General features: G+C 38.0%; 2 protein-coding genes and 1 pseudogene across 2 annotated transcripts; 1 reads left to right on the forward strand and 2 right to left on the reverse strand.

Annotated features, from left to right (window-relative positions):
* Nucleotides 1-21120: 21120 nt before the first annotated feature.
* On the forward strand, nucleotides 21121-21615 carry LOC141834053 (uncharacterized). The gene has a single exon (XM_074721506.1). The coding sequence runs from the start codon at nucleotides 21121-21123 to the stop codon at nucleotides 21613-21615; it is 495 nt and encodes a 164-aa protein (XP_074577607.1).
* A 15037-nt stretch (nucleotides 21616-36652) lies between these two features.
* Nucleotides 36653-59546, reverse strand: LOC141834054 (ARM REPEAT PROTEIN INTERACTING WITH ABF2-like; annotated as a pseudogene).
* A 4212-nt stretch (nucleotides 59547-63758) lies between these two features.
* Nucleotides 63759-64902, reverse strand: LOC141834133 (bidirectional sugar transporter SWEET12-like). Its single transcript, XM_074721584.1, has 5 exons — nucleotides 64851-64902; nucleotides 64506-64750; nucleotides 64248-64409; nucleotides 64034-64153; nucleotides 63759-63938 (listed from the first exon to the last, which is right to left on the reverse strand). Exons 1-5 carry the CDS (start codon nucleotides 64900-64902, stop codon nucleotides 63759-63761), a joined length of 759 nt encoding a protein of 252 aa, XP_074577685.1.
* Nucleotides 64903-68385: the final 3483 nt, after the last annotated feature.

Raw genomic sequence — 68385 nt, forward strand, 5'->3', positions numbered from 1 at the left:
CAATTTTATTTAACTAAAAATGCTCATGAAAATGAAATTTATTACTGATTTAAACTAAAAATGCAAAATAAAAACTACATATGGTATTAACAATGAAAAGAAAGTGCAAAGTTGGAACAAACTCCCCTGAGTCCTGGCGGTTGTAGAAGATTCAGTAATAAAATCCACGCCGGTAATGGAATGGATCGGGGAGAGGTAAGCAACTTTAGAATATGGCCATGAATGTGCTGAGTTGCTTTCTTCAAAATTCTTCACCTCCTTGGATGGTGTCTCAGGTGGTCGAAGTCGACTCAGTAATATCTTCCACCCTGGAGGTGGAACTGCAGTGGGTGATGAAAAAGATCTTCCTTCTGACATAATCTCTTCAAATATTCTCTCTGGTGGTCGGAGATGATTCAGATGGAGCACCCACATTGGAAGCTCGACTGTTGCTTGAAATGTTGGGGCCTTGTTCAGCATTAATGGAGACTTTATCAACCTTGGAAGTGTGCAATCTGATTTTTCAAATAAATCTGCAAGGCCAAAGATAGAACCCATCTTCCACACGCATGTGGAGTAAGAAAGAGCAGAAATAACAATATCAAAATGTGTAGGGCATGCATAAAGAAATGACTCACATCCAACAAAATCAAATACCGGTACCTCTATGACATTTTCTGAATGATGGGCATGAATACTATCCATGGATGAATAGGAGGTACCTGAAGCATGGCAAATACTGGAGTGATCACAAATAAGCCCTAATTGCTGACTGTGTGGCTCCACAACTTCATCCTCCTCAGATGAGGATTCCTGCTCTAACTCAAGTGAATGTATACTAACTGGAAGTGATTCTTGGGGTATTGCCTCCATGCAATCCCCTACACTTATACATGTATCCTCAAAATCCTCTGATACCTCAATCAAAAGTGGTGGTCCCTGGGGCTCAGTGCAATCCCCTACACCCATTTGAACATCTTCAACTATAAATGACTCAAGACTAGGTTCCAGAACAACTTTCTGAATAACCAATGTATCCTCTCCATCATCCAAAATGAAATCAACCTGTGCCTTTGTGTTTCTTGAATTTTGTTCACAATTAATTGCTGTAAAATCCATTTCGGGGCTGATTTGTGTGGGAGAAGGAGTTGCTGAAATTTCTTCATAAAATTCTGATTCTTGAGTGCTTGATCTTTGAGCTTGTATTTGATTCATGCTATTTACAAGTTGTTCAAGTTGCCTCTCAAGATTTTGCAAGGTTGTAGCAGCCCTTTGTTGAGATTGTTTTGCAGTAGCATTTGTTGCATCATCTCCTCAAGCCTTTGTTGTTGTTGAATAAACTCAATAGAATTTTCATATTCATCTTGGTTTGAGTATGAGTTTTGCTGATCTTGAAAATAGATGGGCTGCTGAATTTGATTACAAATCTGTCCGCTTTGAGAAAATGATGATTGGCATTGATTTTGGGCTTGAAAAGAAGCATTTTGATGTTGAAAACTTGCTTGAAAGTTCAAGGGAGGTTGCTGAAAATTTGTGCCTTGAAAACCTTGATTTAGGGGCTGTTGGAAGCCACCATAAGGCTGTGAAAAATTCTGGTTTGAAGGCTGGAATTGTGCTTGCTGAAATTGATTGTTTTGATGCTGTGAAAGATGGTATTGAGGCTGAAAATTGTTGTAGGGTTGCTGAAAATTTTGTTGATGTTGATACGGAGGCTGAAAATTCTGATCATGATGCTGAAAATTCTGAAATTGGGGCTGAAATTGTGGATCAACTTGTTGAAAACCATGATAAGGCTGTTGGATTTGATTTTGAGGTTGTCCACCTTGAAATGTTCCTGAAAACCTTGATAAGGTTCCTGCAAATAAAAATTTTGCTGTTCAGATTGTTGATAAGATGGTTGTTGATAAAAAGAATTTTCATACATTTTAGAACCCAACAATGATCCAAGTAACAGTAAAAGAGATTATTCATAAGCTCAAATCAAACAATTCCTACTAGTTATTCCCCGGCAACGGCGCCAAAATTTGACAACCCTAGATTTGCAATGTGTCACGAGTAGGGTTGCAAATTAGAATTTATAAATTTATCGAAAACCCATAATAAATACAAATAAATGAAGTATAGGGGCCTCGAGTCGTATTTTTCCAAGGACTAGTAGAAAATTGTTTAAATTGAGCTTTCGTGTCGTATTTTTGGGGTTTTCTATAAAAATGGGGGTTTTGGTGTTTTTGAAATGAAATGTAAATGAAAATCAGTAAAATAAATGAAAAAAAAAAAAATGCAAATCACTAACCTAATCCTAATGCAAGCATGAAACCTAGAAAAACCCTAAACATGCAATCCAAACAACTAAAGAAACAAATTAAAAATTTAAACTAAAACTAACTAATCAAATGTAAAGCTAAAAAACATGGCAACTACAACTGAAATCAACCAATGCAAAACTAAGCTCAAATTAACTAAACAAAAATTGCCTTGGCAAACAATTGCAAATTGGCTTGGAACGAAACAGTAACTTGGCAAACAACTAAATTGACAATTAAACAAAAAGTAAAGCAAAAATTAAAACCTAATTCACACTGATGATTCGAACAATTTGGCACGGAAAGTGCAAATGAACTATTGGCACGGAACAGTAATTCAGATGGTAACTTTCAAATCAGAAATGGCTTTCAGAAAGCAATCAAGCAAAAAAATCTAACGGTTCAATTAAACAACAACATTAAATTCAAAACTAAAACAAGGTTGCTAACAATTAGATAATGAATGAAAATGAATTAATTCAGAAACAATTTCAGAAATGAAATACAGAAACAAATGCAGAAATCAGAAAACATAAACTCATCCAACCCTTCCCTTTTCCATTTGTTCTCCTCAACTTGGTGTCAAACAAGCTGGTGAATCCACAATGTGGCTTCAATGATCCTTTGGAGAACGATGGTCTCTGGTGTGGTTTGCTCGCTGCCAGCACCATGAAAAGCCCGAAGAAACCCTCTCCGAACAAAACAGAGCTGTGCGAAGCTGTTTCAGCTGGCAAAAACTGGATTCCGTGTCTTCTTCTTGCTCCGATGATGCTTGCTGATGATACAAGGAAGCTCCACGATCCTAGGAGAACCCCTCAAAGGAATCGCGGCTTCGGATTGTGCTGTGGATGGCCGGAACACGCGAAAACAGGGTGGCCGCCGGTGAAACCCTCGCCGTCGCGCCTCTTCCAGCTGCCGGAATATACCCAATCGACCGGCTTGGACTCCTCGTGGATCAAGGATTGCAATGGAAAAGGTTTGGGTGGACGGGACTGCCTGTGCGTACGCTCGTCGAGCAGGGGTGCGTCGCGTCGCGGGGGGACGATGAACAGTGGCGCAGCCACTGTTCATCGATTAAGTTGCTGGTTTTATACGGCTGATTAATCAATTAATCTCAGCCGTTGATCTTGATCTGATGGTGCAGCTTGATCTGGGGCTTTAGGGCAGCTTAGGGCTTCCAAAAATTTGAGGGATCTTGATCGGGCTTGATCTAGGTCATGTCCTCCATGTTGGCTTGATCAATTTGGGCAAATTGGCTCGATTTGACCGCGATTGAGCTCGAGTTTGATCCGATTTGAACCCTAAAATCAATTAAAACCCAATTAATGCAAAAATTACCATTAAATCATGAAAATTATAATCAAGCTTCAGATTATGCAATATAGGACAAATATGATCAAATCGATTCATTAAATAATTTATTTTCATGCAAAAACCCAAAAATGAATCGATTAAAATGCATAAAACCCTAACTCATCATCTCAATTGAACTTGATTTTCTTCAATCTGATTAAGTCAATTGAATCCGATTTGAGTCAGACTCGAATCAGAATTGATTTTCTCCAAATTGAATTTCCTGCAAAATAAATTACAATAAATTAATATTCTTAAATTCCATAAATTAATAAAAAATTATAATAACACCAAAAAATGCATCTAGATAAATAATCAGCCCAACAAACCCTATTTATGTCATGAAATATGGTCAAATCGATCTAAAATAACTCCAATTAAATATGTAAAAATGTCAGTTATCAAATCCCCCACACTTATTCTTTCACATCTCGTGAAAGTAAACTAATATACATTATTTTTCACCCTAGCAATATTAATCAAATCAAAAAATTACAACAACCAGTTACATAAGAGTGTCAAATCTTAGAAACCCAAGCAATCCAGAACTCAAGTTTTACATGGTTCAACCAAAATAACAATTTCAGTCCACCCTAAATAAATTGAGAATGATGACACAAAAAATCTCACAGGATAAATAGTGTGTGGTCGCTCATCCTCATAATCGTGTTAATGGTGGATCTCTCTCAAGCTACTTATGGTTCATGTACTACCATAGGCTTGCTCTTCTTCTAATCTCCACCACTATCATATGCATAAAATCGCATAATTCATAAAGGTTTATTGCAAAAGAATAATGAATAATGAATAAAAAATAATGAATAATGAATAATGGAAAGAAAATAATGTGTAAGGGTAAAGAATGGAGAAAAATAGAATCAAGAATATAAGTGGAAGACATGGGAAATCTGATATACGTCATAGATGAGTCACTAAAATAATGCCCAGTAGATATAAAATGAAGCTAGTGTGGGGTGAGCTAGTAGTAATAAAACAACTCTAACCTTCCCTACACTTAACCATATACAATAAAACTCTAGTAGGAAAAATAAAAAGTGCAAAAACTTACTACCAACTATCCCAAACAATCTCACCAACTCAAATTTTTATTTTTATTTTTATTTTTTTCACAGAATTTTTTTTTTTTTCTTTTCAACGGATATTTTTTTTCTTTAATTTTTTTTTCTATTTTTCTATTTTTTTCCTTTTTTCATTTTTTTTTTTTTTTTTTGTTTTTTTTTGAACCTATCTACAAATGAATAAAATAAAATAAAAAATAAAATACCATAAAATAAAAAAAATAAAAAACTATCTACAAGCAAAATGATAGTCTGTAAATGGTGAACTCTCTAATCACACCCCCACACTTAAACTTTTGTCCGTCCCTGGCAAAACTCTCATCTCAGCATTCAAGGTTCCCATATCCAAGGAAAAGAAATGAAAGAGATGGTAAGGAAAAAGAAATGACAACTATAGATGGATTATTCGATAACCTATACTAAGAGAAAAGAATGAATGAATAAAAGAATAAAAGAATAACCTTCATGAAATTATGCAACCTCATGGTAATGTGACCTCGACAGAATTAGAGCAAGTTCTAGCGTAACATTTACCCTAAGTGCCACACAACAAATGAAAATCAGGCTCAGTCCTCACTAGGTAAAAACAAGTCATCATTTCAACTATTTAAGGTAAAATCTATCACTAAGTTGCATCCTCACGTAATCCAAAAACTCTTTCATGTCTATGAACCTCTAAAACTCGACAAACTTAGATAACTAAGTTATCACAATTCCTAAGATGATCAAGTCATGCAGGAGAAAAATTTATTGTGAAAGAATGATCAATGAATGAATGTACACATCCTACACTACATTATTTATGTATACACATCCTAAGCTAAGAAAGAATAAATAACAGTTCTATACATTCTAAACTAACCAAGATAATATGTACAAAGAAACAAAACAACAATAAAGAATATATATACACATCCTATCAAACAAATTTAATTATACACATCCTACTTAACAAAAAAAATAAAATTAAAACTATACACATCCTAACAAAGAAAGAATTATAAACAAGTATACACATCCTACTTAACAGAAAAAATAGAAACAAAAGAAACTAAACAAGTATATACAAAAAGAAAAAACAAGATGAGATAGGTTACTCCCCTTTCACCGGGAAGATGGATCGTCGCTAGAGGAGTCCCTTGATTCTTGATCGCCCTGGGTTCTCAACTCTGCAGACTGATCCAGACAAAATCGATGAAAGTGATCCTAGGGACTCAGTGCAATTCCCTACACTTTCGTGCACCTCTCCAATATAGAAAATCCACGACCAAGCTTTAATGGCACTGAAATCAACACCCTCAAGTAGTTAGAACAAAAGAATTAAATAATAAAGAATAAATTAATGAATAAATAAATAAATGCATAAATGAATAAATGAAACCAATCAATGTATACACAAATAAAATGAATAAACAAATAAGAACACCTATATACAGTCTAAAATAAACAAACATCATGTGAGTCCGCGGCAACGGCGCCAAAATTTTGATGCAGTGTGTTTGTATGAGATTTATTTATATATATTTTTTCCTTATTTGTTGTGTCACTTACATCCATCAAAATTAATTATTTATTTATTTTCAAACCCCTATTTATCGCTAAAGTAGCATAGAGAGGTCCGGGTCGTCTCTCTCGGACTCAATGATGGAGAGTTATTCTAGACATTTGGTGCGGGATTTTATTATTGACTTTATTCATTTATTCACAATTGAATCCTACAATTGACAATAACAATCAACAATCCTATTTACATTAATATACAACAATTTCCACAAATCTACACATTACGCTACCAACATAACTAAACATAAATTATCTGAACATAATTACATCATCTACATATTATTACAGGCCAAGCCAAGGCATATTCACAAACATACATGTTCATTACACACAATAAACACCCACTACATGAATTCTATTTATTAACGCAACCTTAAAATACAACATACTACCCATTCATATAGCATGTACAGCCAAGCATACAACATAACTACATACAACATGCAACATACAACAACAATGTACATCATACATCATAAATCAACATCCAAGCAATCATATAACCGGTTTCCACAACTACTCAATTTAAACATAATGTACTATGGTTCAACATACAACATTTGCATTCATGATCATGAAGTCAACAACATAGCCTACTTCCTTTAATTCAACAAGCTCAAGATTTCAAGACAGCAATAAACTTCATCAATGCACAGCAATAATTTAAATACACTCAACTCAATACATGCTAATTCCATTCCCTTTCAATCATCCCAAACATACAAACATCACAATAACACCAACTTCATACTATCATAGATATTTCATTGTAAACCATGATTCCATTCATGCATAAGGTCTAACAGCAACATAGAAATACAACCATGTATCAGTTATACTTCAATCACCAAATTGAACAAAATGCACACAACCTCAACGCATTTGCAAATGCAAATTAACAGGGGGATTCTTATTGAAACCAACAGCTAATCAACAAAATAAATCAAAACTAGGGTTAGGGGTTAGTTTCCTTCCCTCAACGGTTCGGGACAGAAGACAGGGGAGGGGATGCGGAAGTGGAATTGGAGGGATGGATCCGGCCAGCACATAACAGAAGCTTAGACACCATTTAAGTCGATTCAAGCCAACAGGAACGGAAGAACGTCGCCGGACTGGCCGATCCCGACGAGCTCAGATCGGAGAAGAACACCAGATTCGATCACTGCTCAAGCTCTCGCCCTGCTGAAACCACAGACAGAGTTAGAACCCAAAACACAGCCTTACCTCGCGTCTTCGGTGGATGAGATGGTCGGAGATCAGAACAGGGGTTCCTCCGTGTTCGAAACCATGTCAGCGAAGGTTCCACTGCTCGAAATTTAGGTGGATGCGGAGGGATAGAAAGCTTACCGGAGCAACCACTCACGGCTTGCTCTCTACTGTGTGGGATGGACATCGGCCGTCGATCGCTGGAGCTGGCCACTCCCAATGACTTCCTACAGCAGACGGGGATGAAGAAACCAATCACCGGGCACTCCGCTCACTCGCTAGAGGGGGTGAATAGCATTTTTCGATCTTTCCTGCGAGATAGTTAGCGGAAGCAAATAATAATAAGAAAGACAAAAAGATCAAACGCTAACCCGTTCGATTTACTTGGTATCCACCTCAACGAGGTGACTAATCCAAGGATCCACACACACCGCCGAGCACCTTTCCACTATGAAACTTCTCCTTTTCAAAGAGCACTTTGAAGGCGGAGAAACCTTTACAAATCGATCTCTTCCTTGTACAAGATTGGTAGTGAAGTTTAGAGGAAGAGGAATCAGGTTTACAATGATTGGAGTTCGTGCAAGAATATAGAAGAATGAATCGCTACTTCTCCAATCGTCAAACTGCGTTTTTATAGTTTTCCGTACATCAGTCGACTGCTCCAAGGGTCAGTCGACTGATGGGCTTCAACGGCTATTTAATCTGCATTTAATCAGTCAGTTGTCGCTCCAACGGTTATGTATCAGTCGACTGATCACTCGACCAGTCGACTGACAGTCGACTGCTCACTCGACTGAACTTTCTGTTTGGCCGCCAGTCGACTGAAACTACAGTCCAGTCGACTGATACTTCTGAGTTCGCCGTGTGTGTGCTTCTGATCAACCATCAGTCGACTGGATCACAATGTCAGTCGACTGACCAAGCTGAAACTCCCCTTTCAGCTTCTTCTTCAACTCTTAGCCTTGACGCAAGCCTTCAAACGCCTTCCACAAGCCTCGTGCCCTTCCTTGCACTAGCTTGAGACGTTTCCCTCAGCTTCGTCGTGCTAAGTCTTCCTTTGCCAAGAGGCCGCGCCTCCGGGACTTCACCTTTGCCAAGAGGCCGCGCCTCCGGGACTTCACCTTTGCCAAGAGGCCGCGCCTCCGGGACTTCACCTTTGCCAAGAGGCCGCGCCTCCGGGACTTCACCATTTGCCAAGTCTTCCAACCTGGACTTTCCTGTGAACTCAATTCACACACGTTAGATCACCAACATTGCCTAACTTAAACTCATTTTAGCCAAACATTAAAATTCAATTCACTTGGGGCAAGATTGCACCAACAATCTCCCCCTTTTTGATGTTTGACAAAAATTTATTTAAGTTAGGTCTTTAATGCATCATTATAAAATAACAACAAATAATCACAGTGATAATAAATGAGTCATGAATCAATAAGCATGAATATCATCATAAAAGCATTAAAGTCTAACTTTAAACAACCCATTCTCCCCCTTTTTGACATACAGCAAAAAAAAGCAATTCATAAAAACCAGGTAAAAAGAATCTCAATAGGTAGTATTTATCATGATAGTATTGGTATTTTCTCCCCCTTAACACATACTCCTCCTTTGTTCAAGCACCAACAATATGGTTTATAAGTCTAAGCATGTCTTTGAACAATGAATAGAGTAGACATTGACTAATGGGTGGCAAAGTAGTATTTCATTGAACATTCAATTATCAACAAAAACCTTGAAAACAGGGGCATCAGTCGACTGTCCTTTGCCGCAGTCGACTGATGTCACCAATTTTGAAAAAGCATAACTAATTCAGTTTTATTGAAAAAAAATTATGAATTTTGACACTATGATTAATCAACCCATAAGTAATTAGAGAGAATTAATTTCAAAGGTTTTTTCATCATTAAAATACCATATTGATACTATGTATCATAAGTTGAGTATTTGAGTCAATGTATCAAAGTTGAAACAACTTATAGATTTCAAACAACTATATATCTTAGAATGTAGAGGACATAATAATAAACATGTTGAAACACGTAAATCATAATTCCATTCCTCCATTTTGTAAATGAAACTCCCCCTAAATACAATGCATATCATCAATTCATCAATCAACTATAACATAGATATGACAATATAAGCAATCATATGAAGAGACTTAAAAGTATCAATATTAAAAGATCCAACAGTCAAATATAACATCTTAGTCACCATAGTTTCATAAAAAAAAACTCATTCTCCCCCTTTTAGAAGCCTTAGAGGTGAAGTTTGAGTAGTTTTGGCAAGCTCCCCCTAAATCCATGACATACTCATTCAACACAAGTAAAAGCCTCATTCCGTTGTAATGTTTGATCTTTCCGGGACACACTCCTCCTAGACCATTGCACCAACAATGAATCATGAAGGTTAATCGTAGAGGGTCAAATATATATACTTCAACCGGGCTTTAGAATCAATACGATTCGAGGAATGGTATCAATGGGGTGCTCAAACTACTTCCTTGATTAATCTCAATGACCATAAGGATGTTCCTAGAGCATGTGTCAAAGAATGATAAGTTATAGGATATGCAAATGGTCAAGAATGGGTCAAAAAAAGAAAAGATTTTGAAAGCCACATCAGTCGACTGATGGGTGGACCAGTCGACTGGCATAGTTTGATTCAAAAACTCACAGATTTATTGGTCGAGTGAATTCTGGCCGCAGTCGACTGGTCCAGTCGACTGGATATCTGCACCAGTCGACTGATGCCCTAAAAATAGCACTATGCAACAAACTTCAGAAATGTCTTAAAAATTTCATAAAATTCAGAAAAATCTGAAATTTTGCGAGCAAGTTTGTTTTCACATATACTATCAAGGAAAAATATAAATTTATGAAAAATGATTGTATTTTATAAGTTTGATACCAAGTTTCAAAAATTGTGAAACTCTTAATGGCACAAAAGCTTTGTATCAACATTCTTGATGGTTAAGATTGTCTATAGGTAGACATCACTAAAGCTTTCATATGGGTTTATGAAATGTGTCTAAATTTTAGATTTGGGGTCATGATTGAAGTATGTTTCAAAATGATATGTTAAACTACAAGAACTCCCCCTAAATCCATACACCATCCTTAATTTAAAACAAACAAGAATGCAACACATATATTAAAAGAAAGTGGATAAGAGAGAAAGACATATCATATAAATATTAAGTTCATATACATAGCAATCCTTCCTAGGGTCTTGTGAAATGTACATAAATAACATTTTGCTATGGGATCATGCAATGCTAAGTTCATAATCTTTCAAAATACATATCAAATTCCCTCCACATCACTATCTAAGTTCACATTTGTCCTATAGTATTTGAAGCTACCTTAGTATTTTCCAAACCAACTTTCTTGATAATTTCTTTAACATATTTGGTTTGGTAAACATGAGTTCTTACCTAAACTACATGAAACACATCACTCTTTGGTACCCAAAAGCTAGATTCACTAACATTTTGCAAATATTTCTTAGGGACCCATGCTTGTCTTACCTTACCCTTAGTGATTTGTTTGTTGGGTGACCCTTGTCTTCCTACTAGAGAAATATAGGCAAACTCTTTAGGCTTGTATCCTATTCCGGCCTTGTTGTAAACCGCTCTTTGACTGTTTAGGATCATATCAAGGGTTTTTGATCCATTTGAAAATTTTTCTAAACATTTTCTTAATTCAATGACTTCATCCTTTAATTTAGCATTTTCTTCATTAATTTCACTAGAGTCACTAGATTCACATGCATTGTTCCTAATAGTTCTAAGTTCCTCCTTTAATGCCTTAACCTTAGACTTTGATTTATCCAAAGCATTTTTAAGATAAGCAATAGTTCTATAAAGAAAATTTGCTTTGGCAGAATCCATTACCTCATCTTCACTTGATGAAGATTCGTCGCTACTTGATTCTTCCTCCTCACTTGAGGTCTCTTGGTCACTTACATATCCCATCAGTGCCATGTGTCTAGTGATGTGGCATAGCTCTTCATCATCCGATGAGTCGCTACTCGATGTATCCCATGTGGCTTGGGCCACCATGACTTCCTTCTTCTTTTTCTCCTTCTTTTTCCTTTCCTTCTCTTCTTTCTTCTTCCACTCCGGACAGTTTGTCTTGACGTGCCCCTTCTTATTGCATTCATAACAAGTTACGTTAGGGTTATAGTTGAAACTTTGAGATTTACCTCGAGGTGGTGTGAACATCTTCTTGACATTTCTTCTTGTGAACCTCCTTGACTTCCCATCATCCTTTTGACATAGTGACCTATTTCTTTGGCCGACATCTCCTCGTCGCTATCCGAAGACTCTTGATCGGACTCGGATGAGGACTCTTCTCCTTCTTTTCCCTCTTCTTCTTCTTTTCTGCAATCAAAGCTATACCTTTCTCTTTGGAAGACCCATTAGCTTGTTCATGTAGTTCAAATTCACAAAATAGTTCATCTAGTTTAACAACAGAAAGATCCCTTGATACTTTATAAGCATCTACCATTGATGCCCATAAAGTGGTTCGGGGGAAAGCTTGAAGTACATACCTCACTAGATCACGGTTGTCGATTTTCTCACCTATGACATGGAGACCGTTCACGATCTCCTTGAATCGCCCGTGCATTTGGCTTACCATCTCGTTGGGCTTCATTGTGAAGGTTTGGAGTTGTCCTACCAAGAGATCCCTCTTGGCTCGTCTTGATTCGCTTGAACCTTCATTTAGTTCGATGAGTTTCTCCCAAAGCTCTTTGGCCGAGTCGAATGGTCCGACCTTGCTCAGTTGTTCTTTGGAAAGTCCGCATTGCAAGGTGGTTGTGGCTTTTGCATTTGCTTGAGCCTTCTTGCATACATCCTTCGACCATCCTTTGGTAGGGAGAGGAGCTCCAGAAGCATCCTTCGGATTCTCAAATCCATCTACAATACTAAACCAATTTTCAATGTCATTCATTAGATAATATTTCATTCTACCTTTCCAATATGCGAAATCGTTGCCGTCGAAGTAGGGCGGTCGTGCGGTGCTGTATCCCTCTTGAAACGCCATTAATGATTCTTTCGGTTGAATGTTGGTTCGCGCGAAAGGAACCTTGCTCTGATACCACTTGTTGGGATCGAGTGCGTTTGCTAGAGGGGGGTGAATAGCGATTTTTCGATCTTTCTCTGCGAGATAGTTAGCGGAAGCAAAATAAATACAAGAAAGAAAGAACAATCGCTAACCCGTTCGATTTACTTGGTATCCACCTCTACGAGGTGACTAATCCAAGGATCCACACACAGCGAGCACCTTTCCACTATGAAACTTCTCCTTTTCAAAGAGCACTTTGAAGGCGGAGAAACCTTTACAAATCGATCTCTTCCTTGTACAAGATTGGTAGTGAAGTTTAGAGGAAGAGGAATCAGGTTTACAATGATTGGAGTTCGTGCAAGAATATAGAAGAATGAATCACTACTTCTCCAATCGTCAAACTGCGTTTTTATAAGTTTTTCGTACATCAGTCGACTGCTCCAAGGGCCAGTCGACTGATGGGCTTCAACGGCTATTTAATCTGCATTTAATCAGCCAGTTGTCGCTCCAACGGTCATGTCTATCAGTCGACTGCTCCTCGACCAGTCGACTGATACCAGTCGACTGCTCACTCGACTGATCTCGACTGCTTCGGTGCTTCTTGTCTTATCCAGTCGACTGAAACTACAGTCCAGTCGACTGATACTTCTGAGTTCGCTTGTGTGTGCTTCTGATCAACCATCAGTCGACTGTGATCACAACTGGTCAGTCGACTGATCAAGCTGAAACTCCCCTTTCAGCTTCTTCTTCAGCCCTTAGCCTTGACGCAAGCCTTCAAACGCCTTCCACAAGCCTCGTGCCCTTCCTTGCACTAGCTTGAGACGTTTCCCTCAGCTTCGTCGTGCTAAGTCTTCCTTTGCCAAGAGGCCGCGCCTCCGGGACTTCACCTTTGCCAAGAGGCCGCGCCTCCGGGACTTCACCTTTGCCAAGAGGCCGCGCCTCCGGGACTTCACCTTTGCCAAGAGGCCGCGCCTCCGGGACTTCACCATTTGCCAAGTCTTCCAACCTGGACTTTCCTGTGAACTCAATTCACACACGTTAGATCACCAACATTGCCTAACTTAAACTCATTTTAGCCAAACATTAAAATCCAATTCACTTGGGGCAAGATTGCACCAACATATACAATTGCAGAAGAAAGGGTGTAAGATCATCTTTTATTCTAGATGATGTTTGAGATGTATGACAAGTCATTTGGGTTGCATAAAGATGGAAATTAAATTCAGTGACAGCTTGAGCTAACAGAAATACTGAGTTAACTGGCCCTAGTATTGGATTCACAAAGCATATAGTTGGATCCCGTTCTATCGTCAAGCATGTCATAGACTTGGTGAGTTTACAATTAATATATTTATATCAGAATTATTTAATTATCAATGATTTTATTTTGATTTAATTTTATTATTTAATATTCAGGAATGTAAACTACAATGACCTCTTACTTGTTGGGAGTTTTTTACTAAGATACACAAGTCAAAGGATGACACATGTATCAATCCTCGATCGTAGGTATTAGATGTAAGAATTTAAAATTTAAACTTATTTAACTGTTAACAATGAATAACTTTTTAATTTTATATCTTATAAGAATTTATTGTTAAATAACATGAAATGACTCTTAGAGTTGCACATGCATCTCAATTTGATACAAAGGGAGGTGAGATGCAGACTTTACCCACTGTTTAAGTAAATGAGATTTATTATGATGTGGTTGATGGAAGGAAAAAGAACTCCACCCTCTACGATCTTGGGTCCCAAGCGAGAGTTGTTTATGATCGTGTGATGACCCCTAGGGCCAGGGGTCATCCCAGCTTAGTAGGGTAGAAGCCTTAGAGTAAGAAAACCAAGCATTGAAGAATCTACTCTCCACATTAGAGCAAGAATTTCAAGAGTCTCGGCAAGTCCAATTGAGATACGAGCAAACTAGGCGGGAAATGTTAGGAGTTCATGGCTCGGATGAGTCAAACTCCACATGGTTTTGACTTTCAAGAGACTCAAGACCTTCAGAACCCTGATCAGTGGCTGCATGAGAGGTATGTTAATATTTTTAATTTTTTTATCACTCATGAATATGCAAATTTAATTTATTAATTTTTATAATATATACATATCCTTATTTTATTAATAACTTATATTATTATTATTTTTACACAATTCGATACTACTAATTGGATATTTTAGATATTTGATATGTTGTAATTGTATTGAGATGATATTTGATATGTTATGGTTATATTGAGATATTTAATATTTGTGATTGTATCTTGATTTGATTAGTTTAACTTGAGATATTTTAGATGTTGAATGGATTCATTTATTATATTTGATATATTATGATTGTATTGTGATTGTGATTAGTTTAACTTGTTAGAATGGTTAACTTGTTGATCGTGATTGGTTAAGTTGTTGTATTGTGATCGGATTGGTTTAAGAAGTTGAATTTGTTAAGTTGCTGGATTGATTAACTTGTTGTATCGTGATTGGTTAAGTTGTTGTATCGTAATTGGAATGGCTTAACTTGTATTGTTATTGGATTGGTTTAACTTGTATCGTGATATATTGGATTGGTTTAAATTGTATCGTGATTAAATTGGTTTAAATTGTATCGTGATTAAATTGATTTAAGATATTGAATTTGTTAAGTTGTTAGATTGGTTAACTTATTGTGTCTTGGTAGTTAATTTGTTGGATTAGTTTGTGATTGTATTATTATTTATTGAAGTGTAATTGTATTATTGTATATTAGATTGTAAATGTATTGTCAAAACCATCATTTGTGACAGTTTATAGTTGATTATGTAAATGTAAACAGGGAAAATGCAAAAACGGATCAATGTTGTAAAAATTTGCCAGATATTAATGATGAAAATTTAAATCTGTCGCTAGATCAGAGACGAAATAAGATATTTCAGTTTACAATATTAGCGACGGATTTAAATTTCTTTTGCTAATTAGCGATTGATATTTAATATTCGTCGCTAACGTTAGCGACAGATTTAAATTTCCATCGCTAAATGACGTTAGTGATCAATTTTCTAGATATAAGAAAAATCGATCACTAATCGTCGTTAGCGATTCGATTAGCGATGAAATATTTTGTTGCTAAAGCTGAATATTCTTGTAGTGATTCTTTCATTTGGATAAAAGAAAATAAAACTTAACCATAATGTCTGTTTAGTTATATCAATGTCTATATTTAGTTATAGAATGTGTCTTTGTTTTAGGGGGGAACTTAACTAGAATGTTAGTGTCTTTGTTTAGTTATAATATGTCTTTGTTTAGTTATAGAAGATTCCTTCGTTTGGGTAAAAGAAAAATAAAACTTAACCACAATGCCTTTGTTTAGTTATACCATATGTCTATATTTAGTTATAGAATGTGTCTTTGTTTTAGGGAGAAAAAAACTTAACTAGAATGTGTCTTTGTTTAGTTATAACGTGTGTCTTTGTTTAGTTATAGAACATTCCTTTATTTGGGTAAAAGAAAAATAAAACTTAACCATAATGTCTTTGTTTTGTTATACCAAATGTCTACATTTAATATAGAATGTATTTTAAGGGGAAAAAACTTAACTGTAATATAAGTATCTTTGTTTAGTTATAAAATGTCTTCATTTAGTCACAGTTAGTACATTTTTATTTAGTTATAATAGGTATCCTTGTTTAGTTATAGAATGTGTTTTCATATAATTATAGTAGATATTTTCATTTCGTTATAGTAGGTATCTTTGTTTAATCATGAAATGTGCTACCCCCAGTGATCTCACATGATTGGTCTCACGACTATATGTGAGGAGGAGAAGCTAGTTACAGTTGGCCACGACAGAGGAAGGCATTGTCTCGGCTTCGAGATTCAACCCTTACTCACTTCAACAACTCTGCTTCTTCGTAACCAACTCAATTATCTCCCGGAGGCATGAAATGTATTTCCATTTAGTTATAGCAAGTGTCCATTTAGTTATAGTAGATATTTTTATTTAATTATTTTTATAAAAGGTGTTTTCATTCATTTAATTACATAAGTGTCTTTATTTAATTATAGAAGGTATCTTTGTTTTAATAAAAAATATTAAAATTTTTTTATTTCTATTAAATATTAAATATTAAAAGGTGACTTCTAATAAATTTATCAAGTATCCTATTTCATAATAAATTTATGATAAAATGCTATCAGAAATTTATTAAATAATAATATATTTGTTTATACTACCTCTTTAATACATAATTAATTTGTATATCAATCCTAAACTTCTACCCTAATATAGCTGATTGAGATAATTAAGATTAATGAAGATGATTCAACACGCACACACTTTTAAACTAAAAAAAATTGCACAAAAAATTATCATCTTAATAGATCTGCTACAATTTTAACTAAAGTTAGGCGTGCCATTAGGTTTAAAATGAACTCAGGAGAGATGGCTGAGTGGTTGATAGCTCTGATCTTGAAAACCGGTATAGTTTGAACAAAAAATTATCGGGGGTTCAAATCCCTCTCTCTCCTTTTGCTTGTTGAAAAATTTTGTTCTTTATTCATTTGGCCTTGCTCTTTTTTTTCATAAAAGGGAAAGGGAATGACTCGGCTATTCCACCTAGTTGAGCCAGAATAAAAAAAAATAAAATAGATAGAAAAATAAAAAACAAATAAAAAAATATCAATGAAGAGGGGTCATGGAAAGAACAATTCTAAATCACGATCAATTTTTTTTTCAAAGTCTGGTGCAACTGCACAGGCCCTTCCTGCATGCCACAAATGTCTTATAAAAAGAAGAATCCTAGAAAAAAATAGAAAATTGCCAACCAACTTCTCGAAGAGACATAATTGAACTTACTTGCATTGATAACTTAGTTAGCTAATCTAACTCAAGATGATAGATTCTTAGTTATTTGACCTATTCAATTGATGGTCTTCTTGTCAATGCTTGTTTTGTTTTGTGTATTTCTTCTATTCTCTTGTTCCATCTAACCGGGGAAAGATATATATTAAGAATTGAATAGTAGTAAAAAATATATTAATTTTTTAAAAATAATCGGTATAAGAAATCATTAAAAAGAATGAAAATAATAACAATTGGATAAGGATTTTAGTATTTAAAATTCATTTTTATAATCAAACACATAAATTATGGTTTTATAAATTAATCATAAAAGATAGAATGGTTAATTAATCTATTTAACTGAACACCCCGTTAGTGACTTAGTCAACTAATCTCCATTATTTATTTCTACATAGAACAAACATATCGAATCATCTACTCCATACAAAGAATTGTCGCCGGCGAGGTTGAGGTATGGGAACCTGTGAAATATGGGAACCTGTTTTTTTAACATATATATTTCTATATAAAATTAAAAGTGGACTTATAATTAATTATAAATTAAATTGGATTAAATTTTATAATACATGTTGTTAAATTAATAAGTGATTGGGTTTTTCTCATGTGAACAGATTAATTAAATTGATGATGGACAATTGACATCAACAAGAGCAGCTCAAAATCGTGATGGAGACTGAGACGTTGGTGATATTGTTTTCTTGTTGAGCCAAGAGATCGAACGAGAAATGGTCTCGTGGTAACGCGCTTGCTTCTTGCTCTAGGTTGCCCATCGATCGTTTTCTTCGTTTGAATGCCTAAAAGTAAAGTTGAAAGACACCGAGAAATCGACATCGGACCATAATTATATAGTAAGGAAACGTCAACATGGACCCCCAAAGAGAATCTGTGAGCTAGTTTATAAGGAACAAGAATTTGTAGCCTTGGAGACTAGCTTGTTCATAGGGTTTCTATATAGCATTGGTCAACTAAATGATATCTTTCTTTGGTCCTCTTATTAATTTTGAACATAAATTAATCTTTCATAATTTACAATTAAAATTAAAAATAGGAGAAAATTACAATCCAAATTGACCAAATTTTTCTTGTTCAAATTTATAATTGATTATAGTCCAAATTTGATCAGTTAGATTTTTCTTTGACCAATTTTTTTAAAAAAAATTAGCAACTCCCAATGTTACAATCCAAAAAGTGAGAAGATAGAGAAAATCATAAATTCTATAAAATAGGACAAGCAAGTAGAGGAAACGATTTGAATTTTCTGAATATATTATTCTATAGCTTGTAAAAGAAAGTGTTAGGAATTGTACTTAGCTCTGGAAGAACTTTAAATCAACAATAATAAATATATAATCTACACTAATACAAATTATAAAGTAAAAAATACAACGTAACTTAAGGGGCTCTAATTATTGGGACTGATTTAACATCGCCAGAGAGAAGTGAATAGTAAGTCATGATTTTACTTTGATCAATTATTCTTGTGTTCTTTGTCTATAAGAAGGTAAAACACAACAGAAAATAAGATTAAGAAAATATTAAAAATATTACAAGTACGAACCGATTTTACATAGTTCGCAACCCATTATTCCTACTTCATGGTTTAGAATTTTAGTGATAATATTATTTATTTTTTTCTTCTTGGATACCCCTAGAGATGGAAAAATTTCTTATAATTTTTATTTTTATAAATAATACAACAAATAATATAAAAATACGAATACAAATACAATAAAAATAAACAACTTTATAAAAAATCTTGCTTTTATCGCTTTTCTATTATGTTGGATTGCCACTTTCCTACAAAATCTCCAAGAATCAACATAAAAAATCCTTCATAAAATCATCTGTTGATGCAGTTTTGTCCTGATTGTTGTTTTGATGTTGACAACGATTTAAGTTCATATTCAGATTGATCGATTAAAGGATGAGATCGGAGAGGGCTCGGTAGCTCGTTCTCCGGATTAGGTCAGAGAGGGCTCGGTAGCTCGTTCTCTGGACCGGATTAGAGTCGGAGAGGGCTCGGTAGCTCGTTCTCCGGATTAGGTCAGAGAGGGCTCGGTAGCTCGTTCTCTGGACCGGAGAGAGGGCTCGGAGAGGGCTCGGTAGCTCGTTCTCGGAGAGGGCTCGGTAGCTCGTTCTCCGGATTAGGTCAGAGAGGGCTCGGTAGCTCGTTCTCTGGACCGGATGGAGTCGGAGAGGGCTCGGTAGCTCGTTCTCCGGACTAGGTCAGAGAGGGCTCGGTAGCTCGTTCTCTGTACCGGACTATGGTCAGAGGAGGCTCGATAGCTCGTTCCTCAGGACCGGATCAGTATCAGAGGAGGCTTGGTAGCCTGTTCGTGATTACGTGATCAAGCGCGGTTGGCATGGGTGAGAGACCCAAGCTAACCTGATTGTGCTTTGACTTAGTTAAGTCTGTTTTTAATCGATCAGTGAATCGATTAAACCAAGGCTGAGTGTTTAATCGATCAGATGATCGATTACAGAACTTTAATCGATCTGTTGATCGAGTCAAAGTGTTAATCGATCAGGTGATCGATTAATCGATCTTCTGATCGATTGACTTTTCGAGAATCAGATTGACAATTCCAGTCAATCGAATTGTAATCGATCAGGTGATCGATTACGGAACCTTCTGTGAATTCCGAAATTCCACAGGTTTAATCGATTGGGTGATCGATTACAAGGTTTACTGAGAAATCGCATTACGCGCGGTAATCGATCGACTGATCGATTACCGTGCCTTAATCGATCGGCCGATCGATTAAGGTATGTGTAATCGATCAGTTCGATCGATTACACACGTTTACTGAGAAAGACTACGATATTTGATCGATCACTTGATCGATTATACTTTATTCTGATCGTTACTGCTCTCTCTACTTCTGATTTCTTTGCTGATTTTGCTTCGCTAATCTCTGATGAAGTTTGCAGGTGAAGTTTGAATTTGATGAAGAAAGAGAAAGGTCAAGAGTTTGCTTTCCTTGTGCAGGTTTGTCGAGCTGATAACTTTGTTTTCAGGTAAAAGACAACGGAGTCTGAGCTGCAGAGGATGATCAGGTGAGTGCAGTGATCAGTGCAGTGAACTCAGAGCCCGTTGAAGCAAGTAAGCTTAAAAGCAAGAGAGTGAAGAAGAAGAGGGTTAACGCTGAGATCTGAAAAACCCTAAGAAGTGCTCTGCTGCTGTGAAATCTGCTTCGTTGTGTTCTGCTTCCTTGCGTTGCTTTGTTCATTGAAGCTCTTCTGCCCGAGGTGGTGCAAGGAGGTTGCTCTTGCTCTCGGGAAGTTTGCTTTTGTGTTTTGTTTGAGTGAGGCTTGTGCTGTAAGTTTGTTGTTTGTGTAGCCTCAATTTCATTTCCTTCTATAATCTCTGCACTTAACATGTTATCCTTGAGATTGGTTGTGGAGAGGTAACTCCACCGAGAAGGAGGAATTGTTTTAGCCGGTTTCATCCGGGGTGTGATCTACCGAAGATCAAGGCTTCGTCCACCTTACGGACACGCCGAGGAGTAGGGGCAAGTTATCCCCGAACCTCGTATATTGTTGTGTCTTCTGGTTTGTTTTTCGTTTTTGTTTGCTATATTTTCCGCTGCGCACTAACAAATTTGTAGGAGAAATCGTTCGATTTTCGAAAAGAAGGCTATTCACCCCCCTCTAGCCATCTCCAAGTTCCAACAAGTGGTATCAGAGCTTGGGCTCTTTGCAAAGGATTCCAACCCTAAAGAGTTAAGGAGATGGCCATGAAGGAAGGTTTCAGCACAAATCGACCACCCTTCTTCGACGGAGCCGATTTCCAGTATTGGAGGAGCCGGATGGAGTACTACCTCAAGACGGACATCACGATGTGGTTCGCGGTCAAGGAAGGATTCACACCACCAAGGGATGAAGAAGGTAAGGAACTTGATTCATCTAGGTGGTCCGCGGAGCAAACGCGCAAGGGACAAGCCGATGCCAAGGCGGTGGTGACTCTTCAATGCGGCATCAACAAGGATCAACTCATCAAGGTTGGTCCGTTCACAAGCGCAAAGGACCTATGGAACAAGCTCATCGAGCTTCATGAAGGAACCCGAGATTCCCGGATCGCGAAGAGGGATCTCTTCCTAAACCAACTCCAAAATCTCACCATGAAGGAGAATGAAACGGTAAGTGAACTCCATGGTCGCTTCAAGGAGATCCTCAATGGATTGCACACCGTCGACGAGAGGGTAGAGAACCGCGACCTCTCGTGAGGTATGTCCTAAAATCTTTCCGAGGAATGCTTTGTGGTCATCCATGGTGGATGCCTACAAAGTATCCAAGGACCTTTCAATTGTTAAGTTAGATGAGTTCTTTTGTGAAATGGAATTACATGAACTTGCTAACAAGGGTCAAAAAGAGAAGGGTATAGCTCTTGTTGCAGGAGAAAAGAGCAAGGATGCCAAGAAGAAGAAGAAGGAGAAGAAGAAGGAGGTCTCTTCATCTTCCGAATCCGAAGACGAGAGCGACTCTTCATCGTCAAGTGAGATGGCGAACTTCGTGAGACGGATGATGAGGAAGAGTCGACGATACAAGGGTTACAAGGGTAAAGGTAAAATTAAATCTAATGAAAATGATATTGATACATCTAACGTAACTTGTTATGAGTGTAAGAAGAAGGGACACTACCGAAGTGAATGTCCCAAACTCAAGAAGAAGGAGGAGAAAGCCAAGAAGAAGAAGGCATTAAAGGCAACATGGGATGAAACTTCATCAAGCTCATCGGAGGAGGAGAAGGAAGAAAAGAGCACAAGGAACGTGGCTCTCATGGCGATCGAACAATCCGACTCCGAAAGCTCGGACGAATCAAGCTCAACCGCGGCTTCATCATCTTCGGATGATGAAGAGGTAACTTCTCCACAATTAGAAAAATGTTATAAAACTATTGCATGTCTTTCTACTATGCTTAAAAAATCTAAGGCTAAAGTAAAGAATTTAAAAATGGAAGTAGAACAATTGAAAACATCTAAGGTTAATGAAATTGATGAAATTGATGATTTACATGTTGAATTACTTGAGGATGAAAACAAGGCTCTAAAGAGTGAAGTTGAAAACTCAAGAGTCTTCTTGGGAAATTTTCAACTAGCTCTAAAACTTTGGACATGATCCTTAATGCCCAAAGAGCCGTTTACAACAAGGCCGGCATAGGATACCAACCTAAGGAATCTAGTTTTGTTTCATTAATGTCTAGAACTAGCTATCCATCATCATCACATGTTTCTAGGGTTAATGGAATTAAGAAGGGTGTGACCAAGGCATGGGTGCCTAAGTCACTATTGTTGATGCATTGGGTCCCAAGGTTTGGGTACCTAAATCATCTATCTTTCGTGTTATGTAGGCTATGGTTGAGGGGGAGCGTCTATCAACATGGTTTGTTGATAGTGGGTGCTCCAAACACATGACCGGGGACAAATTACTATTTACAACCCTACAAAAGAAAAGTAGAGGTAATGTTTCATTTGGTAACAATGGTAGCCTCAAAGGTCATAGGAATAGGTGACATTCAAATATCCGAGTGTCTTAGGATCAAGAATGTCCTTCTAGTCAAGGGGATGACCTTTAATCTCCTAAGTGTCAGCCAATTGTGTGATGCGGGTTACACAATTGAGTTTCATCCAAGTCAGTGTCTAGTTAGACACAATGACACACTTGACACGGTACTAGTAGGCACAAGAGTAGATAACATTTATCAAGTATCATTTAAAAGTGCTACTAATGGTGTTGTTAAGTGTTTCATGTCACGAGAAGAAGAATCACAACTTTGGCATAGAAGGTTGGCCCACGTGAACATGAAGAATATTCAAAAATTGGCCACGAAGGGACTTGTGCGAGATTTACCAAACATCAAGTATGAAAAAGATAAACTTTGTGATGCATGTCAAATGGGTAAGCAAACAAAAGCGGTTCATAAAGGTAAAAGCGCTGTGAGTACCTCTACCCCTCTTGATTTACTGCATATGGATTTGTTTGATTGTAGTACTTTAATTTCTTTGAATGGAAGTAGGTATTGCTTTGTGATTGTTGATGATTATACTAGGTATACCTGGACATATTTTCTAAAACATAAGGATCAAACCATAGACATTTTTATTTCTTTTTGTAGAAGAACTGAAAATGAAAAATCAACAACAATTAAAACAATTAGGAGTGATCATGGAGGTGAATTTCAAAATCATAGGTTTCTAGAGTTTTGTCAAGAAAAGGGATATAGGCATGAGTTCTCCACTCCTAGAACACCACAGCAAAATGGTGTTGTAGAGAGGAAGAACCGTGTCTTACAAGAGGCTGCACGAAGCATGCTTAATGAGTACTCCCTACCGGGATACTTATGGGCTGAAGCTGTGAATACAGCTTGCTACGTGCAAAATCGAGTCCTTATTCGTAAATATCTAGAAAAGACCCCATATGAACTTTGGTTTGGAAGACCACCTACAGTTAAACATCTTCGGGTGTTTGGGTGTAAGGTGTTCATTCTAAATACCAAGGATCATCTAGGAAAATTCACGGCAAAAGCTGATGAAGGGATACTAGTTGGGTACTCCCTCGTCAGTAAAGCGTATCGAGTCTACAACAAGAAGTCAAAACTTGTTGAGGAGTCTTCTGATGTGGTTTTTGAAGAAATACCAAAATCAATTGACCAATCAGTAGGTGTAGAAGGAGTTCAATTTGAACTCAGAAGACTAGGATTAGATGAAGGTCCAAGTGTTGAAAATGTTGAGCTTGACTCTGATGATGGTGAGCCTAGGTTACAAGGACCTCAGCCTGACCCTCAGTCTGAACTTGTGCCTAGTGAGCCTATCCAAGAAGCTCCTCCAACACCAAGACAATCTAGGGTAGCCTCTAGTCATCCCCAAGACCAAATTGTTGGAGATATCCATCATGGGGTTAGGACTAGATCATTCTTTAGGAATGAGGCTAATGAGGTCGCCTTGATCTCCGAAATTGAGCCTAGAGTAGTTGACGATGCATTACATGATCCCGATTGGATCATAGCAATGCAAGATGAGTTAGGTCAATTCGAGAGAAGTCAAGTTTGGGATTTGGTTCCTAGACCCAAGAAGACCACCATTATTGGAACAAAATGGGTCTTCAAAAATAAATTGAACCATAAGGGAGAAATCGTAAGAAACAAGGCACGCTTAGTAGCCAAGGGCTATAGTCAAGTTGAAGGCCTTGATTACGATGAGACTTATGCTCCCGTGGCACGATTAGAGTCCATTAGATTGATGCTTGCATTTGCAGCACATAGAGGTTTCAAGCTCTATCAAATGGATGTGAAATCAGCCTTTCTTAAATGGTTTCATTAAGGAAGAGGTTTATGTTGAACAACCACCGGGGTTTGAAAATCCTGAATTTCCAAACCACGTGTTTAAGCTAAAGAAGGCCTTGTATGGGCTAAAACAAGCACCTCGTGCTTGGTATGAGCGGTTGTCAACATTTTTGTTAGAAAAAGGGTTTGTGAGAGGACAAATAGACCCTACACTATTTCTACGGAGAGATGGTGAAAACATTTTTGTAGCACAAGTTTATGTCGATGACATAATTTGTGGGTCAACAATAAGGGCTATTTGAATGAATTTATTGGGCACATGGAGAGTGAGTTTGAGATGAGTCTAGTGGGAGAGTTGACTTTCTTCCTTGGACTCGAAATCAAACAAACAAGAGAAGGAATTTATGTGCATCAATCAAAATATACCCGAGAGATGCTCAAGAAATTCAAAATGAGTGATTCAAAGGAGGTAACCACTCCTATGTCAACTAGCACTCGTTTGGATAATGATGAGAGTGGAAAACCGGTAGATTTAACTCAATATCGGAGCATGATAGGGAGTTTGCTATACCTCACAGCTAGCCGACCTGATATTTTATTTGCTGTGGGTATGTGCGCTCGTTATCAAGTGTGTGCCAAAGAATCTCATTTGATTGCGGTTAAGAGAATTTTGAGATATCTTAAGGGCACCATTAAGGTTGGTCTTTGGTACCCCCGTACCGAGTCATTTGATTTGATAGGCTATACCGATTCCGATTATGCTGGATGCAAATTGGATCGGAAGAGCACAAGTGGGGGTTGTCAATTTTTAGGATCATCCTTAGTTAGTTGGTCGAGTCGGAAGCAACATTGTGTTGCTCTCTCCACGACCGAAGCGGAGTATATTGCCATGGGAGAGAGTATATCGCAATTGTTGTGGATGATGCATACCTTAGAAGACTATGGATTTTCTTATAAGGGTGTGCAAGTGTTGTGTGACAACATAAGCACAATAAATCTTACAAAAAATCCAGTCCATCACTCAAGGACCAAACACATTGAAGTGAGACATCACTTTATTAGAGATCATGTTGCTAGGGGCGATATTTTACTCTCACATGTTGAGTCAAAGTCAAACCTAGCAGATATTTTCACTAAACCACTCCCCGAAAATGAATTTAGCTTTTTAAGAAGGGAGTTGGGAATGTGCACCGCACCATAGGTTTTTCTTTAATTAAAAACCCTTCATGATCATTTAAATGGTTTGGGTAACTTGGGGACATCTCACACAAACTATAAGGTTCAACAAAATATTTTTGTATTGCTAGAAATGGGGTGAGATGCTAGGATCAACCAAATTATTCAAAATGTATCATGCATCCCTTGAATAATGAGGTTGACGATATATCAATCAAGTATGGGGAATACCAATGTATAATTGATGTGCATTTGGTTTCTAAATCATACTTGTACATTCCGGTCAAGGAAACTTGGCTGGAATCCTTTGGTGATTTTGACTAAATTGATTGAATGCTTTGACTGATGTTTGTGTTTTGTCTATTGTGTTTGAGTCTCCCATTGCTTGTTTGGCACACAAGAAAATTGTTTTGGCACAATTGGCACGGTTGGCACATTTGACATGATTTGGTTTTAACTTAGTAAGGTGATTTGGACCATAGAAAGGGTGAGAAGGAGCCTAATTGGACCATAGGAAATGGTTATGAATCAACATGTTTGGAAAATGGAGGATTCATATTTGAGAGATTTCTAGTTGAATCAATTTAAAATCTGGATTTGAGAAAGTTTCCTTTTGATTTGGCACACCAAGATAGTTTCAATTTTGACTATGGAGTCAATTTCTTGGAATGTGAGATTTGATTTGTCTTAGGTATTGTTATTGAAATGGAGTAGAGTGTAGAGTTGAGGAGTTTGAACATCAAACTATACTAGTATAGAGAAAGTAAACTTTCAGAAAACTGAAACTTCAGTTTCATATCAAGTTTCTGAAACTTTGTTTTGGAAACTGTGATTTAGTCATTGTTTCAATTTAATCCCTTATTCATGACTTGGGAAAATAGAATCGTGGGTGTGGTTCAGTTTCAGAGTTTCTGAAACCTTAGTTTGAGTTTCAGAGTCTTTCGAGCTTCTGAAATGTGAGTTTCAGAGTTTAACTGAAAGTTTCAAATTTTTCGGGTATTTGGCACAATGGAATATGAAATTGTTCAAAACTGAAGGATTGGGATGAGTTTTGGTTAAGGATATTGACACGGTGCTGGACTCAAGCATGGCACACAATAGATTAAATCAGATTTGGGATAACCGAGTGTTATCAGTTTCTGTTTTTCAGCAGCGATAGAAGGTCATACCAAACTTGACACAAATACTAATTTTTGGCACACATAAGTTATGTTTAGGTTTTCATTTTTCCTGAAATTTGGTACACACACTCACTGGTACATCTTCGTTCTCTGATTTCAGAACGTTTCTGATTTCAGAAACTGAAGAAGTTCAGAAACCTGATACGTTTCTGATTCCCAGCCTAATAATCGATCGATTGATCGATTACCAATTCGTTAAAATCGAACAGAACCGACCGTAATCGATCGCTGATCGATTACACTCATGTGTAATCGATCGTTGATCGATTAAAAATCGCGAAGCACGGATTCCACAGACCCAAGGTTAATCGATCAGCCTGATCGATTACACTTAGTGTAATCGATCGGCTGATCGATTACCCGTCGTAATCCCGATTTTCGAACAGAAACAACCTTAATCGATCCTCTGATCGATTCGATTGTCGCGAACAGAATACCTTAATCGATCGGTTGATCGATTAAGGTGCCATTAATCGGTAGGTGATCGATTCACCCACCCGTTTTTAACGCTAAACCCATTAAATCTGGTGATCGATTCACCAACCCGTTTTTAAACCCTCCCCCCCTCAAAACCCTCCTTCGCCCCTCGCCTTCTCAAGCCTATCTCTTCCCGGCGATTTCTCTTCCTTCTCCTTCATCTTTCTTCCCGTCGGTGCTCCTCCTGCGGCGTTCTTCTCCTTCTGTTCTCTCATCACCGACGCCATGGCACCAAAGTAAGTAATTTCACAAACTCTTCTCCTGTTAATTCTTTTTTTCATGAATGCTAGTTTTGCTTTATTATCATGATTCTGATCATGATGTTTTATGTTGTTGTGGTTGTCCATTTGTGTCTTGTTTTGGGTTGCCTATTATTTGGGTTGTTTGGTTTGTGTTTGTTGTTTGTGTGTTGTCCCTTGTGTTGCCCAACTTTGCCATTGTTGGTTCTGTGTCTGTGTTGTGTAGCCCTGTAGCCAGTAGGAAGAAATCAAAAAAACCCCTCGGGTGAGGGTCCTTCACAGCCTCCATCATCTCCACCTAGACCATCTCTAGACCACAACCTCCCTACGGACACTAGATTTCCTAATGCTGCCCTTCAAATGAATTTCGCTAACACATCTTTTCAGTTGATTCCTCCACGATCTGTGGATCAAGATTTCATTGCTACATCACTGTTTCTCAATCCATCAGATCATCGAACACTACAAATTGGAGTCCATTGTCTATTGTGAGCGGTCGGTCAATGTTGACCGTCTTGCTGAATTCTATAATAACCTCCATACCTCTGACGGTATTCACTATAGATCCCGAGTAGCCAAGACCAACATTGACTTTGACAATCGGATCTTGTCTGAGTATCTTGGTTGTAGACCTTCCCCGTCCACTTTTATTTGCTATCCTACTCTACCTGAGATCCTCCCACCACCGTTTGACCAGATTACCATTGATCTGATGCACCAGGAGCTCCTTCATCGTCCTCGTCCGGATGGACCGGATAGTAGTATTACTGCTTTTCGGGCTCTCCGGATGACTGCGATTGACTACGTCTTGTTCAAGATAGTAGTCAACTGTCTATTGCCTATCACCTCTCGAGCCCTGGCCCTGATTCGACCTCCCCATCTGTTTCTGATGTACGCTCTCCTTCATCGACTTGATATTGATATTGCCGCTCACATTACTGCTTCCATCCTCCACCACAGTTTCATCAGTCCATGGTAAAGTCCACATGCCCTTTGGTCATATCCTTACCGGTTGGTTGGAGTCTTTGGGTATTGATGTTTCTAGGGGTAAGGTTGAGAAGATGTCAAAGAAGTAGTACTCTAGACTTGGACCTCGAGCTTTCTCGAAGTCCAAGATTGTCTTACGGTTTGGTGACGTTAGATGGGCAGATGGGCGTGCTCCAGGTACTCTGCCAGTTGCTGCACCTGCGGCGATGGATGTCGATGAGGAGCCTGCTGCCGAGGAGGACCCTGCTGCCGAGGAGGCCGAGGCTGCTGAGGAGGAGGAGGATCCCGATTATGCAGAGGAGCCGGACTATCAGGCACAGATAGCAGCGCTGGATGGTCGATTCACTGAGCTTGGGGTCCGCATGGACTCTGGATTCTCGAGGTTGGAGCGAGGATGGACGCTGGCTTCACGGAGGTGCGAGGCCAGTTCACCGAGATGCGAGGCCAGGTGACCGGCCTATACGACATGATGCAGGCCTGGATGCTAGGTCACCCGCCTCCGCAGCCCTTCCAGTGCTCCTCCAGATGCTCCACCAGATGCTGCACCCTCCGATGCTGCTCCTTCGGTTGATGTCCCTCCTGATGTTACTTCTGCTGATGCTGCTGATCCTGATTCGCCTCTTAGGGATTTAGTGGTAGATCCCGAGACTGGCGAGATGTCGTACTTTTGGTCCATGATTTGGATGGACTTGTCATTTTGTTGTACTGTTTGACCTGCTACTTTGTCTTGTTGTTATGTTGACTTTCTATTTTGACTATCTGCATGTTTCAGTTTGGCTGTTACTTGGACTTGTTATCATGTTATCTTTATGTCATATTATCGTTTTCATTCCCTTCTGCTTATGTTATCTTTTTATTATTGTTTATCATATGTCACATATCTCTCTTGTTTTCTCGTTATTACGTCTCTGTTCCTATGGTCGAGCGGAGACACGATTGGTTTTAGGGGGAGTTAGTGAGACGTTTTGACCTATCTATACCCTTTTCGGTGTTTGACAAAGGGGGAGAGGATAGACTTAAGTTTAGGATTAACAAGGTGATTTGATGTAGGGGGAGGATTTGGATATGAAACTTAACCCTTGTTCCTGTGATCCTTATTGACTGTTGTAGGGGGAGGATCCTGATCTCTCTACTTATATAATAGGATTACGAATTCTGATCTAAACTTAAATCGTGTTGTCAAACAACAAAAAGGGGGAGATTGTTGATGCAGTTTTGTCCTGATTGTTGTTTTGATGTTGACAACGATTTAAGTTCATATTCAGATTGATCGATTAAAGAATGAGAGTCGGAGAGGGCTCGGTAGCTCGTTCTCCGGATTAGGTCAGAGAGGGCTCGGTAGCTCGTTCTCTGGACCGGATAGGAGTTGGAGAGGGCTCGGTAGCTCGTTCTCCGGATTAGGTCAGAGAGGGCTCGGTAGCTCGTTCTCTGGACCGGATTTGAGTCGGAGAGGGCTCGGTAGCTCGTTCTCCGGATTAGGTCAGAGAGGGCTCGGTAGCTCGTTCTGGACCGATTTGAGTCGGAGAGGGCTCGGAGCTCGTTCGGATTAGGAGAGTCGGAGAGGGCTCGGTAGCTCGTTCTCCGGACTAGGTCAGAGAGGGCTCGGTAGCTCGTTCTCTGTACCGGACTATGGTCCGAGAAGGCTTGATAGCCTGTCCTCGGACCGGATCAGTATCAGAGGAGGCTTGGTAGCCTGTTCGTGATTACGTGATCCAGCGCGGTTGGCTCGGGTGAGACTCAAGTAACCTGATCGAGTTAAGCCTGTTTCAATCGATCAGTGAATCGATTAAACCAAGGCTGAGTGGTTTAATCGATCATCTGATCGATTACAGACCTTTAATCGATCTGGTGATCGATTACAGAACATTCTGTGAGCGCGTGTTAATATGTTAATCGATCAGCTGATCGATTACCGAACTCTTCTGTGAAAACTTCGAGGCATAATCGATCAAATCACAGAATCGATCGGTGATCGATTACGGAACCTTCTGTGATTACGGGAAATTCCACAGTTTAATCGATTGGTGATCGATTACAAGGTTTACTGAGAAACCGATTTAGCGCGGTAATCGATCAACTGATCGATTACCGTGCCTTAATCGATCGGCCGATCGATTAAGAGCATGTGTAATCGATCAGTCGATCGATTACACGCTTTAGTGAGAAACGGTTTACGATATTTAATCGATCGCTTGATCGATTATACTTTATTTCTGATCGTCTGCTCTGACTTCTGATTGATTTCTTTCTGCTTTTGCTTCGCTAATCCTCTGATGAAGTTTGCAGGTTGAAGTTTGAATTTGATGAAGAAAAGGAGGGTCAAGGCTTGGCTTTCCTTGTGTTCAGGTTTGTCGAGCTTGGCTTCAGGTAAAAGACAACGGCTTTGAGCTGCAAGGAGTTGCTCAGTGAGCTGCAGAGGTTTGGTCAGGTAAGCTCAGTGGATCAGTGCAGTGGACTCAGAGGCCGTTGAAGCAAGGCAGTTTAAAAGGAAGAGATGAAGAAGAAGAGAGGGTTAACGCTGAGATCTGTGAAACCCTAGCTGTGAAGTGTGCTTGTGCTGCGCTTGCTCGTGCTTGTGCTCTTGCTGCTCTCGCGTGCTTGCGACTTCCTGCTCTTGAAGCTCTTCTGCTGAGGTGGTGCAAGGAGTGGTGCTTGCTCTCGGGAAGTTTGAGGTTTGTTTGTTTGATTGATTGAGGCTGTGCTGTAAGTTTGTATTGTTGTAGCCTCAATTTTGTTTCCTTCTATAATCTCTGCACTTAATTGTTATCTTTGAGATTGTTGTGGAGAGGTCTCTCCACCGAGAAGGAGGAATTGATTAGCCGGTTTTTGCCGGGGTGTGATCTACCGAAGATCAAGGCTTCGTCCACCTTACGGACACGCCGAGGAGTAGGGGCAAGTTATCCCCGAACCTCGTATATCTTTGTGTCTTCTTTGATTTTGTTTTGTTTGCTATATTTTCCGCTGCGTACTAACAAATTTGTAGGAGAAAAACGTTCGATTTTCGAAAAGAAGGCTATTCACCCCCCACAAGGATCTCCCTTAAGTCTAGTTGAAGGAGGGTGTAACCCGACTAACTATAGGTAATTATCCCATTAAGGACTTTGAGGTACTTGATGTCAAGGTCAATGTAGCTGAGACACTGGGAGTGGAGGAAATGAGCAAGAGGGAGTAGTTGGCGGCAAAGGTGGAGCTCCACATGGTAGAGCTAAAAGAAAGAGTTACTATTCATATTCAAAAACAAAATAAATGCAATCAAACCTTGTGCAAAGATGCCAACTCCTTAATGAGGCTACAACGAAAACTCGCTAGTCAAGAGAGAAAGTGGTGATCCTGTCCTTGACGGAGGAAATTATTGGAGATGATCCTATCCATGATGGAGAAAAACAAGTATTGTATGCGACTTTATCCCAGACAGAGAAAATATGTTGTAGGCGACTTTACCCATAATAGAGGAAGTTTGAACTGTCTTGGATAATGAAGAGTTTGTTATAGATGACTCTATCGTTGATAGTGGAAAATGAGCACTCAGTCTATGATTATGTTTGAGTCAGGGAGAATGAAATGAGTCGATCCTTTTTAGAGGGGATGACAGATCCAATCCACACTCATGTTTGAGTCATGGAGAATGAAATTAGTCGATCCTTCTTGGAGAGGATGGCAGATCCGAAGTATTTGAGAATTTATATAGGTACTTCAAAAAGACAAATATTAAAGTTGTTAGTTATAAATGGATAAAAATAATACTGCACTGAATAGTAGATCGATATTATGTAAGGATCAGTAGATTGATAATACGAATGAATTATAAAAAAAGTTAAAGAAAAAGTCTTGATTATTTGGAGAGGCTAAAGTTTCATCTAAAGTCAACGAGTTTAGGAGAATAAGCATTGATCCCAAGATCTTCTAACTAGTAGGGTAGCTAGCCCTTACCTGGTAGCTTCGTACCATCAACTCATACCATCAACTCGTTAACAGATGATGGTAAGAGAAAAAAAAATACAATAGAACCCTACGAGTGAGTGCTCTTCTTTAAATCCCGATTGTCAAAAAAAAAAATCAAATATCAATGGGTAATGTGTCAGTTATAACAACATGCAACAACTTAATATTATGAGCCCAACATGGAGGAAGCATAAAGATAATGCCGACCGAGTTTGCAGGTCTGAAGTAAACAGGATAGAGACAAAATTTGGCTAAATAGAACCCTATTGTGTGGAAAACATTAACATATGCCCTTGTAATTCTTTCACAATGAGCATCAAGAGAAAAACTTAGGCAACTCCCCTTCTTCATTATTGAGCCCTTAGAACAATGGCTCGTTTAGATGCAATTCTGGAAATTTACCCCATGTTCCCGAACGGAAGCAAGTTGAAGATCGACTCAGGAGAGGTAGTAGCAGCCATGGCAAAGGGAGCATATCATGTGTGGCCATGTGGCCTTGGCGTTGAATTTTATTTGTTTTCCTTCTTTTTGAGAATTAATGAACTTCAATCCTTTCCCGTCCTCCCTGCAAAGAAGTTAGAAAAGCAAGAACAAGAAAAGAACTCGGTCCACATAGCAGATACCTTTATTTCTCGAGTGCTATCGTTGGGACACCTGACCAACTATTCGTTAGTTTCCCCTCACTATTGACGCACCTGTAGGGATCTATATGCACGAAAAATCGATTAAACCGCATATAACGCAACGGAAAACAGGATCCCTCCAGAAGATCTATGTGAAAAACATACTCGTTTGTCGATTCTACCTACTAGAATCGAGGTTACCTTCGATGCGTGTCATTCGCAATCCCGACAGTAACTCTTTGCCTTCAAGGTCGTCGGATCTCAGCACGATCAGTGTGTTCGCGCCTCCACGGTATCCACACGAACACTGAAATGGAGAAGAACCAAACTGAGGAGCTCATAAGGATTATCATGTAAACCCTGCAGGTGGACCTTGTCCGCATGATAATAAGGTTAAGTGGTACTACTCTTGGATTAGAAGTTGATTAAATTCGAGTTGTTAGTAACTCATTTAATTGACGGACATACGATATCTTAAACACAGGGAGACTAATGTACTGATAGTGAGAAGGAGCCCATATTATAATATGGGATTGGTGCGGTAGTGTAATAATAACTCTCTAGTGGAATGAGTTATTATTGATGGACTTAAGCTGTGTGTTCGGTAAAGAACATGGGAAGCTTAAACCCATTAGGAGACCAAAACCAATTCCTCCTCTAGGTCCCTGTTGTAGCCTCTGGAAATCCTCAAGTCCACCTTGAAAGAATTCGTGAAGAAACCAGGCATTCGAACCCATACAAGGCTGTGTAATCGATCAGCTGATCGATTACACACCTTGGTAATCGATCAGCTGATCGATTACCAAGCCTCGTTGGAGATCGACTGGTAATCAATCAGTTGATCGATTACCAGCCTGGTAATCGATCACCTGATCGATTACCAGTGTTAATGAGAAAAAGTAGCGATGTTTAATCGATTGTTTGATCGATTAAACACCTCGGGTTCGAATTGGAAACTTCCGAAATCTTACCAAAATCTCCGAATTGATTGATCTAAATCATACCATGTTTAGGATTCAATCATACCATGTTTATGGCTCTAATTATACCATATTTATGGGATGGCTAGGCTATAAAAGAAGGGGTTTGCCAAGGGTTGAAGAACACACGAGATAATAACTCTTGGTGGCCGAGACCCTCTCGGCAGCCAACCCTTTCTTCTTCTTCTCTTTTCTCCAAGCAAAGAGAAGAAAGTTTAGCAAGCCATCGGAGAGGAGAATTCTGGTGGAGAAATTCTCGAAGGATCGTTGTCCACACAGCGTTCGAGAAGAGGAGAGGAATACAGCAGAAGATCAAGAGGTCTTCGGGTACAAACTTCATCCTTCACAACCGTCCGAAGAAAGGTATAATTTAATGTTTTCGCGTTAATTAAATTATGCTTTTCATATTGGATCCTGTAAACCAAACACAAGAGCCCAATGATCTAAACGAGTCGATCAAACTTCGTTTGATCGACTATGAGGGCAACTTGAGATCGTTTCTGAAAAATTTTTGTTCTGCAAGAATCTACCGGAACGGTTTTTCAAGTCTTTCCCATCATCAGCTTGATCAATCGACTGACTAGTTTGCCAGTCGATTGACTGACCAGTCGACTGACAGTCGACTGACAGATCAGTCGACTGGTTATTGATCAGAAGCAAACCGAAGCAGACAGAAAGATCAGTCAAGTGAGCAGTCGACTGGTACCAGTTAAGTGAGCAGTCGACTGATAACAGTCAACTAGTATTGGAGCAGTCGACTGATAGACTACCGTTGGGTGACAACTGACGAATTAAATGCGTATTAAAGAGCCGTTGAAGCCCATCAGTCGACTGACCCTTGGAGCAATCGACTGATGCATAGAATTATATAAAAACGCAGTTTGACGATTGGAGAAAGTGCGATTCATTCTTCTATATTCTTGCACGAACTTCAATCACTATAAATCTGATTCCTCTTCATCTAAAACTTCACTACCAATTTTGTACAAGGAAGAGATCGATTTGTAAAGGTTTCTCCGCCTTCAAAGTGCTCTTTGAAAAGAGAAGTTTCATAGTGGAAAGGTGTTTGCGGTGTGTGGATCCTTGGATTAGTCACCTCGTTGAGGTGGATACCAAGTAAATCGAACGGGTTAGCGATTGTTCTTTCTTTTGTATATTGTATTTTGCTTCTGCTAACTATCTTGCAGAGAAAGATCGAGAAATCGCTATTCACCCCCTCTAGCAAACGCCTCGGTCCCAAAAAGTGGTATTAGAGCAAGTCCCTTTCGTGCGAACTAACATTCAACCGAAAGAATCATTAATGGCGTTTCAAGAGGGATACAGCACCGCACGACCGCCCTACTTCAACGACAATGACTTCGCATATTGGAAAGGTAGAATGGAGTACTATTTAATAAACGATATTGAAAATTAGTTTAGTGTTGTAGTTGGCTTCGAAAAGCCCAAGGATACAATCGGAGCGCCTCTACCTATCGAAGATTGGTCAAAGGACGTATGCAAGAAAGCGCAAGCAAATGCAAAAGCCACAACCACCTTGCAATGTGGACTTTCAAAGGAGCAACTAAGCAAAGTGGGCCCTTTCAATTCGGCCAAGGAACTTTGGGAGAAACTCATCGAATTGAATGAAGGATCGAGCGAATCGAGACGAGCCAAGAGGGATCTCTTGGTGGGTCAACTACAATCCTTCGTAATGAAGTCTAACAAAAATGTGAGCCAGATGCACGGACGGTTCAAGGAGATTGTAAATGGGCTTCATGTCATAGGTGAGAAGATCGAGAACTGCGATCTAGTAGGTATGTACTTCAAGCATTTTCTCGAACTACTTTATGGGCATCAATGGTAGATGCTTATAAAGTATCTAGGGATCTTTCAGTCATTAAACTAGATAAACTATTTTGTAAATTTGAATTACATGAACAAGCTAATTGATCTTCCAAAGAGAAAGGTGCAGGATCGATATACGCACTAGAGGGGGGGTGAATAGCGCATGTCACCTTTTTTCTTTTCGTTCATTTTCTAATAAAGCACTTTCAGCGGAATTAGTAAATAACACAGAAGGACCCGCGAGATTTACTTGGTTCCTAACCCCCCAGGGTTAGTACGTCCAAGGCCTAATTCGGGAGGCGCCCGTCCACTAGTGGTTTCCTTTCCGAAGTTGTTCGGAGGCAGAGAAATCCGTCTTACAGTCCGTGTAAGTAATACAAATAATAGAAAGAATTAAGACAACAATAATAAAAGCAAACACTTATGTAGAGTCGATCTAGAAGTCCTGAGCGTCGCGCACTCCTCCTAGAACTTCCCTGGTTGTAAGCGTTTGGCCTCGGTTGCGTTCAATGACACCCCTAGTTGAGCAAGGAAGTTTTTGGCTTCAATGAATTATTTCTACAATCCACAAAGGAGAAGAGTTAGTGAGCATCACACTAGATGACACATAACTCAAGCCATGTAAAGAAGAAGGATTTACCTTTCGCTCACGACACTCGCGTGCGAAATGCCCTAGCTTACCACATACATAGCATCGTACATTGCTCTTATCGAGCTCCTTCTTCTTGTGTTTCTGTCCTTGTTCATAGGTCTTCACAAAAGGTTTCTTGTTGCTACGACCTTTGGTCTTCTTCTCATGCTTGCGCCACTTGCGCTTTGTTCCCCGAGAGCCCTTACTCGACTCTGCAAAGTAAGCATGACCTGAAGCAGACTTGGTCACCTCCTGGCGCTCCTCCTCGAGCTCACAATGCCTACATCACACTCCATGAAAGTACGAATACTCTCAGTGTGTGTGAGATAGGTCTTGACTATATCCTAGGAGTCAGGCAAAGACTGGATCACACCCAGCACCTGAAGCTCATTAGACATTGACTCCCCCATATTTTTCAAAGAAGCAATCATACTCGACATATGCATTAAATGCTGCTTCATAGTATGATCGGACCTCTTCTTATAAGTTATGAACTTATAAGTCTGCATCCTCAACTTAGGGGCTGAAGAGGGGTGCCATATCGCTCTTTTAGAGCATTCCAGACCGACTTAGCAGTAGGATACAATTCATAAATCGGGATTAGCTCATCATGCATACTGCTAAGAAGAATTACCCTAGCTTGGCCATCCTTTTTTCCAAGCACGATATACCTCCTGATCCCGTCTCGCTTGTACTGTGGTACCCTCCCCGGGGTCTACCATCTCGTGCTGAAGAACCTCCTCGAGTTCTTGTTCCTCGAAAACAAACTGAACCTTTCGGTGCCAAATATCATAGTTATCACCGTTCAGCTTTTCTCCCTTCACGAGATCCAATATGACAGTCTTCGTTGCAGCCATTTTTCTCTATCACATAGAATAGAGAGACATTAGTGACCTATGATGCTTTAATATCTCTACCTTGTGTACACTATGAATCATCAAAATTCAAAAGACTCGATTACAAATCCGAATGAACATATGAATCGACGGACACCATATACCACAATCCGGAATTGCATCTAATCATTCAAATCAAGATGCAATACACAAGAAGTCACTTTTCACATAAAACTCTCGGTAAGTCTATGCACCACCATTAGAGTCCATTTACCACCACACTCTTCGGAGTAAGACCTCATCGTCTTCCCCAGGACACTCGGCACTGAGCACTTCGACTTGTGCCTCGGAATACTACTCGTGCAGACCTCAGTTTGTGCCGAATACCGCCGACTATGTCGAGCACTCAAACACCGTGACTCGCCCGAGTACAAGTCCCTCGGCCCTTCCCGAGTACCCGTGCAACTCAGGAATATTCCCGAGCAAAATGCGCACCTCGGTCGAGCACCTCTATGCGTGCCAAGCACCGAGGCTGACTCGGCTTGTGCCGACGGCTGACTTGCACATCGATTTCCCGAGCGCCTCGACCGAGCCCTTAACACCCGACACATCCCGAGAGCCTAGCACTCGAGTGCATCCCGAGAGCCTGAACGCCTCAGCACGTCCCAAGCACAACTCGGTAACCGCCCTCCCGAGCACCTTTCACTCGGGCTCTCGAGTATTGTGGATCGCTCGACTTGTGCCAAGTAACGTCGATCGTTCGGCTTATACCGAGCATTGCCGCCCGCTCGGCTTGTACCGAGCACTGCCAACCGCTCGACTTGTACCGTGCACTGCTGACTGCTTGACTGATGCCGAGCACCGTTTGTCGCTCGGCTTGTGCCAAACACCATCGGCCTGCCGAGCATCGCGGCAAGCGTGTTTGAGAACGCGTTCGAGCACTCTTTTACTCATTGATTGTAAGATCAACGACGAAAAAATCAACCTCGCTCTGATACCAATGTTGGAATCAAACGAACATATTTTATTTGCAGAATTTTAAAAGAAGTATACCTCTTGTCGTTTGACTCCGAAAATTTCTAGGATGCGAACTTCGAACTCCAACAACTTGCAGTCGGAATGATAGTTACAAGAACTCGAACTATCACCGCGGCTTCACCAACCCTTTAGCCAATGATGTGACAAAGCCCTAGCCTCCTCTCAATGCATATGACAACTTCTCACAAGTATTTATAGGGGAGGGGAGCAAGAGTGGAGATAATGGGTGTAAGTAGTGGGAGCATGGGTTATCCCATAATCCTATGCATATGCCCTACGTGGGCATTATCAACACTCCTCAAAATCATCTTTTATAGGTTGTTGTCAGACTGATTTCTGCCTATCAATCGACTACCCTGTTAATTTGACTGTTGCACTTGCAGAACGACTCTTTCTACGCAGGTTGACTACCATCAATTGACTATAGAGCTATCAAACGGGCTAACCTATGACGGGGCCCAACCCATAGCGAGCCCATCATACGTGGGCATTATAACACTTGACGGGTTGGAAAATCTCCAACCCAACCCAACTCAAGGCGGGCCGCGGGTTAGACGGGTCAATCCACGGGCCTGTTAAAAAATAAAAAAATATTAAAAATTTTAAGTTTAAATTGATTAAGTTAAAATTTTTAAGCTTGCAATTATAATTTTAAAGCTTGAATTGTAATTTGAATGGATCAAATCCACTAATTCATTGAGTTTTCTACTTTAATTTTAAAATATAAAATAAATAAATAAACTTTCTCAACCCGTGAGCCAACCCAAGCCCACCGCGGGCCAACCCACACGGGTCGCGGGACTAGGCGGGCCAACCCATCTGACCCATCTTAAAATGAGTTGATAAAATTTCAACCCAATCCACCTAAATTACTTGATAGGGCGGGTCAATCCGACGTGTCTAATTCAAATCGACGACTATAATTGACTACTAAACATTATTAATCTCTACCTCAACAGTTAAACCTCACAGTTGATTCCAACACCTTTTGTATGCATGAATCACAGTCGTCTCAACAATTTTTGAGGCCCTAGGTAGTAAAAAAAATTTAAGATCTTAATATATATATATATATATATATATTTAAAAATTAATATTATTTTAAAATATAAATTTTTGTATAAAATATTATTAGAGATATTTTATTTTATTAGTAAAATTTAAAAGGCCAATTTGTACATTGCAAAAGATTAATTTCTCAATTGAACGTCGTGATCAATTAGATCACATAACAATAATTTATCATGTACCAAAGCTCACTTCTTTATTAGTAAAATTTAAAACATAAAAATTCTTTTATGTTAAACTTTGAGTATAATTTGTTAAAAATAATATATTTGTCTAATAAATATTTTTAATTAAATAAATAAAATTAAAATTTGCTAATAAAATATTAAAAATACTAACTAATTTGGAAACTAGTAATATATTATTGTAATACTATTAATATACATTTTAATTGTTATTTTAAAAATTTTTATTGATCAATTTTAACTTCAATGAAGGGAAGTTTTGACGTAATGATAAAATTACTACTATGTGAGCTGAAATAGCAGATATAATCTCTTATAAAGAAAGATAAAACTACGTACAATAGATTCATCCTCAAAATCCCACATTAACAAGAGTTTCTGCACCGAGCTACCTTTTTATCAATTTTAACTTCAATAAATTATCAATCAAATTTATTTAATAAAAAATATTTAGCTAGTAAACATCGGGAATTATATAAAAAAGATAGTATACATAATGCAATATTAATATGCTTTTGACTTTTAAAAGTATTTATATATAAAATATCAATAAGTATAACCAATGAATATTTTTAATTTATTAACTAAAGTTAATTTTAGTCGGTAAATTAATTTTTTATCAATAAAAAATTAAAAATTATGGATCAAATTTTAATAAAAATTAAAAATAAATTACCGATCAAATATAATTTTAATAATAAAAAATTAAAATTATCAACCAAATCTAATTTTGATAAGTAAAAAAATTAAAAAGGATCAAATTTAACTTTGATACATAAAAAAAATTAAAAAACATTGGCAAAATTTTAAAAATTAAACATTATGGATTAAATCTAATTTGGCTAGTAAAAAAAATTAAAATTATCAATCAAAACAAATCTTGACTAAATTTTTTTTAACATATAATTTTAAATATTTACCATCTAAACTCATATAATATTATAAAAAATTTGATGGCCCCAATATAATAGGAGCCCTAGGCATATGCCTTAGTCGACCCTGGTGTGAACAACGACAACAATCGATTACTAAACTTTGATAGTTGATTGTTAGAGAATAGTCGAGTTGAACGATCGATTTTCAAACATTCTGTTTGCTATAGTAACATAGTAATCAACTACTCGCATTCATTAATCGACTGCACCGTTCATTACTATAACAAACTCTAAAGGTACTATAACAACCTCCAAAGCTACTATAGCAAATCCTAAAATTACTATAACAAACTATAAAAACATCTAAAATCCCAATTTCGGGGGTTATAGTCCATCCGTCGATCGATATACTCTATCAATCGACTAATACTCTTATTTCAGCCTAACCAAAGATGAATTCTTATCTTGCTTGATATTCGATTGACCTCAACCTACCGGAACTTCTTTTGCCCAACATTCAATCAACTCTGACCTGTCGAGACTTCACGCGACCATGACCCACTTTGACTTTTCTCTTTGCCAACTCCTTATCAGACTTTGGACCATCAAGTGTCTGGTCAATCGTAATCCACTTGGATTTTTCACTTCTTTTTGAGTATCCGATTAATCTTCACCTACTTGACTCCTATTTGACAAACTAATATATTGATCAAATATCTAAACCTAACTCGAGTTAACTTAAGCTTGGTCAACTTTGATTAGAGGTCGATTGCACTAACAAATTTCTCTTTTTTGATGTTTGACAATATATATGTTTAAGTTAGGATAACTCATTAGACCAACATCTTATTTCTCATGCTAAGGCATGAATGAAGGTTTCCTAATTTGAACCCTTCATTCTCCTCCTTTGACACACATCAAAAACCTCTTTCGAAAAAATTAATTCTCTTTTTCTATTCCAAACTTTTAACAACATAATAGAAGTTTCCTACCTTCCATTTTCTCCAATGCTCAATTTTGAGCATACAATATATATCTTCTTGAATTCCTTCATTCTCCCCTTTCCTTTTCATATCGAAATCATACATTTAAGGAGAACCTCCCCTCAAAATATGCTCCAACTTCAATAATTGCATCAACAATGATTTGGAATTCCTAAACCTTTAAGACATACTAAAATTGAGTTGTGGGGTTAAAAACTTCAATCTTGAATCTAAATCTCCCCCTCAATGTCATATTCTTTTCTTTTTAACATCCCTTTCTGATTTTCACCAAGAAAACTCCCTTTGAATATTATCTAAGTATGTAAGACGAATAGAGATAGTAAATTACCTAATAGTGAGCTTAACTGATTGAAATAATCTTATTTAAGCCAAAACTCACTATAATAGTCGATTGTTGCCTAACAGTTGATTGCTGACTGACAACAATCGATTATGGTGTTTGAAAAATTATAATTAACTTTTAGATTGAATTTTAAAAATATATAAGAAATTCTATGATTTTTAAAAAATTAAAAAAATTTTATACAGACATTATTTATGTCAAATATTATCAGAAAAAAATAATTTTATATGAAAATATATCTTATTTTCAAAGAATGAACAAAGTTGAAAACTATTAAAAACTTTAATATTTTACTCTAACTTTGTATCAACCTAATCAATTAATGATGATTTCTATTAACAAATATACTTCACCAAGATTTTTTTTAAAATAATTTTGAAATGACTTTTAAAGCCAATTTTCAACCATGTGGAAAAAGTCATACGTTGACTCCGGACACCCCACACGATTAGTTTCATAACCATTTATAGAAAGGTAAATCATGGAGGGCTTTGTCTTGACGTAATGACTCCTAAATGGGTGAGGTAAGGAACCCAACAAGCAATTTTTTCGCTAGGAATTGACCCCAAGACCTCATGTGACAAACACCCATGTAGTGGCCAAGCCAATTTTCAATCATGATCTATCAGCTAAATGCACATGACTTGCACATTTACTTACATTATGATTGACCAACACAAAATCTATTTGATTTGATAAAACTTAACTCAATTTGATGCATCAAAATAACATCTTGTACTTAATTCATAATCCTAATTGTTAGACTGTTGCGTGCGATAGAGGGGGGGGTGAATCTCGTTTGACCATTCAAGTTACTATCATAGAAAAGTTGGCAGTGGAATTAAAAATATAAAATAAGATATACAGATTTACTTGGTTCCTAACCCCTCAGGAGTAGTACATCCAAGACCTATGTACGGAAGACGCCTATCCACTAGTGCTCTCATTTTTGAAACTCTTTCCGGAGATGGAGAAACTCGTCTTACAATCAAAATATAATAGAAAATGTAAAGCATAAATAATAAGACAAAATAAGCAAACACTTGAGTCGGGCCCATCTGGAAGCCCTAAGCATAGCGCACCCCTCCTGGAACTTCTCCAATTGCACAAGTAGAGCATCGGTCACATTCAGTAGCACTATTGGATCAGAAACTAGTAGAAAGTTCATCGTACTTTGATCTTGCACGTATAGGCCTTATAAAGACTCTTCCAGACGTCCCGAACTGATTCAATTTGATCCGACTCCGTCGGTCTTTATCTAAGCTAATTCTCCATCCCAGTCCAAGTGCATGGACTAGCCCGAGGCACGTGGAATCAGATTTAGGAGCTTGGAGCTGCCCTAGTCTAGGCGCCTAGAATATACCAGGGCACTTGGACAGTTTCGAGCACTCGAAATATGATCTGAGTGCCTGGAACGAGTTTAATCAGGTTTGATCTAAGTTGACTTTGGATTTGGTTCGACTACTTCTGTTATGCTTCCTTAGTCTTGCTTCCAGCTCTTAGTTCCTACAAGATTAGCGTACAACAAATAATCAAACAACCTAAGCCTAAATGGAGTCTGTCTGACCTACTAGACTTACCTAAGCCTTACCCTATAGGTCTAACCTATTAGGCTTACTTGACGATTACTCTCCCAGGATTTTCTTTTGTCAAACATCCGATCGCCCTTGACTTGCTTGAACTTATCTTTGCCTAATCTCCAGTTAGGACTAGTCACTCGATCGACTTCTCACCTGTCAAACATCCTGTAACCCTTGACTTGCTTGAACTTACCCTTGCCTAACCTCTAGTTAGTGTAGGATCGTTGTAACATGCTAGAAGGGGGGGGGGGGGGGTGAATAGCGTGTTATCACTTTTTCAAAATCGTTTGTTCTAACAGAGAAAATTAAACAGCGAATTAGAAAATAATACAGGGGACTCGCGGATTTATTTGGTTTCTAACCCTCCAGGATTAGTATGTCCAAGACCTATGTACGGGAGGCGTGATGAGTTAGGATTTTTATGATTTTAATCGATTTATTTTTGAATTTTTACATGAAAATAAATTATAAAATAAATCGATTTAATCTTAATTGTCCTATATTGCATAATCTGAAGCTTAATTATAATTTTCATGATTTAATGACAATTTTTACATTAATTGGGTTTAAATTGATTTTAGGGCTCAAATCGGACCCAACTCAAGCTCAACCGCGGTCAAATCGAGCCAAATTTGTCCAAATTGATCAAGCCACATGGAGGACATGACCCAACTCAAGTCTGATCAAAATCTTTGAATTTTTCACAAACCCTAGGCTGCCCTAAAACCCCAGATCAAGCTCCATCATCGGATCAAGAAATTAACGGCCCAGACTGTTCAATTAATCAGAGTATAAAAATCCGGATTAAAGGAATGAACAGTGGCTGCGCCACTGTTCATCGTCCCCGCGAGCGATCCCCTGCCCATCGACGTACGTGCTCGGCCAACCCCATCCATCCAAACCACTTCCGTTGCATTCCTTGGTCTCTGAGGAGTGCGAATTCGGTCCTTTGGGTATATCCCGACAGCTGGAGTCGGCGCGGCGGAGAGGGTTTCTTCACCGGCCAACACCCTGTTTCTTCTTGTTCCGACCATCCACAGTGTCATCCGACGCCGCACGTCCTTTGAGGGGTTCTCTGAGGAGCATGTAGCACACCGGAGCCACGAGCAACTCAATCGGAGCAAGAGAAGCCACGGAATCCAATTTTTGCCAGCTGAAAACGCGTCGCACAGTGTCTGTCTTGGCCGAAGAGGATTTTTCCGGCCAATTCGTGGTGCTGGTAGCGAGCGAAACACTCCGGAGACCAGCATCAAGCTCCAGAGGGATCAGTGAATCTGCAATAATGGTTTACCAGCTTAATTGACAACCAAGTTGTGAAGAATACAATTGAAAATGGGAAGGAGGGATGAGTTTCTGATTTTTTTTCTTTACTGTTGTTTTTTGATTTCGGCAGCTTCTGAATTTGCAGCTATTAAGTTTCTTTCAACTCCATTTCTTAGCAACCTAGTTAACATGGTTATGTGGTTAATGCTCAGTTTTGTTTGAATTTATATTTTCTTTAGGAATTGCTTAGCTTTGTGTTAACATTCTGTTCAAACTTAGCCACTGAAACTCTCATTACTGTTCTGTGCCGCTACTGTTCCGTGCCAAACTCCCGGTCCCGTGCCAATGTTAGCCTCCAATGTTTAGTTTCCTTTGATTGTTTGTGGTTTAATTTCATTGTTGGAGTTTAATTTCCATAGTTCAATTGTCATTTTACAGTAATTTCGTGTTTAGATCGGGTATCTTAAGTGAATTCTTGTTTTTTCAATGCTTAAGTGTTTAATTGTTTGATACTTCAATTCTCTTGTTGTCTAATTGTTTAGATTCATGTTTACTTATTGATTTGATCTTTTTATTTTAGTTTAGGTTATTCCATTGTCGTTTACTTCCTTTAGTTACTTTTACTGTATTGTTTAGGATTTTTAGACATAAAAACCAAAACCCCCATTTTTATACATAGAAAACCCCAAAAACACGACACCCAAGCTTGAATTGAACAATTATCTACTAGTCCTTGGAAAAATATGACTCGAGGCCCCTATACTTCATTTACTTGAATTTATTATGGGTTTTCGATAAAAAATATAAATTCTAATTTGCAAGCCTACTCGTGACACATTGCAAATCTAGGGCTGTCAAGGCGCCCGTTCACTAGTGGTCTCCTTTCCGAACTTTATTCGGAGGCGGAGAAATCTGTCTTATAGTCTAAGATAATAAATGACAATAAAGAATAGAAACTAAAGATAGTAATTAAAAGCAAACTCTTATCGCCGATCCGGAAGTCCTAAGCGCCGCGCACTCCTCCTGGATCTTCCTCGGTTGCAAACGTCTAACCTCGTTCACGTTCAGAACCACTTCTATAAGAAGAGGAAGGCTTGGAATTGATCATGTTGGTTGTGCACATCGCCCCTCCTTTTATAGCTTGCTCAGGTCGACTTGAGCCAATCTCAGGTCGACTCCACCTAGCCAGCGATCCGCTTTCTCCGTGGCTGACTTCGCTGTGTTATCTGTTGCTCAGGTTGATTTGAGTACCTACTCAGGTCGACTCCAATCCCACGTGGAAGATCTTGATAATTTTTCCGTCTTTGCTGCGATTATCCAATCGTCAGTCGACTAGAGTTACCTTTCAGTCGACTAGACCATCAGTCGACTAGATCCCCTGGTTGGCTTGACTTTACTTTGTTTACTTCATTTATGCTTTCTCCATCTTGCTTCCAGCTCCTGGTTCCTGCAAGACAAGCATGCAAATATATAAACACTCCTAAGCCTTACCTTGTGGGTCTAACTTTAGATTTCTATCGAAATCCTGAGTTAGTCTGACGCCCACTGTTCCACTTCGGGAACGCGCCCTTACCCACTCCACTCGGGAGAACTTTTGCCAACAAGTCCTCCAAACTTGATGGACTTCCCGCTTAGCCATGGCCCCCGACCCCTAGGAATTTTTTGCTGCGCTTGGTCCTCTAGACCGCCCAGACTTCACCAACCTTCTGGTCCTCCTAACCGTATTCAATTAGGCTTTGACCATGCTTCCTGGTCCTCCTGACACTGCATGGACTTGCACCTGGTGCACTTGACCTGCTAAGTCTTCAGCCTGATCTTCTAGATCAGGACTTTTCAGTGCCTAACCGCAACTAGGACTTAGTCCAAACCTGTGCTGACATTTAGATTAACTATGTTAGCTTAACAACACACTTAACTTGAACCTAGTGCCATTATCAAAATTAAGGTTCGTTCGTCTAATGCTCCCTGCACCAATAGTTAGGACTAGTCACTCAGTAAGCTTCTCACCTACCAACATTTGGTCACCTTTGACCTGTTTGAACTTCTTGCTTAGCATCTGATCCTGACCCCTAGGACTTTCCTTTCGATGTCTAGTCCTTGTTGGCTCATCAACCTGCTAAACGTCCGGTCACTGACCTGCCTAAACTCTTCGCTTGGTGCATGCCCTAGATCTACCAAGACTTATTGCCTAATCTCACTAACCAAGACTTCTTGCCTAGTCTCCAATTAGGACTTCTCTTGTTATTCATCTGGTTAACTTTGACTTGACTAGACTTCACTCATATCCTTGCCCAATCTCATTAACCAGGACTTCTTGCTTAGTCTCCAACTAGGACTTTTCTTGTTAGTCATCTGGTCAACTTTGACCTGATATACTTCACTTACATCCAAATATTATGTCTTGTTGGATCAATCTTTGGCCAAACTGATCAAACCTAAGTATATTATCAAACATCGAAACCCTAGAGGCAGATTGCACTAACATTAACATCTCACGTGTGTCTAGTATATCTCCATACACACAAGTTAATCCTATTATTCTTGTGAAATGTAAAGTTTATTTTTTCCTAAACTAATGAATCATGCATCTCTATCTAGGAATTCTAAATTTGATCATCCTACATAGGATGTCAATTAATGTTATTTATCCTTAATTACAAAGAATTACAATTTATACATGTAAATGAGTATAATATAACTCAAATGCATATATTTTTAAAGAAATCTATCATAACTTAAATAATGCATGTATGATATGACATGTCAATATCAAATAACTTGTTATCATAACAAGATAGATATATAATATCCCCCCTTAGCGCATAGTGCAATGGTAGGACCATCAGTGGATTCTCAAGAGCATCATTGTTCGATTCTCGATCGGAGCATGGAGCATGCATATTCTCTATTTGGAGGAAAAAATTATGGGAAGCAACACGAAGTATGATTACCTGGGTGGATCAGATTACCACCTAATGGAGCGACCATATTGTAACCCATGATTCTAATCCCCAGATGGAGTATGACACTCTACAGCGATGGATTAATCATGGAGGTCGGCTGTTGGTGACCTCAACATGAGCACTTTCCGAATTTACTCTAGTGGCTAGTAGAAACTGTTGGGATTGAGGCGTTTGCTAAAAATTATGTATACATATTAACTTATTCAAAAAATTAGTTTCCAGGCCGTGGCAAGGCACATTGGCCTTCTTGGTTATTGGAGCATCAACCACTTTCTAAGACAAAACCAATTTTAAGAACTTGTTAATAATGTACCCATAATGTCCCTCTAGACAAATCCTTAGGGGTTTTACCTATGTAATTCTATGCATAAAAGAAATAATATGCAATTACATAAACATAAAGGATATAATAAAAAACAGCATAAAGAATAAGCAATAAAAATATGAAAAAATAATTTTCCAACTATTATGACCTTTTTCAATATCCGTCGTTCTTCAAGAAGCCTCCCTTTGACGTAGTCGCGTCTTCCTTGTTCCGCTGCGCATCCGGTTCTCACCACGCAAGAAGAAGTTGCAACAATAATAGAAAAATTTTACATCTTTTCGATCCTATACTCCACAAAGGAGTTTACAAAAATTCTAGATCGAACTGTAAAAATAAATCTATAGTGTCCCGCTGTGCTTAAACTATAGCAAAATATAACCTCGACAAACCCAAGGGATAATCTTGCATCCCTACTGTCTGTTGTATAATTTTATAAAAGTGCATGTAAAAACTGAAACCAAACACACAGAGCTCTTAACCTGTTCTGATACCATTGATTTTATAAAAGTCCGGCCACCATCGGCCGCCACCTCGGACGTGATCGATGCGACACTCGTCGGTGCTCCATTAGCCAAGATGATCCGGCCGGATAGTGGTCGAAATTTGATGATTTTGACAGGAAACGTGGCCGGCAGTAGTAGGCGTCGGATTCTGACCGGATTCTGATCTGAGATCGCCAAAGGGAGGGACTCGGCGTCGCAGCCACGATTTGGCCGGAATCCAATGCCCACATTGCGGGTTGTGTTTTCGGTACAATTCGTCGAATTACGACAAGGCGGCTGCTCCGGTTGGAATCTGCTGTCGGACGGAGCGCTTGCGAGCATCGCGTTGATCGTGTCCTGACGGCAGCGACTACGTTGGCCGGATGGCGCAGCGAGGACGGCGACAGCGACGATGGATCGAAGGTGTCGCGTACGAATCGCACCGTGGGCCCAGGCAAGATATCATAACTAATAAAATATATAAATAAAATGAAGAAAAGTGTATAGCGGGAAAGATGATTTGAACCGTTATGGGAACGAACGGTAAACGTTAAAAAAAGAAAAGGATACTCAAGAATTAACCCTCCCGATTCTGCCGCCCCTTATTTTCCTAACAATTATTTAATCTCCGACAGCTAGGGTGAGTATTCGGTTAAAACCCGAACTGAATTAATCGAAAACCGAATAAATCGATTTTTTTCGAACCAACCGAACCGACCGAATTTCCCAATAAAAACCGAACAAACCGAACCGATATTTTAACCGAATTAACCGAATTAACCAATTTTTTTTAAATATTATAAAAATTTTATTAATAAATTAGAGATTTATATATTTATTTACTTAAAATTTATAAATTATTTTTTAAATTTAATTAATTCGGTTATTCGGTTTAACCGAATACGAAAATTTAAAACCGAAACCGAACCAAATTAACCGATTTTTTTAAAAAAAATAATCAAACTTCTAAAATGATCAAAAACTGAATTAAAAATTCAGTTCGGTTTAATCAAATTTTTTGTCGACGACCGACAACGTGAGAATTGACTATGAAACATTGGATCTGTCGTTAATTAATCCCGCACCGTAGCACATAAGCGGAAGCTGGAGGAGAAGGGCTGCACCGTCGTCGCAGCCACCTCTGACTCGTCTACGTCCTCGGCAGTGGGGGAAGAGGAGGAGATGTGGATTTGAAGGAATCTGCTGCCATCGCTCCCAAGAAACGCTCGCACGCGAGGTCCGGGCCCAGGTCGAGGTCCTGGAGCGAGCTTTCTCTGGTGCCTCTTTGATCGAGCCACCGCCAAGCACGCTCCACCGCCTGCGCCGAACTCGCGAAGAGTGGTTTTCTCGAAGTTTTTATTTCCTTAGAGCTCTTTTTTCTTCTTATTTGGATTTAAATTGGTTGTGAATGAGTTTGTTCTGAAGTGGGTTCTGATGGGTGCTACGATCGCTCCGTTGCGCAGAGGAGGTTGTGAGCGTGATCGTTGAAGGAGGGGCCGTCCGGCGCTCGTGAAGCATCTACAAGATCCTCCGACTCTGCTGGTAAAGGATGGCAGTGCGAGCTGAGGAGATCAACCTTTTGAGCACGAGGTTGAGAAGGGGAGTATTCGGTTTCAAATGTTTTTGGCACTCTTCACAAGTGGATTAATGCCCATACTGTTTGTGAATATTCTATTTTCTGACTTACATGTAGGTTTCCTATACTATCCTTAATTTATGCATTTTCTTGGAGTTAGAGGTGAGTATTCGGTTAAAATCGAACCGAATCGAACCGGATTAACCAAAAACCGAATAAACCGATTTTTTTCAAATCAATCGAACCGACCGAATTTTATAATAAAAATCGAACCGATATTTTATCGGTTAATTCGGTTTTCGACCGAATTAACCAAATTTTTTTAAATATTATAAAATTTTTATTAATGAATTAGGGATTTATAAATTTATTTATTTAAAATTTATAAATTATTTTTCTAATTTAATTAATTCGGTTAATTCAGTTTAACCGAATAAAGAAATTTTAAAACCGAAACTGAACCGAATTAACCGATTTTTTTTAAAAAATAACCGAACTTCCGAAATAACCGAACCAATTTTTAATTCGGTTTGATTTGATCAATTTATTCGGTTTAATCAAATTTTTTCTCATCCCTACAAGAAACGATTTCAAATGTTTTTGGCACTCTTCACAAGTGGATTAATGCCCATACTGTTTGTGAATATTCTATTTTCTGACTTACATGTAGGTTTTCTATACTATCCTCATTGAATATGCTTCAGATTCCTTATATGATTGCCTTATATGCAAAACATGCCAGAAGAAGATGATGACTTCACTAAAGGGCAGAAGGAGGTCCAAGAAGCCGAGGCAGTGGCTGATAGGGGTGAGTATTCGGTTAAAATCGAACCGAACCGAACTGAATTAACCGAAAATCGAATAAACCAATTTTTTTCAAATCAACCGAATCGATCGAATTTTATAATAAAAACCGAACAAACCGAACCGATATTTTATCGATTAATTCGGTTTTCAACCGAATTAACTAAATTTTTTTAAATATTATAAAAATTTTACTAATGAATTAGGGATTTATAAATTTATTTATTTAAAATTTATAAATTATTTTTCTAATTTAATTAATTCGGTTAATTCGGTTTAACTGAATAAGAAATTTTAAAACCGAAATTGAACCGAATTAATCAATTTTTTTAAAAAAAATAACCGAACTTCCGAAATAATCGAACCGAATTTTTAATTCGGTTCGATTTGATCGGTTTATTCGGTTTAACCAAATTTTTGCTCATCCCTACTTGGAGCTCGCCAATTAAGGACCTTGAACTCTGGTCTCTTAACTAATAATATAAGAAGAACTCTCCAGGGCAGCTAAAGTTAGGGCACCTGCTTAACTTAATATAAGAAGAGCTCCTCGGGCCATGCTTATTTAAACCAAGCATACAAGGCCATTTATCGAGCATACTGCTCCCTTTCTTTTCCAGGTATCTGAGAGTGTTGTCACACTCAGTTGTGTCATTCAAAATAGACACCTATTGAATAAGTAGACATCTGCTTTACTGGGTACTATTGATCGACTGTGCTTCACACCCCATCCTACCTCAACGTCAGGGCAAGAGGAGCTGGAGGGAAGACGAGTTGAGGGAAGACGTAAGGCTTTGATCCTGCCTTGGAGGTTCAAAGAACCTGAACCCCAGATCAATAGGTCAGAAGCCAAGGAGCACTCCTGCCCTGAAGCTGGTTGCACGTTTCAGTGCGCGGAAGCTGGGTACCAAGCCAAGTAAGTCAAAGTAAGTAGGAGCTTCACCTTTCCTTGACTTGAGCTCCCACTTGAGATGGACCACACGTCGCTATCGATGAATGCGAGCCCTTATAATAGTGACTCTATTTCGGCCCAGGGGAATTAGGTACTGGCGAATGACCAAGCAAGAGATACCCGATAGAGAAAAATACACAAATAACGCACTACTGATAAAATACAGAAATGAAAGGTTAATGTTTGCTGATAAAGAATAATGTTCTTGCATTTGCTCCATTACAAGAGAAATAAGACTGATAAAGCACTGAACTGAGAATTAGTAAGCCAAACCATATATTTCTATGAATAGCAGAAAAGTTGTCAAAAAACAAAAAGAGATTTGGAATTCAACATCAATTTCATCAAGTAAAGAGTGTTTAATTGAGAAAGGAGAATGTGTTTTAAAAGAAAGAGAGAGAAAAATAAACAAGCCTATCTTAATCACTCAAATGATAAATAAAATTAGGGACTTCAAGACTAACAATAGATGTGGGTCCTCTTGTTTCTTGTAAGAAGTAGCAAACTTTTAGTTCAACTTCTCTTTCCTAGTCCATCAGAAGACATCCATGCAGGTATGTTGTTTGCTAGATGTTTCTCAGTCTTTCTCGTTATTTTGAAGCCCAGAGTTTTCTAATATTTTGCTCCTTGCCTGCAGGTACATTTACTCAGGATCAGTTGAAATTAACAACCTTGTTGCACAAGACCTCCTAAGAGCGGCAGATCAGTATATTCTGAAGGGCCTTAAGCGTTTGTGCGAATATAGCATTAAAACAGGTGAATAGAACAAATGTTCTTTTGAAACTGGCTATCCTATATTGTAAGCTGAAAATAGGATAGCCAGTTTCAAAAGAACATTTGTTCTATTCACCTGTTTAATGCTATATTCGCACAAACGCTTAAGGCCCTTCAGAATATACTGATCTGCCGCTCTTAGGAGGTCTTGTGTAACAAGGTTGTTAATTTCAACTGATCCTGAGTAAATGTACCTGCAGGCAAGGAGCAAAATATAGAAAACTCTGGGCTTCAAAATAACGAGAAGAAGAACAACAATCACCTCATCATTAATTCAAAAATCTCCCACTTTATGTTAGGAATCTCGATGTCTCTTGCATCCTCCTCCTATGAAATAAATGAAATAATGCTTAGTGCACACAGTCACTGATAGAAATTAATTCCTTGATTACTGAACAACACATTCATAATCATTTGATTAGTTCTTAATTGCAAAGAAAAATGAGAATTAATACACTGGTTTCCTTAATCATTACCGTATACCCGCCATCAAACATTGCCCGAAATGCATCTGATGAAGCAAGCAAAGCTATCCGGTGTGCATAGAAGCATTTGCCTAGAACAGATTAGAAATTTAGGAATGCAGTAAATAATTAATAGCTTACTCAAATTAATTTTGATATTATTAATTATTGTATGTACATTTTCATGTAAAAGAAATCAGTACAATCAAGCCACAACCTTCAACCTACATGAATGATTAATAAGTAAAACAAGTATAATAGGAACAAAAATAATGGAAAAAATAAATTAAATAATCAAGAAATCACAAGAATATAAACGGCACCTTAAATGACAAATTTAAAATTAGGCTACATATACATGTAGACAAAAGTTTGTTATCTGATTCGTACTAATAAGTTATATGTATAGATAGAGAGAGTGAGATGTATTTGTTCGCATATATTCTAAAATGTCCTAGTCCATCACGATGTATGTTTGTAAAGGGATTCAATTGGAGACTAACCAAATTTTAAATCTAAATTTTAATATGAACTTATCCAAGATGAGAAAGATGGCGTATTAGTGCTAACTGCCAAAGACACAAGATGGATTGATTGACACCACATTAATTGTGCAAGCTAGGTCACAATTGTTTGAATGTATTTGATCCTCTTTGATTTGCATCAATTAATTAGGTTATAAAATTGTCACATATTCTTCTTCACCTTAAAAAATTAACATATCTTTAGCAATTACTGATGTTACAATGATAATTAGATATTGGTACTTTGGATTTTGTTTTGTATGAGCCGCCATGTCAAGCTTTTACACCAATATTGAGCTCCCTATCATCCAATCCCACATCAGATGCCACTGATAAAACTAGTCCACTTTGGATTTTATACTTATCTGAACAGTGTCAGAACAAATCTCATTTGTATCGAACAAGATTTGGACCTATGAAACTAGGCTCAGTGATTCTTCAAACACCTAGAATAACTAATGATAAAAAATTCACATATTGTTTGTGTAATCAAAGCATATGGAAATATAGGCACACACCATGTCCTTGCAAGTCACAAAGGGAGATCATTTATGAGACAACATGGATCAACACTTAATCAGTTCCTTAAAGAAACACCTATTTGCTTACATATTCCCAAAAGGGTAGAACAAAAAAGAATGAAAAAGTAGTGTGGAGCAACTAAATATGCTTATATTTGAACAAAACCAGTACCATTGTTATTGATGAAAATTCTTCTTTGTTCAACAGGTGGGCAAAGGTGAGCAAGAGCCAGTGCTACACATTTTTGGACAGCCTTCTCTCCAACTCTCATCAAATATAACAAATGCATCAATACCTGCAAGAGAAAAAAATGCAAAACAACCACGTCGATAATGAATATAGACAAAATGTACTACTTGGAAAGTGAATGCTTTTGTCCATCTCAACTCAAAACATAAAGGATCTAAGAAATAAACCAAAGAGAGACTCACTCGCCCATTGATTTTTGCCTGCAATCTTTTCAATGTATTTACTATGAAATGTTGCATGTGTTGCCTGCAACTCAGTTTATATTTTCTTATGATCACTTTGCTCAAAACAAAGCAAACAAGTGCTCACAATTGAAAGCAAACACACCTGGACAACGAATTCACCATCTTGTAGTCTCTGAACACCTCCTAATTTGACAAAATCAGCAACATTATCCTGAAAAAGAGAAGGTGAGCGTGTCCATCAGATGTTGCTCAATTTAACCATGCACGTAGAAATTGAATAAAACAGACAAGTCATCAAACAAAAATTAGGTGTTCACCTCATTCTCTGCAATTCCAAACAGCGCAAATGCAGCATTATGCTGCACAGATCCATTTTTTGAGTCAAGAAGTTTTAGCAGAGGCACTAAACCACCATTGAAAACAATACCAGCTTGGTTGTGTGATTCCTACATGTAAAAAAATGTAGCAGATAAAAAAACACACTGTACAAAGACAGGAAACAAATTCAACCATAATATATAAATAGAAAAAAAATTAAAGGGGCTGAGTTTAATTCTCATATGAAAAACTTCATGCATCTGTAAGAGGATAGATTATTGAAAGCATCTTAAGATAATTAGCTATTACAACTTAATACCAGTTCCAATACACTCTGTTTGGTACACTCAGGGCATCAATGATAAAAATGAAAATCTATACCACAGTATCACAAAACGTGAATCAAGACCATTGTTAAATGCATTTTAGACTGTTATGCATAAAGACAAACAAGTTCATGAGAAATTAATGATAATCAAAGTATGATATTAAAGCAAAGAATATCAAAAATATACAAATGCAAGAGATATCGTGTTTAGCACGTAAAAGTTAAGATGTTAAATCTCAAACACCTGTGCCAATCTTCCAAGAGCAAATACAGACATCTCCTTTAGTTGAACAACTGATGACTGAAGCATCTCAATTAGAGGTCGCAATGCACCCCTCTGAACAATTTGCACCTGCAAGAAAGTCAAGGTTGCAGAACATTCACATGGAACGAAATTTTGATACAATTTATCACAAAAGTACCCTCAGGCATAGACAAGCAAAGAGAAAAGATTGCAAACAAGAAGGTACCTTGCATTCGGAATCAGCTGAAGCAAATTGTCCCAACAGTAATGCTGCTTCCCTTTGGCTCCCGGTGCAACATGAACTACAATCGGCTATGATGATTTAGAATCGTTATTTAAATTATAGCATGAAATATATTAACCAAACATTTAATGATAGATTTACTTATCTACTCAGCAACCAACAACTTTAAAGGTGGAGTTCTATAGCAACAGTTAGAAAGTCATGTGTATGTCATGAGCTTCATAGGTGAAGAGAAAATTTATGAAATTTAGATATGCCGTACCTCATGAATTTTAATATTAAGCACTTAGGAAATTGGCCATAAAAATTAGTAGAAATAATTGCCAAGACATTCGTTTTGGTAGTAGAAAGCATAAAATAAGAATAATACTGCTAAGGAGCAATTTAAGTATACCTTTGATAAATGATAAATAGTAAAAAATAGATTAAGAATGTAATGGCATAATCAAAGATGTCAATTAATTATATAGTTAGACAAGCTATATAGATTAAACTTGAAGGTGTGGCCTAGAGGAGACCAGAAAACACTACTTAACCTAATTTTACTATTTTTATCACCATCAGATAAGTATTTAATATGCCAAATAGAATGAACCTGAGACTCAAATGACAGATCATGCTAAGTCATGTTTGATTTCTCATGTTCAAAATGACCAAAGGACATGATATTGTTTAGGCTCTTTCTCGCTTACTATAGACAACCAGACAAAAATAAGTGTAGTCCTTTTTCTACAAAAGTAATTCAAAAAATTGAGCCTTAAAGAAACTGCACTACATGTCAAGTAGCCAGCCTGAAAATATTATAATGAACTTGTTTAATGTTCATTGAATTAAAAAAACAATCAAAGAAACGCAATAGAGGCAAAAGATTAGAAATTTGAAGTTTGGCAAACTTGGATGAGAAATTGAGGTTTGGATAAAACATTGGTATATGTTAAAACTAATAATGATAATATCTCAATAAGCCAATCACAGGTTGCAACGCTCCTGCATGGAGAACTTCCTTCTTTATGTTAGGGGATGAACGAACAAGATTACCAATAACACCTACCTGAATATCATAAATACAACTGGTCTGGTGAGCAAAAAAAGAGGTGATGGTGTGGTGTGTGTGCGCCTTCAACTTATTGTGTATGTTTACCGAAAATATGCAATAATAATAATAAAAAGCCTGAACTTGTTTTTTAGTCCTTTAATTAGTCCCCTAGATCTAAGGCTCCTGAACTTGTTTTTTAGTCCTTTAATTAGTCCCCTAGATCTAAGGCTCCTGAACTTGTTTTTTGCCATCGTAATGGCTTACCATACAATCATGAGTATGTTATTTGAGCTCAAAAAAAACCATACACATGTTGGCTACAAATCTCATACACATGATTTTCTCAAAATGATGACACAAAGACTGGTTGAAAAAGGATTCAATTATAGAATACGGATACAGGACACAATTAATCTTTTTTAAAAAATAATATTTGATCAAATTAATCTACTTATATTCTAAACAATATAACCTAACACATAACTTATGTAACATAATAAATAGTTCAGTTAGCTATCACACAGATACAGTTGCTTTAGTCATTCTAATCTCACTTACATCATAATTTGAAAAATGTATCATTGTAACTGAATTTCAGATTAGTCATGTAGCCAGGATAGATCTTCTGCATCGACTCAATCACCAGATGGACAGCAGACATTTAAGCACATACAAGCCACTCAATATGCCTAAACTGAAACTGAACTGTATGTCTCAGTAGGCAACCCTGGTTATCTTTTGCTATATCACAGCCCAGAAGTCACTGTTCAGAGGAAGCATTGAGGCCTTAGATTGAAAGACACACAGAAATCCCTGCAGTTAGTGAGAGATGATCGCCAGACTAAGTCAGACACATAGAACGGAACTCTTGGACACAAAGTTTAGGAGGCAACAAGAACCTCCTCTAGGGAAGAGGTGGAAGGGGTAGGAGGTGACGATGCATATTGTGGATGTGACAAAATGAAACTGAAGCCTTCTCACCTAGCAAGGACAACCACCGCCATTGGCACCAGCTGATGCAAACGATGTAAGTGCTAAAATGGCAGTATCTGATGGAGAAGGAAGCAAGATTCCTAATGGGTGGCCATAGGCCAACAATGGATGAGACAGCTTGCACAAATTGCAACAAGCAAGAAGGGGATTGCTTAGCAATGGAATCACAGTACTGTGCTGATACTGAATCAAAATTTTGCTCTGATAAGTAATACCAACTAAAAGAACACCAAAATCAAGCTCTCAGCAATTAAATTTTATTATGAAGAATATGATTATATGGAAGAATGAGGATCTATGGTGCCAGCTCAAACAAAATTGAAAATAAACTAAAAATGTTTTAGTAAAGATATAGTTCATACCTTAAAGAACTTGATCGAACTTGGACAAATATTTTATACTTTAAATAAGATAATTACCAAATAAAAAAATTAACTTATTTTACAAAATAAACAAGTCTACCAAAATAATCATTTATAAATCTAAACTTATATAAAAAAGAAAATTATAATTTGCATATTCCACATCCCTCTATAGACTACCATGAGCCAAGAGAGGGAAAAAAACCATATAATTTGCTCCCTTGCAACTCCTACTCTATGTTAACAGACAAACAGACACCAGCTTCTACTCCGCTGCAGATTGACACAACAGCCACAAGAGGCAACGTAAGAAAGCATCTACGTCCATCTAGACACATGTAAGGTATCAAAATGGCCCATGTTTCAAGGAACCTTACATGCCATATGAACATTAATCAGTAATCCAAACATGCACTCCATGAAATGAATTCAAATTGTTGTAAACATGTTTGAGCTATTAAGTCATCATATATGTTTCTCTGCATTAACTTACCGCCACATAATGGACGGAAGGATCAACTGATTGAAGCATGAGAATCAATATGGGAAGAGCTTTACATTCCACAATCTGCAACAATGAGTCAGGCAAAAAAACGGTTTAAACAAACAGGGGAAATGTTTCAACATCGAAAAAAAATATGAATTTCTTAACAAATTACTTGATTTTTGTTACTTTCATTCTTAAATGCCAAAGTACACAAGGCACCTGCAGCGGCTCTCTGCACCTCCACATCAATAGATTCCAACTGTTGCACAAGGGGGGGAATCCCACCAACAATCCTGAAAGATATGAAAGACAAATAGAAAACTCTATAGGATTAACATCCAAAATGACAGCCAGTTCTGTGTGCAATAACCTGACATATGCTTTGATATTGCTATTGTGAAGAGCAAGAGTAGTAATTGCATTAGCTGCTTGCCTAATAACACCATTAACTGCCCTGCAGTTGGAACCTTTCTTATGACTTTTTAAGAGATTTACAAGTAAAGGCAAGGCACCAGCATTAGCTATGAGTTGCTGATGTTCAGGCTGTTAAATAAGAAAAAGCACCTTAATGAAGATCATGTAAAGTGAAAATAAAAAAAAAATCATGCATTTATAGTAAAAAGTTTAAAGCAATAATAGACAAAGTGATTTAATTTATTAGTTAATATGCATCATTATTCAAATCTCAACAACAAGAAATATACATTGTCACATTAATCATAACAAGGAATATATATCAAGTTCTCCCCCGTATAGAAAGACTGAGAAACATCTAGCAAACAACATACCTGCATGGATGTCTTCTGATGGACTAGGAAAGAGAAGTTGAACTAAAAGTTTGCTACTTCTTGCAAGAAACAAGAGGACCCACATCTATTGTTTCTTTAGTCTTGAAGTCCCTAATTTTATTTATCATTTGAGTGATTAAGATAGGCTTGTTTATTTTTCTCTCTCTTTCTTTTAAAACACATTCTCCTTTCTCAATTAAACACTCTTTGCTTGATGAAATTGATGTTGAATTCCAAATCTCTTTTTGTTTTTTGACAACTTTTCTGCTATTCATAGAAATATATGGTTTGGCTTACTAATTCTCAGTTCAGTGCTTTATCAGTCTTATTTCTCTTGTAATGGAGCAAATGCAAGAACATTATTCTTTATCAGCAAACAACCTTAAGGTCCTTAATTGGCGAGCTCCAAGAAAATGTATAAATTAAGGATAGTATAGGAAACCTATATGTAAGTCAGAAAATAGAATATTCACAAACAGTATGGGCATTAATCACTTGTGAAGAGTGCCAAAAACATTTGAAATCGTTTCTTGTAAAGTTCATTATTCCGTCTTCCGTTTCTGAGTAGGGGTGAGCAAAAATCTGTTAAACCGAATAAATCGATCAAACCGAACCGAATTTTTAATTCGGTTCGGTTATTTCGGAAGTTCGGTTATTTTTTTAAAAAAAAATCGGTTAATTCGGTTCGGTTTCGGTTTTAAATTTTCTTATTCGGTTAAACCGAATAAACCGAATTAATTAAATTAAAAAATAATTTATAAATTTTAAGTAAATAAATTTATAAATATCTAATTTATTAGTAAAATTTTTATAATATTTAAAAAAATTTGGTTAATTCGGTCGAAAACCGAATTAACCGATAAAATATCGGTTCGGTTTGTTCGATTTTTATTAAAAATTCGATCGGTTCGGTTGGTTCAAAAAAAATCGATTTATTCGATTTTCGGTTAATTCGGTTTTTTGACAACTTTTCTGCTATTCATAGAAATAGATGGTTTGGCTTACTAATTCTCAGTTCAGTGCTTTATCAGTCTTATTTCTCTTGTAATGAAGTCAAATGCAAGAACATTATTCTTTATCAGCAAACAAGGCAAGGTCCTTAATTGGCGAGCTCCAAGAAAATGCATAAATTAAGGATAGTATAGGAAACCTACATGTAAGTCAGAAAATAGAATATTCACAAACAGTATGGGCATTAATCACTTGTGAAGAGTGCCAAAAACATTTGAAATCGTTTCTTGTAAAGTTCATTATTCCGTCTTCCGTTTCTGAGTAGGGGTGAGCAAAAATTTGGTTAAACCGAATAAACCGATCAAATCGAACCGAATTTTTAATTCGGTTCGGTTATTTCGGAAGTTCGGTTATTTTTAAAAAAAAAATCGGTTAATTCGGTTCGATTTCGATTTTAAATTTTCTTATTCGGTTAAACCGAATAAACCGAATTAATTAAATTAAAAAAATAATTTATAAATTTTAAATAAATAAATTTATAAATATCTAATTTATTAGTAAAATTTTTATAATATTTAAAAAAATTTGGTTAATTCGGTTAATTCGGTCGAAAACCGAATTAACCGATAAAATATCGGTTCGGTTTGTTCGATTTTTATTAGAAAAATTCGGTCGGTTCGGTTGACAACTTTTCAAAAAAAATTGATTTATTCGGTTTTTGGTTAATTCGGTTCGATTCTTAATTCGATTTTAACCGAATACTCACTCCTAGTCTCCAAGAAATTAGGGAAGTAGGATTTTAAAAATTCGGTTCGATCGTTTCTTGTAAAGATTCGTCTTTTCTGAGTAAGCAAAAATTCTGTTAAACCGAATTTTTAATTCGGTTCGGTTATTTCAGAAGTTCGGTTATTTTTTTAAAAAAAAAAATCGGTTAATTCGGTTCGGTTTCGGTTTTAAATTTTCTTATTCGGTTAAACCGAATAAACTGAATTAATTAAATTAAAAAAATAATTTATAAATTTTAAGTAAATAAATTTATAAATCTCTAATTTATTAATAAAATTTTTATAATATTTAAAAAAATTTGGTTAATTCGGTTAATTCGGTCGAAAACCAAATTAATCGATAAAATATCGGTTCGGTTTGTTCGGTTTTTATTGGAAAATTCGGTCTGTTCGGTTAGTTCAAAAAAAATCGATTTATTCGATTTTCGGATTAATTCGATTCGGTTCGGTTTTAACCGAATACTCACCCCTAGCTATCAAAGATTAAATAATTGTTAGGAAAATAAAAAAGGCGGCAGAATCGGGAGGGTTAATTCTTGATATTCTTTTCTTTTTTAACGTTTACCGTTCGTTCCCTATATACCCTTTAAATCATCCTTCCCGTGTAGGAAGGACACTTTTCTTCATTTATTTATATATTTTATGAGTCATGATATCTTGCGTGGTTTATCCCGTGCGATTCGTATGCGACACCTTCGATCCATCGTCGCTGTCGCCGTCCTCGCTGCGCCATCCGGCCACCGTAGTCGCTGCCTCAAGACACGATCAACGCGATGCTCGCAAGCGCTCTATCCGATAGCAGATTCCAACCGGATAGTGGTCGGAATCCGACGAATTTGATCAAAAACACAACCCGCAATGTGGGCACTGGATTCCGGCCAAATCGTGGCCGCGACGCCGATCCTTCCTCGGGGGATCTCATATCATAATTTGGTCAGAATCCGACGCCTACTACTGCCGGCCACGTTTCCTGTCAAAATCATCAAATTTCGACCACTATCCAGCCGGAATCCACCGCTAGATGAAGCGCCGACGAGTGTCGCATCGATCACGTCCGAGGTGGCGGCCGATGGTGGCCGGACTTTTATAAAATCAATGGTATCAGAACAGGTTAAGAGCTCTGTGTGTTTGGTTTCAATTTTTACATGCACTTTTATAAAATTAGACAAAATAATAGTAGGATGTGCAATAGATTAACTCTGTGGTTCCAGGCATCCTAAGTTCCGACTATTATGGCCAAGAAAAATTTTATGATGTGATGTGTATGTTTGGATCCCTCGAGTTTGTCGAGGTTGTATTTTGTTGTAATAATTTAAGCACAGTGGGACGCTATATAGATTTATTTTTACAGTTCGATCTAGAATTTTTGTAAACTCCTTTGTGGAGTATAGGATCGATAAGATGTAAAATTTTTCTATAATTATTGTGACTTTTTCTTGCGTGATGAGAACTGGATGCGCAGCGAAACAAGAAAGACGCGACTGAGTCCACGGGAGGCTTCTTGAAGAACGACGAATATTGAAAATGTCATAATAGTTGGAAAATTATTTTTTCATATTTTTATTGCTTATTCTTTATGTTGTTTTTATTATATCTCTTGTGCTTTATGTAATTGCATATAATTTTTTTATGCATAAAATTACATAGGTAAAACCCCTAAGGATTTGTCTAGTGGGGCATTATGTGTACATTATTAACAAGTTCTTAAAATTGGTTTTGTCTAAGAAAGTGGTTGATGCTCCAATAACCAAGAAGGCCGATGTGCCTCACCACGGCCTGGAAACTAATTTTTTTGAATAAGTTAATATGTATACATAATTAAAATACCTAAGGGTTTTAGTGAGAAATTATAAATGCATAATTTAATGATGTCCTTAATTGGTTTTGTCTAAGAAAGTAGTTGATGCTCCAATAACCAAAAAGGTCGATGTGTCTCGCCATGGCCTGGAAACTAATTTTGGAATAATTAAATATGCATACCAAACATAAGAGCCCAATGATCTAAATGTGTCGATTAAACTTTGTTTGATCGACTATGAGGGCAACTTGAATCTATTTCTGAAAAAAAATTTATTCGGTAAGAATTCACTGGAACGGTTTTTCAAGACTTTCCCATCCCAACAGTTACATGCTCCTAAATTGATTTAAATTGAAAATAGTTAATCAATTCAATGAGTTTAATGAACTATATAAATGTTTATTTCTAGATTTCGAATAGTTGAGAATAATATAATAATTTTAAATAAAATTATTGAGCAACACTAAATAGACCACGTTATTTTCTTTTCTTTTCAATGAGAAACATACGATAGTACACCAGCTTCCATCCTATATATATATACTCCCCCCAATATATAAATGGATAGATAGATATAGATAGATAGATAGATAGATAGATAGGCAGACACAGGCATGAGCACCATGCCAGTTATTAGAGCACATTGATTCTTGGCATATATAATTTGGGACTCGATCAGCTTAGCTACACTTCTGCCACCGGAGCACGATCTCCTGCCTCACCCTGTGCGCTGCTGCTCTTCTTCTCAGGGAGCTCCTGCAGGCTCCCTAGCTTGGCCTTGCTCTCGTCCTTGTTGTAGTTCATGTAGATCAAGTATAGGATGATTTGCGTGATCCCAAACAGGAACCCAAACACATTCGGCACCTGCATGCCACAAGATGAGCACGGCCGGAATCAGTATATATATATTCAGACATTCATGCATGCGTACCGCGACGAGCTAGTTCGCATACACGTACCGCGACGAAAAGGTCCCTGAGGAGCATCCCGTAGCTGAACCACGCGATGGCCGACAGTGTGAGGAAGAAGGACAGTGAAAATGGCATGTACTCTACGCTCTTGGTCCTTATCACCAGCCTCTGAAAAAAGGACGAGTTCACCGGCACAAAATGGTTAGTTAGCTAGCTCACTGTGAGGTTTGCTCACTATGCTTCAGGGTGTTCTATCGCTTACTATGATGCTGAGGGGAGCCACGAAGACACTGACTGCGAAGGAGGCGCATATCCCTCCCGTAATCTGAGCTCTGCGGCTTTCCTTGATGAAGAGGTTGCTCACGAGGAGTAGGCAGCCAAATACCCCCAAATTGATCAGCACTATCAGCTTCGTCGTGAATGTCTGAATGAAGCACGTACGAAACCGGTACATATACGTCGACTTTTGATATGAAGCAAATAGGAGCTAGCTAGGAGGACTGACTGGTTACGTACGTACCCTTGACTTTGCTGGCGCGTAAAGGAGGAAGATAAAGAGGTAGACGACTTCGATGAAGCAGACGGCGATGTTGATGGTGAGCAGCAGAACGTCGGCGGTGAGGATGCCGTAGTAGACCCACATGGTGGCGCTGAACAGCCCCACCACGTATGGCACTGAGTGGAAGGATTCAGTCGACTTCTTCTTGTAGATCCTATAAAAGGTCGGCACCGGAGCCAGCACCACCATTGCCGACAGCAGATTGCCTGCGCAAGGAAATCGAAAGGGCATTGATTATATTGTCGATCAAAATTGGACTAGCTAGAGAAGCAATGGAATGGTTTAGGAAGAAGGTGCATGCATCACCTAAAAGGCCTGCGCATGTGAGAGCAGGGTTTTCAATGGTGATGACAAGCATCTTCGATCCACAAAGCTTCTCTCGTCTTCTCTTTCCTTTCCTTTGGAGTTAGAAAAGAGAAGGGAGGAAGCTAAGGGAGAAGTTAGTCGATCGATCACACTGCTTCTGCTGAGGCTTCTTTGGCTCCCTATTTATATGGATCAGAGCACTAAAGGGTTCAGAGCACTAGTTATTGAATGTGTTTGATGAAATGTTACCTGTCACTCTAGGAACTCCCTACTGTGAGCTCATCTGTAGGCATTATTATCTTAGTTCATTTAATTAGCACTTTGCTTTGCATGCATGCTTCAAGTGGCACTTTAACCTACACCACAAAGTTAATATAGATTATCTACCCTTAACTCGTATTATCACGCATACTCTAATCATAATCATCAGATGCAAACCTAATACGACCACATTAGGAGAAAACTATGGTTTGATTCAACACTAAGTAAAGAGTAGTATAACTTTGCTAGCTCCAACCTAGTCATGGTTGCCAAGTTACACTCACAAGTGTTGATCAGATGAGACTCATCGACGACATATGCTCACCTAAGCAATTTAGATGATCATGGCATTCGAGTATCTTTCTCGAGCCGGCCAATGTATTTTCGATAGATGTGAATCTTAGTATACAAATTATATAACTAAAGGTCCTCAACTAAAGCTAGTAGTATGGGGTCACACTAGGCATGCATACACCTTAACTAAAGATCATGATAAAAGATGGCACTATGAAATTAGAAAGAAACCTAAGACTAATTAAATGGAAGGAAGATAAGTTAGACTAGGACAAACGTTTGGTGCATCATGAACTTTCTTGATTTTTTTACTGACATTATTCAGCGACCACAAAACTAGTGCTTGAATATGTGTTCCTTCCTTACAACCCTTGATTATATAATTTGTTCAATTATTGGGGTGAATATTTTATGGATTTCGTCGACATGCAGGCTTCACAACTCTCAAATTGGCCAGTAATTGAATGATTCTCTACTTGATCGGAATCAGCAGAGGCTAAGCCCTGTCCATTCAAACTCCACTACTTAGTTGATTGAAAATCATTCCAATTGACCGACAACATCATCAGCAATTTCCTTTCCATTGATTAATTCTTCATCATAGGCCATGGCAAAGGTCTATGATCAAGTTGGTCAATAAATAGTTTCCTGATTGAAGGCTTTACAATCAAGTCACTAAGTAGTCTACCCCTATATATTAAGCTAATCACATCATTTACAATGATGTTTCTCTTTGCAATCTCTCATGTAACTAGGTCTTTAGCTCCCTTAACCCCCAAGTCATCAATTTAATAGAGGGTATTCTTGTGATAAATGTATATATTATATTAAGGGAAACACTTGTAGGGCCTTATGGATTTGAGATTGAATTTGTAACAGTTGGGTTTAATCCAACCTAACTAATAATTGAGTTTACTCATGCCCGATCGAGTTTGGGTCGAAAGAAAGGGTATTGTTTATGATAGAGATTATATAACATAGCATTTACGTTGTTTGTCTCTAAAGTTCTTTCGTAGGTGTTTATTGACAATTCTTATATTATACAACGTGTCACATTGTAAGCAAGGTGGATGTCCCATCATAGGTAAGGACCTTGTCAGGAGGTATGGGATATTCAGAGCACATGTTCCATTGTTGACTTGCAGCTGAAGAGTTATTTCACGTACGTTTGTCAGAGTATTACCAGGATTGATCGTAAGGGTGTCAGGGGGACATTCATAACCGTATGATAGGAGGAGTGATCTTTTAGGGCAATGAGAGTTGAAGAGTGTCAGGATCGGTCAGAGCAGAGTTGAATACACAAGAATTCGGCATAGATTATGACCAGATTAGGTTGACTCAGCTCGGGTGGGAGAGCCCGCTTCAAGGATTCGGACCAGCTTTCAGAGTTATCATTCCTGTGGGGCCGACTCAGTTCTGGGAGTCTATTTCCTTACGGATTTGACTCTGAGTATTCGGAGGGAATAGACTTGAATCGGAAGTCGGTTTGAAGGAGAGTTCAACTTAGTCTAAGACTCCCCCCTCCCCGATTGACTTGGTTTTGGGAATTCATGGGGATGCGACGTGATCCTTGACTTGGTCTGAAAGGGCATTCGGATCGAGCGTAGGAGCTGGTCGGAAGGGGGATTCAGCTCGAATGCTCATGAGGATTTGACTTGATTCGGACTTTTGGATTTGATTCATCGAGACCCGTTCCTCGCGCCCGTAACATCAGATAATTTGTTAAATTCTAGTAATAGAAATAGCAGGATTGTAATTGTTGTATTAAATAATTGTACAATGTTAACATAGATAAGGATTTATATGCACACTCAAAGGAAATGAGAAGGAAAAAGAAAAGGCCAAGGAAGATTGTTTTCATGAAAACAACTTATTTAAAATATAACGCGATTAAAAGTCCTTCTAGGAAGTGCCATTGCATGGACTTGTTTAGCTTACTCTATTAAATAATCAACAGTGTCGCAGATGTTCAACACTGCATAATTATACATATTTGCTTTTTGTCAAAAATTGTTCTTTTTTGCTTATCTAATTGTAGTGTTCAATAATTTGTACTTCGATTTCCTAATTCGAGACTAGAGGATAAAACAGTTCATTCTAGTGCAACTTTGTTAATCTTAGGGTTTATGGTTTAGGGTTTAGGGGTTTAGGATTTTATGGTTTAGGGTTTAGGGTCTAAGGTTTTAGGTTTAGGGTTTAGGGTTTTAGGGTTTAGGGTTTTAGGGTTTAGGGATTTGGGATTAGGGTTTGGGGTTGGGGGTTGGGGGTTGGCGGTTTTAGGGTTTTAGGGTTAGGGTTTTGGGGTTTTGGGGTTAGGGGGTTAGGGGTTAGGGGTTAGGGGTTAGGGGTTTAGGGTTTAGGGTTTAGGTTAGGGGTTTAGGGTTTAGGGTTTAGGGTTTAGGGTTTAGGGTTTAGGGTTTAGGGTTTAGGGTTTTAGGGTTTAGGGTTTAGGGTTTTAGGGTTAGGGTTTTAGGGTTTAGGGTTTTAGAGTTTTTTTTTATCTTATTACTGAAAAATAGGAAATGTCATACTAGAAGGGGAGCCAAACCTGACCTTCTAGCACAACTTATTACACTTAATTACACTTAGAAACTCAAAAAAGCTTTACATTTCAGCTCCCACTACTTCCACTATACACTAAAGTATGTTAGCTTCCAGCCCAAGAAATCCAACTATCCAAGTATTTCAACTCAATATCCCACCCATGCAAAAATACCACACTTATCCCCATCAATCCTTGTTCAACCACATCAAGACCCCTCCTTTGACCATCAACTACCGAAGCAGCAGAAGTCCTCCATGATACCGAAGCATCTCAAATGAACCAACCACCCCCCAACCATAAGCTCCTTCTCACAATCAGAAATCCAGAAAATTCTCAACACAGCACAAGCAAATATTATCCTCCAAGCCAAACCACTTCAAAAATAGAGTCACCTTCCCTTGCAGTAATAGAAAACTGTCATCCACATAAGAACAC

Source organism: Curcuma longa, chromosome 8 (genome assembly GCF_044706935.1).
Source record: "Curcuma longa cultivar G26 ecotype Majalengka, Jawa Barat chromosome 8, ITB_CL_G26_1.1, whole genome shotgun sequence".
NCBI classification, from domain to species: Eukaryota; Viridiplantae; Streptophyta; class Magnoliopsida; order Zingiberales; family Zingiberaceae; genus Curcuma; species Curcuma longa.

Excerpts from the sequence above, each read along its gene's own strand:
- LOC141834133 (XM_074721584.1), bottom strand. The coding sequence starts at position 64,902 with ATGCTTGTCATCACCATTGAAAACCCTGCTCTCACATGCGCAGGCCTT. Across the intron at positions 64,154-64,247 it reads TGGCTCCCCTCAGCATCATA|AGGCTGGTGATAAGGACCAA; the intron begins GTAAGCGATAGA and ends TCCTTTTTTCAG. Across the intron at positions 63,939-64,033 it reads TCAGGGACCTTTTCGTCGCG|GTGCCGAATGTGTTTGGGTT; the intron begins GTACGTGTATGC and ends TGTGGCATGCAG.
- LOC141834053 (XM_074721506.1), top strand. The coding sequence starts at position 21,121 with ATGGCCATGAAGGAAGGTTTCAGCACAAATCGACCACCCTTCTTCGAC.